The sequence below is a fragment of the Capra hircus genome, chromosome 22, assembly GCF_001704415.2.
Source record: "Capra hircus breed San Clemente chromosome 22, ASM170441v1, whole genome shotgun sequence".
Taxonomy (NCBI): Eukaryota; Metazoa; Chordata; class Mammalia; order Artiodactyla; family Bovidae; genus Capra; species Capra hircus.
Window position 1 is genome coordinate 53219276 of NC_030829.1, and position 71744 is coordinate 53291019.

Below are 71744 nucleotides of genomic sequence, written 5' to 3' on the forward strand. Positions count from 1 at the left end.
ACTTGGATAACTGTGATATTGAATGGTTTGCCTTGGAGATGAACAGAGATCATTCTGTCGTTTTTGAGATTGCATCCAAGTACTGCATTTCGGACTCTTTTGTTGACCATGATGGCTACTCCATTTCTTCTGAGGGATTTCTGCCCGCAGTAGTAGATATAATGGTCATCTGAGTTAAATTCACCCATTCCAGTCCATTTTAGTTGTGTTCCCAATCCTGAACCCCCCTCCCACCTCCCTCCCCATACCATCCCTCTGGGTCATCCCAGTGCACCAGCCCCAAGCATCCTGTATCCTGCATTGAACATAGACTGGCAATTCGTTTCTTATATGATATTATACATGTTTCAATGCCATTCTCCCAAATCATCCCACCCTCGCCCTCTCCCACAGTCCAAAAGACTGTTCTATACATCTATGTCTCTTTTGCTGTCTTGCATACAGGGTTATCTTATATTCCGTATACTATACTGGTGTTTTTCTTTCTGGCTTACTTCACTCTGTATAATCGGCTCCAGTTTCATCCACCTCATTAGAACTGATTCAAATGCATTCTTTTTAATGGCTGAGTAATACTCCATTGTGTATATGTACCACAGCTTTCTTATCCATTCATCTGCTGATGGACATCTAGGTTGCTTCCATGTCCTGGCTATTATAAATATCTTGATCATGCAAAACTCTAAAAACATGTACTTTATTATATCTCAGGGTGCCACCAATATCTTTAATTTCCTAAATACCCATGAGTCTCTCTCTGCCAAAGGAAGGCAGTATTCAGTAATGTTTCAGTATCTTATTTTATTTAGAAATAACCTAGCTATTTGATAAGCTTGTCAAGTAACTTAACTCAAAATTTCTAAGCTACCAAATACCTGGGGAGATCATTCTTAAGTACACATTTCTAAAACAACTATTCCTAAAGAGTTTACCCAGAAGCTCTTATCTCACTTGCATTACTTGACATTGATGACTCTAAAGACTGTTTTAGTCAAAGCAGGAAGCCTAATCCACCTTAAATAGCAGATAGCAAGTCAATACTGAATATTTACCAGATCATATGGTTCTAAAATTGATCTTGATCAGTTTTTTAAATATCTGGATTTAATTTGTAAGAGTTTACTTTTAAGCCAATTAAGTATAGATTATATACAAGTTAACTTGTACATAAAGACTGAGCCAGAAACCTCAGGTTTTCCGCTTGAGTTTAAGAAAGCCTCCTTTCCACACTTTTTCCTTCAGTCTCAGGATCTATAGGTGGAGTAGATAAGTGTTCCAGAGGGCTAGGGCACAGGCAGAAAGAAATAGCAAACCCCTTTCATACCCTGCCTTCATACCCTGGAAGGCAGGGGCCATTTACAGCTTGGAATGGAGCTCTGGTCACCCTTAACAAGAGGGAAAATTCCAACCAATGATCTACCACAGGCAAAGCCTAACATGATAGGGAATGGCACCCTGGTATTGTCACAGTCAGTTCAGTCGCTCAGTCATGTCCAACTGTTTGTGACCCCATGGACTGCAGCATGCCAGGCTTCCCTCTCCATCACCAATTCCCAAGCCTGTTCAAACCCATGTCCATTGAGTCGGTGATGCCATCTAGCGATCTCATCCTCTGTTGTCCCCTTCTCCTCCAGCCTTCAGTCCTGCCCAGCATCAGGGTCTTATCCAGTGAGTCAGTTCTTTGCATCAGGTGGCCAACCTAGTGGAGCTTCAGCTTTAGCATCGTCCTTCCAATGAATATTCAGGATTAATTTCCTTTAAGATTGACTGGTTTGATCTTGCAGTCCAAGGGACTCTCAAGAGTCTTTTCCTATACCACAGTTCAAAAGAATCAATTCTTTTTTGCTCAGCCATCTTCATGGTCCAGCACTCACATCCATACATGACCACTGGAAAAACTAGCTTTGACTAGATGAACTTTTGGTGGCAAAGTAATGTCTCTGCTTTTTAACATGCTGTCTAGGTTGGTCATAGCTTTTCTTCTAAGGAGCAAGTGTCTTTTAATTTCATGGCTGCAGTCACCATCTGCAGTGATTTTGGAGCCCCCCAAAGTAAAGTCTGTCACTGTTTCCATTGTTTCCCCATCAATTTGTCATGAAGTGATGGGACCACATGCCATGATCTTAGCTTTTTCAACATTGAGTTTTAAGCCAGCTTTTTCACTCTCCTCTTTCACTTTCATCAAGAGGCTGTTTAGTTCTTCTTTGCTTTCTGCCATAAGGGTGGGTGTCATCTTCATATCTGAGGTTATTGATATTTCTCCTGGCAATCTTGATTCTAGCGTGTGCTTCATCCAGCCTGGCATTTTTCATGATGTACTCTGCACAGAAGTTAAATAAGCAGGGTGACAGTATAGAGCCTTGACATACTCCTTTCCCAATTTGGAACCAGTCTGTTGTTCCATGTCCGGTTCTAACTGTTGCTTCTTGACCTGCATACAGGTTTCTCATGAGGCAGGTAAGGTGGTGTGTTATTCCCATCTCTAAGAATTTTCCACAGTTTGTTATGATCCACACAGTCAAAGGTTTTGGTGTAATCAATGAAGCAGAAGTAAATGTTTTCCTGGAATTCTCTTGCTTTTTCTGTGATCCAGTGGATGTTGGCAATTTGATCTCTGGTTCCACTGCCTTTTCTAAATCCAGCTTGAACATCTGGACGTTCTCTGGTCACATACTATTGAAGCCTAGCTTGTATTGTCACACGTGAGCCTTATTATTTGTCTCAAGCAGTCAGTGCAAATACTGTTGCACATTCACGCACACAAATATGGTCCCACAAACAAAAGATCAGACAAGGTGTAGCTCAAAGACTTCATTTCCACTCCCAAAGTGGCTTTCAGTGAGCGAGTAGAATTTCCCATCATACAAAATGCCAGAGTGGTTCATCCCGAAACAATACATAGAAAAATACAAAGGACAGATAAGCTCTGTCCACACAGACAGAAGATCAGAGGAGGTACAGTTTAAAACTTCCAGAGAAAGGCTTCCAAACAGATTGGCTCAGCTATTGAAAGAAAACAAACCCAGAGATGCGCTATGGGGGTTCAGAGTGACTCAGTTCCCCCACGGGAGTGAGACCAGAGTGCCTGGCACGGATGGAGTGGAGAGTGTTCCCAGCCTTTCCCTTCGTGTGACAAAACAATTCCAGCTGAAGAAGAGTATAATAATTTAGGCCACCTCTCATTACTTTTAAGAATATGCATCGGTCAAACAGGATTACAGTAGAATCTCATTCTTCTAAGTGGTAGATTCATAGCTATAGGTCGCCCAGTGTGCCAGTCATCCCTGGGGGAGTGTCAGATGTGGAAGAGGAAGCAATGGCCACAATGCATAAAACAGCCTTGTGCGCAGAACTGAAAGCAAAACCAAAGTCCTCACCAGACAAACGGAAGCTGCAAGCACACGCAAAGAAACAAAGAGTCCTAGGCTCAAACGGACATCCAAGTCCCGCTAGGCTGGTGGTGGCCTTGGTCAAAGTGGCACCTCACAAATGGGATGTTCTTAGTAGAAAATCCCCAGATGGGAATGAAAGGTTCTCCAAATGGACCAGATCTAGTGGCCTTGGTGTGCAAGCCTGGCAGTTTACCACAAGTGCTGGCAGAGGAGTTCCAAAGTCCCAGATGCTACTTTTCTGCTTCCTGATATTAATTCCTTGATCTGGAAGTCCAGAGTGGTCGAGATAGCAGAAGAGAGGAATGTCCTTCAGACACACACCTCATGGACACAGTCCTCTGAACCCAGAGTAAGTGACACCTGTCTTTTTTGTGTCATTAGTTACTAGTGAGGGTCCTGTTGTTGGCACGTGGACAGTGTGGACTGTAGTCCTCTTATTGCAGGACATGACTTGTTTATCTGTCTGTCTCGTCAGAGGTGGGGAATTCTTCAAAGGCCAGTCAGATATCTAAGGACCCAGCGATGTTTCTGAAAGGCAATGAATTGCATAGCAATACTGAGGATGCGTGGATTTATACAACTGGGTGCTCAGACGTAAACTCAAGTGTTCTTATTGTTTGGGGGGAGATAATCTTTCTGCTAAAAACAGGATACTTTCTTTTACAATGGTTTCTGGTGAGTGATTAAGAAAGTCATCCCAGTATTAAGGTACTTTCTGCAGACAGTTATGCAAGACACTAACAACAGTCAAATTTCTCCATGGAAACAAAGCCCAAATATGCCGTAAGAAACAATTTTAGCAAAAAGAGTAATATTAATCAGAGAAACAATTACAGATGCAAAGATGATTTGATACTGAGACAATTTCTGAAGAGGACTAGACACAAGGATCCTCAGAATTAGAACTATGTGCTGTTTTAGGAGGAGGTAGGATCTCAACCGCCGGAAGGCAGGCAGCCATCCACGTGACCTCCTGGGGGAGCATCCATTCTGTTCTTAAGAAGAGGAAGGTCAGAGTTCCATTCTGAAGATGCAGGAACATGGGGGCTACTTGGAAGTATCTACTTAGCCTTTCCTCCAGTAGGTTGGGAGGGTCCTAGACTTTCAGGATTAGAAATCCCCAGAAGTCTGCACAGCTGACCGCCAGGCTCTGTGCCCCTCACTGACCCTTAAGTCCCCACTCTGGCTCCAGGACAGCTCTAGGCTATTCAGACTGAAGGGCATGGATGCACTGGTAAGTGTTTATCAGCTAATTCTCCTGAGAAAAGTGCCCTGATTCCTAGTGCTGGCCGATTCCCATGTGTAAATGTTCCCATGCTGGTTGACTTCGAGTCACCAGCATGCTGGATACAGAACAGCTGCACACGGCTGGCTTTTCTGAACCAGTAGAAGCCAGCTCCTGCACCCCACCAGGCCTGGGCGTCTTCCACCACCACAGATGGCCCTTTGTCTGTCCAGAGGCTTCACCAGCTCCCAGGATAAAGGGTGCTGGCGCTGGACCACTGGGGCAACGGCCTGGGGCAGACGTTGGTAGCAGGCTGCAGACGGACTGGCGCATGACATGGCAACATGCTCCTTGGGTCTCGACTCCAGGGCCTCACTCCAGTCCATCTCCCTTTAGGAACAACATGCCCAGGAGCTGATTCTGGTGCCCAACAAGTGGGGAAGTAGTGAACTGGCTTGAAGGTGGGAGTGGGTGTGAGGGTGACTGTTCAGATGGCCCCTGACAGAGCTGACGCGGTTTGCCTCCACCTTTGCCAAAATTCCCCAGGAACTGGGCTCACGGGCTCGGCCTTGCACCCCTTGCTGTCTGTGCTGCCCGCTGCTAACACGGTAAGCCCGAGAACCCACCCAGAAGTGCTGACTGCCACATGGAGCTGTCTGCACTGGCAGTGGCAGCAGAAACCGGAAGCTGCCAGCACAGCTTGTTTAGTGAGGGGCAGCCTGGGCTTCTCCAGAAAGAGGCTTGACTGGCTGTATGCAAGTTCAGAGATGGAGGAGAGCGCCCTAAGGATGGATTGGTGGGGAAGGACCGCCCCCCAGCCTGGGGGCCCAGCAGCACCTCACCCCCCTGAGCCTTAATCTCCAAATGCCACTGCAGAAATGTGAATTTTGTGAGCAGGAAACATTCATTAGGCTCTGTGGAAGGAGGAGCACTGGACTCTCAAGATTTTAGATGGGAATTATGATGTAGGTACCACTCACTTTCCTGATCAATGTTTAGATCAGATCAATTAGATTGATGGCAGCGTTTTGGTAATTTCACAGCGCAGTGCAGATGGAAAGGACTGTCAAAATCCATCACTCTCAAGCAGAATTCATTTTCCAGATTAACTATAGACAGACCTGTAGGGAGAGGGGTACATTGGCAAGAATAGATTGAAACCTGGGACGTTCCTGGTGGTGCTGGGCTTCAGAGCACCTGCAGGGAAGGAGGTCCCCTCATATTTACTGAGGACCTGATAATATCCAGGGGAAGGCTCAGACATTCCCATACATCAGCCTTGGAAGGTAAGGGTGCTTTCCCACGTTATAGGTGAGGAATGAGGCTCGGGGAGTAGGTTACTTTATCCGAGGTCACAGAGCTGATAGGTTATACAAAAGCGTGTGCTCTTTTGGGGAGGAGTCTTCAATAAGTGATTGGAAAGGATAGAAAGGAAAGCTGAAAAGCAGGGGCTGGGGATTTTCTACAAAGGCAGGCTATCTAGTGGTTTTTTTGTTTGTTTTGCTTTCTGGCAGCCCTCGTTACAAATTTCCTAAAATTTATTTTAGGAGAATTCCGGCCTCTGCCTGGTCACTGTGTGACACTTTCTATCTTGAAGCTGTTCTGAGCCTTTCTTTCCTTGGAGCCTCCTCTTCTCCTTAGCAGGTCACCCTACTCCTCCCAGTCTGTGGTTCCCTTTGACTCCTCCTCACAGCTGTCATGAGAGGTCTACAGAGTCACCTGGGTGACTACAGAGGACTGTGTAACATGGGCCCGGCTGGTGGGGCAGGTCGGCCATCCCATATTTCAGTACCACAGCACTGTTGGTGAATTTTCCGTTGCAGGACATCCTTGGCCCTTCCTACCTAATGACAGTAGTGTCCCCCAGTCTTGGTGACAGGCAAACGCACATTGTCCTGTGCCCTCAGGGCGCTGTATCCTTTCTAGCTGAGATTCTTTTTCACCTCAAAAGCAAGAAAGATACCTTGCATCTGATGCAGTTCATGGTACAGGTAGTTTAACTCCAACACTAGTGTTTCTATTTAACTTTTTCTATAAAATAAGGTTTATCTAAAAGATTGTTTAAAAGTTACAGCTACGACATCAATTCATGTGTTGCAAATGACACTTTTTTTTTCCTTGCCTAGGTAGTAACAGCCTCCTCTAGTGCAGCACCATGGAAATTCTCCAATCATGATGAGTAAAATAGTTAGGGTAAACTTGTCATTCATATTAAGTACTAGGAGGAATTATTTTGAATGAGGAATGTAAGTGATCCTTAAGAAAAATTTTTGTTGTTATACTGTTTGATTAGGTGTGCCCTGAAAGGAACTAAAATGTTTCAAATCCAAAAACAAAAGTTTTTGACTCAGGCAGGACTGTTTTCCTTCCCAGCCTCCTCTGGGGACGCCACAGTGCACAGTTACTGCCCTGATTGGGGGCAGGAAAGCCAGGGGGCTTCAGGAATGGGCCTGAGAGTGGCACGCACCAGGGTTTGAGCTCCAGCTCTTGCTCTCACCAGCTTTGTGTCCTGACTGCTCCCAGCTTGTGTGCCTTCCCCTCTAAAGTGGGGAATGACCATGGGACGCCCTCAAGGCTGTTTAACACTGAGCCCAATGTCGAGTGCATGGAAGCTCTCAGGAAGCCTTGGTCGTCATGCGTGAGGCCCCCCTTGTCCTCCCGTGTCTGCGCTCTCCATCCTCTGGACGTCTCCTGCAGGGCGCTCAGGGCCAGAGCACTTGAGTCAGCGACGTGTGCACGCCCTGTTTGTCAGTGTGGCAGACTACAGGTCGCATGAGGGCAGAGGACCTGGGTCTCCCTTGCTGCACAGGGCGTGGTACACAGTGGGCACTAGTAAACAGCTGTCCAGGGGCTAAGGACGCATACTCACGGCCTTGTTTTTGTTGTCCAGAGCCCACTGCCTTTAACAACAAACACATACAGAAACATTTCCCTTGACCCGTGGCAGAAGCCAGGATGGAAACTTCAACCAGCGCAAAGGACCATGACGTGACCACAGAATACGACTATGGGGACCAGATCCTGCATGACCCGGTAGAAGAGAGGATCTCTGGGGCCCAGCTGCTGCCCCCCTTGTACTCGGTGGTGTTTGTCATTGGCCTGATCAGCAACATCCTAATGTTCCTGGTCCTCATGCAATACAAGAGGCTCAAAGAGATATCTTTGAGATGGGAATGGCAACCCGGTCGAGAAATCTTCTGTGGAAAATCCTATAGATGGAGGATATCTATCATCTACCTCCTCAACCTGGCCATTTCTGACCTCATCTTCCTCTTCACGCTGCCCTTCTGGATCGACTACAAGGTGAAGGACGACTGGGTTTTCGTGACGCCATGTGTAAGTTGGTCTCTGGGTTCTTTTTCTTGGGCTTGTACAGCGAGATCTTCTTCATCATCCTGCTGACCATCAACAGGTACCTGGCTATCGTCTACTCCCTGTCTAAACTTCGGTGTTGGTACGTTACCTCTGGTACTATCACCTGCATTGTCACCTGGGTCCTGGCCATCTTGGCTTCTGTCCCCAGCTTTTATTTTTCCAAGACCCAGTGGTGGTTCACCCACTACACCTGCAGTCTTCATTTTCCTGCTGAAAGCCATGGAAGAAAGTGGAAGCAGTTCCTGGCTCTGAAACTGAACATCTTGGGGCTGATATTGCCTCTGTTGATCATCATTGTCTGCTATAGACAGATTATAAAGATTATGCTGAGAATATCAAATAAGAAGAGGGTCAAAGCCATGCATCTGAATTTTGTCATCATGATCACCTTCTTTCTCTTTTGGACGCCCTACGATCTGACTGTGTTTGTTTCTGCTTTCCAAGATTCCCTGTGTGAGCACTGCAGCCAGCTGGACTTGGCCATTGAAGTGACAGAGGCGATTGCCTATGCGCACTGCTGCGTCAACCCCATGGTCTATGTCTTTTTCCCGGGGGGTCCCGCAGGGTTCTATGGGACTTGCTCTATCAGCTGACTAAGTGTCGCTGCTTCCTCTGCAAGAGGTAGGAGAGGGTCAACTCCATGTCCGTTACACAGGCAATGAAGAACGCTGTTCTGTGCTCAGACTCAGGCCCCTCATTTCCATCGAGGCCCCAAGAAGCATAAGCTGCTAGCATGCTGACTGGGGAGGAGGCAGCTTGGGTCTCCCAGCCAGATTCTGACACCTGACCTGGAACTATAGCCACATGGGGTTGAGGGAGCTCCAAGGTGTTCTACAAAATCACCATTAAGGTTTGATTTTTCTCCATGAACTTCTCTTTGGTGGAAAATGAGATGAACAGATGAGATGGTGGAAATGAATAAATAAAGTGGAACATCCCAGAAGACTGGGTCAAAGGATGACAGAGAAGGGCTTGGTACCAAAGAGAAGTTCAGATTGTTGAACAGTAGCATTTGTAAACCAGTCACTGAGCATCTGCTACCCTCACCCCCAAGACCAGTGATCTTGCAAATGGGGATTTCCATAGCTGCCTCCACTCTGAGCAGAGAAGCCAAGCAGGAGCCGGCAGCCACCTCTCACCTCCCCACCCCCACTCCCAGAGCAGCATTTAGGCTCTTGGAAACCCTGAGGAATCTAGAACTCCTGATGGAAGAACTTGACACCTAATAGGAAATAGGATTGGGGAACTGCTGTTGGCAGTGAAGCTAAGAAAGCCCTTGGATGGAATTTTTATAGTCACTAAAGTCAACAAATGCAGGCAGTGGGGTAGACACAGACAAAATGTATAAACTGCTGTACTTCTTGAAATTGCCACGGAACAGAGGTAGTCATTACTTCCTTTTACCATTCCTGTCTCCTGAATATTTTTCAGAATCTCCCTTCCCTGTCAGTTGAGGGATGCAGCAGGAATTTCTGACAGCTTTACTGCAGAAATTATTACCAGGCAAAAGGAGACAAGGTTGATTTTCTTCCTCTGGACCTCCACCCAGACCTTACAGTTGTATGGATCAGAGTTCTGGCTGCCACCTTGGACTGATCAGCAGGACAGTGACCTGGTGTGCAGGGTTTGAGGCTGGCAGGGAGGGCAACATCTACCAGGAGGGGTGGGCACTCTGTCAGTGTAGGAAGTCGAGGACCACTTAACTTTCATTTACCCTAAAGGTCCTTAACATCTCCGCTCTCACCTGAATTGAGATAGGACCTCTTGTGCATCGTGCCTTTCTTCCTTTTTCCCTTAGATGTATATTTCTCTAAAAATGATTTTCCCAGTTATAAAAATTGTTTCCAGAAAAGTTTAAAATCACAAAAGGAGAAAAAACAAACTTCAAAATTATTCATAATCCCCTACCCAGAGGCAGCACTCTACATTCTTTGATGGGTTAATATTTTCTTTTCGTTTTCTCGCTTCTGTACATGTTTATGTTTACAAATAAGATGAACTTCAGCTGTAATTATTCTTCTACTGTTGTTTAAGTAGCAGTGTGTGGGGGTCACTTTTCCAGGCAATAAATCATTTCAAAGCATTGGTTTGGGGCCCAGCACTGAGTTCTTCCACCAGAAGATACCATAATTCACTCTGGGTAAATGACCTACCTAGACATACCTACCTTCCAAGAAGACATACAGATTTCCCAGAAATACATGAGTAAGAGCTCAACATCACTGATCATCCTGGAAATGTAAGTCAGGACCAGAGTAGGATATCAGCTCATACCTGTGAGAGTGTCTATTTTTAAATAAACAAGAGATTTCAAGAGCTGTGAGGATGCAGGGAAAAGGGACCCTCGTGCACTGTCGGTGGGAATGTAAGTGGGTGCAGTCCTGCGGAAGCCAGTATGGAGGCTCCTTAAGGAATTAAACATAGACCTGCTATATGACCTAGCAACGCCACTTCTTCGTATGTAGTATATGCAGACGAAATCAAGTCATTATCTCAGTGAAATGTCTGTTCTCCCATGTTTATTGCAGCGTTGCTCACAATAGTCTAGGTATGAAAAAACCTAAGTGTCAGTGGCCAAACGAATGGGAAAAATTGAATGAACAAGGCAGAAGTCCTATTCGAAGGTTTTTAATGTGTATTATTTTTTTCATGCCCCTCCCCATTTTTATTGTGGTAGAATGCACTCAAAATGTACGCTATTATTGATATTTAAGTTACAGTTAAGTGGTATTAAAAATGCATTCTTCTAGTGTCTGTTATTACAGTGTTGACCTTTCCTATGGGCCAGTTGATCTCTGAGAATCATGCTCACAGAGGATTCTTGTTAGAAATGTGACTTTCAGGGGCCTGTGTGGACTCCAGAAGGGCACTGGTGACTCTGGGAGATCTTGGTCAGATTCATCATGCACATCGGGGATTTCTCCTGGGGTTTTTCTGGTATCAAGAACATTCTGTCCTCCAGGTTGTAACCCCACATTAACACTTCATTGGTTAAATGAATTCATTTGTCCTTGCAGTCTCCTGTGATCCAAGCATTAATAATCAGAGGTGACACCTTCGTCCTCCACTCAGGGGTCATCGTGTTATCTAATACAGCATTCCAGCAGAGGATGCGGTGTGGGAGCCCTCAGGGCCTCTCAGACACTGTGTGGAAAACACTCATGGAGGTTCACAGGACATTACAGTCTCTAAGAAATCCTCGGTGAGAAACAGGTTTAAATATGATTAACCTTGCATTCTGCCAATGTAGTTGTGAAGTAGAAAAAACTTTTCTTTTCTCAAATAATACCTGTTATTATCCCTCAAAGATGCTTGCTCCTTCGAAGAAAAGCTATGACCAACCCAGACAGCATATTAAAAAGCAGAGACATTACTTTGCTGACAAAGGTCCATCTAGTCAAAGCTATGGTTTTTGCAGTAGTCATGTATGGATGTGAGAACTGGACCATAAAGAAAGCTGGATACCAAAGAATTGATGCTTTGAACTGTGGTGTTGGAGAAGACTCCTGAGAGTCCCTTGGACTGTAAGGAGATCAAACCAGTCAGTCCTAAATGAAATCAGTCCTGAATATTCATTGGAAGGACTGATACTGAAGCTGAAACTCCAAAACTTTGGCCACCTGATGCGAAGAACTGACTCATTTGGAAAGACCCTGATGCTGGGAAAGATTGAAGGCAGGAGGAGAAGGGGACAACAGAGGATGAGATGGTTGGATGGCATCACTGACTCAATGGACATGAGTTTGGGTAAACTCTGGGAGTTGGGATGGACAGGGAGGCCTGGTGTGCTGCAGTTCATGGGTTTGCAAAGAGTCGGACATGGCTGAGTGACTGAACTGAACTGATCATCCCTCAAGACTAGGGCTGGGTTGGAGAACACCAGGGGTGTTGGTCTGATGATTGGTCAGCACATGGGCAAAGCACAGTACAGTTGCCAGCTGCCCATGGTCCATCCTGTCCTTTTGACAGCAGCCTCCGTATCAACCCCTCGAGGTTGGTGGGGATGCTGGTGTTACCCTATGTGATAGATGAGGAAACTGAGATTCACGAAGGGACTTGGCAGACACCACAGAGTGGTCAAAGGGGCTCCACCCCAGAGTTTATTTATTTTTCAAAGTTTTTTTTTTTGATGTGGACTATTTTTAAAATTCATTTTATTTTTTATTGAAGCAGAGTGGATTTACAGCATTGTCTTAGTTTCAGGTGCACAAGAAAGTGATTCAGTTATTCATATGTATATTTTTTCATATTCTTTTCCATTATAGATAATGACAGGATATTGAATAGAGTTCCCTGTTGCTCTACAGTAGGGCTTGTGTGTCTATTTTATGTGTATTTGTGTGTATCTAATTTTTTGAAGTTACCCTCTAAAGCATTACTTTTCAAATTTGTTTTTAATGGGAGAATAATTGCTCTACAATGTTGTGTTGATTTCTGCCATACAGCAATGTGAATCACCTATAAGTATACATCTATCCCCTCCCTTTTGATCCTTCCTGCCACCTACCCCCATCTCACCCTTTTAGACGGTCACAGAGCAGTGGGTTGAGGTCTCTGTGTCACACAGCAGCTCCCCCTAGCTATCTCTTTTACACATGGTGGCCCGTCTGTTTCAATGCTACTCTCTCAATTTGCCCCACCCTCTCTCCTCCACTCTGTCCACAGTTCTGGTCTGTATTCCTCCCCTGGAAATAGGTTCATCAGTACCATTTCTCTAGATTCCACGTATATGCATTATTATGTGTTGTTGTGGTTGTTTAGTCTCTACATCATGTCTGACTCCTTTGCGCCACCATGGATTGTAGCCCGCCAGGTTCCTCTGTCCATGGGATTTCCCAGGCAAGAACACTGGAATGGGTTGTCACTTCCTACTTCAGGGGATCTTCCCGACCCTGGGATGGAACCTATGTCTCGAGTCTCCTGTATTGACAGGCTGATTCTTTACCACTGTGCCACCTGGGAAGCCCTAGTTTTGATATGCATTTCTCTAATAATGAGTGATGCTGAGCATCTTTTCATGTGTTTATTGGCCATCTGTGTGGCTTTGGAGAAACGTGTGTTTAGATCTTTTGCCCATTTTTTGATTGGATTGTTTGTTTTTCTGACTTTGACCTGCATGTGCTATTTTTATATTTTGGAGATTAATCCTTTGTTATTTGCTTCAATTGCAATTATTTTCTTTCATTTTGAGGGTTGTCTTTTCATCTTGTTTATAGTTTCCTTTGCTGTGCAAAAGAGTTTAATTAGGTCCCATTTGTTTATTTTTGTTTCTATTTCCATTACTCCAGGAGGTAGGTCAAAGAGGATCTTACTGCAGTTTATGTCAGTGAGTATTCTGTCTGTATTTTCCTCTGATAGTTTTATAGTTTCTGGCCTTAAATTTAGGTATTTGATCCATTTCATCTGTAATCAGTGAGAGTTTTACTTCTTCTTTTCAAATCTTGATTCCTTTTATTTCTTTTTCTGTATGATATGAAGAGGTGTTCCAATTTCCTTACTTGCATGAAGCTATCCAGTGTTGCTGGCAAAATACGTATTGAAGAGGTTGTCTTTTCTCCGTTGTATATTCTTGCCTCCTTTGTCAAAGCTAAGGTGCGCATAGGTGCACAGCTCTATCTCTGGGCTTTCTGTCTTGTTCCGTTGACCTGTATTTTTTGTTTTTCATGCCAGTGCCACACTGTCTTGACTACTGTAGTTTTGCAGTACAGTCTGAAGTCAGGAAGGCTGATTCCTCCCGCTCCTTTTTTCTTTCTGAAGATTAGCTTTGACTAATGGCTTTGGCTATGCAGGGACTTTTGTGTTTCCATCCAAATTATAAAGTTTTTTATTCTAGCTCTGTGAAAAATGCCACTGGTAATTGGATAGGGATTGCATTGAATCTGTAGAGTTTTTGGAGTAGTATAGTCATGTTCACAATGTTGATTCTCCCAGTTGAGGAGCATGATATTAGCTGCTTTTGTTTGCATTGTCTTTGAGTTCTTTCATCCGTGTCTTATAATTTTCTGCATACAGGTCTTTTGTCTCCTTAGGTAGATTTATTCCCAGGTATTTTATTCTTTTTATTGCAATGGTGAATGGGATTGTTTCCTTAATTTCTCTTTCTGATTTTTTGTTGTTAGTGTATAGGAATGCAAAGTATTTCTGTGTATTGATTTTGTATGCTGTTGGTTTGCTAAATTCATTGTTAGCTCGAATAATTTTCTGATGGTATCTTTATGGGTGTTCTGTGTATAGTATGTCATCTGCAAACAGTGAGAGTTTTATTTCTTCTTCTCAAATCTGGATTCCTTTTATTTCTTTTTCCTCTCTGATTGTCATGGTTGCTGCTGCTGCTGCTGCTGCTAAGTCGCTTCAGTCGTGTCCGACTCTGTGTGACCCCATAGACGGCAGCCCACCAGGCTCCCCTGTCCCTGGGATTCTCCAGGCAAGAACACTGGAGTGGGTTGCCATTTCCTTCTCCAATGCATGAAAGTGAAAAGTGAAAGTGAAGTCACTTAGTCATGTCCGATTCCTAGCGACCCCATGGACTGCAGCCCACCAGGCCCCTCCGTCCATGGGATTTTCCAGGCAAGAGTACTGGAATGGGGTGCCATCGCCTTCTCCAGATTGCCATGGCTAGGACTGCCAAAGCTGGTTCTTTGAGATGATAAACAAAATTGACAAACCATTAGGCAGAGTCATCAAGAATAAAAGGAAGAAAAATCAATAAAATTAAAAACAAAAAGGAGAGACTGCAACAGGCAATGCAGAAATACAAAGAATCATAAGAGATTATGAACAACTATATGACAATGAAATGGGAAACCTGGAAGAAATTAGCAAATTCTTAGGAAAGTACAACCTTCCAAGACTGAACCAGGAAGAAATAAGAAATTATGAAACAGACCAGTCACAGGCACTGAAATTGAAACTGATCCAAAATCTCCCACAGAAACAAAAACCAAGGGCCAGATGGCTTCACAGGTGAATTCTGTCAAATGTTTAGAGATGAGCTAACTCCTATCATTCTCAAACTCTTCCAAAAAATTTCAGAGGAAGGAACAGTCCCAAATTCATTCTACAAAGCCACCCTCACCCTGATACCTACACCAGACAAAGATATAACAAGAAAAGAAAATTACAGGCCAATATCACTAATGAACATAGATGCAAAAATCCTCAACAAAATACTGACAAACAGAATCCAACGACACATTAAAGGAATCATACACCAGGATCAAATAGGGTTTATCCCAGGGATGCAAGGATTCTTCAATCTATGCAGTCAGTCAATGTGATACACCATATTAACAAATTGAAAAATAAACATGATATGATAATGTCAATGAAAAAAGTGAAGGTGTTAGTTGCTCTATTGTGTCTGACTGTTTGCAACCTCATGGACTGTATAGCCAGCTAGTCTCCTCTGTAGATGCATAAAAAGTTTTTGACAACATTTGACACCCATTTATGATAAAAACTCTTTAGCAAATGGACATACAAGGAACCTGCCTCAACGTAATAAAGGTCATATACGACAAACTCACCGCAAACATCATTCTCAGTGGTGAAAAACTGAAAACACTCTTTTCTAAAATCAGGAACAAAAACAAAGTTTCCACTTTTGCCACTATTATTCAACATAGTTTTGGAAGTCCTAGTCATGGCAATCAGTAGATCCTTTTTCGAGTATGCCCAAAGTACATTGAATTGAGGTTGAAAGTTTCCCCTCTGCCTAGTCAAGAGTTATTTCAGAGGGTCCCCAAGTGGGTCCTCACATGTGTCCACAAGTCAGTCTATTAGATGCTGTTACCACAGCACTTCTGCTGCCGCCTCGGCCAGCCCCAACTCAGTCTGCCTGAGAAGCCTCTTGCTAGCATCATTGAAGCCTTCACTAATGGCCTTTATTGTGAGGATTCCAGCCCTCTGGGTCCCAGGGCTGGGCCAGGTAACTCACAGACAATTCTGAGCCTACAGCCTACAATTCTTCAGACCTGCAAGACTCTCACAGTCCGTAATGAAAGCAGCTTAGTCCTCCAGCATCGGGGCTCAGATGCAATTCAGGGAGCCAGACAGGGAAGAAAGACCACATCACCCCCCAGCCTCCTTTTCTCTCCTCCTCATCACCCCTGAGTCAATTAAGTTTATTCTCTGTCCTCCCTTACAAAATAAAGGCACTGCGATCATAAGCCAATGACAGCAAACATTCGATGAGGCATCCGGAGAGATGATTAAATATTTCATGTATTAGCAGTATCTGGGTGCAAAGGTCAAACAGCCCAAGTGCCCTGTCCCACAGCTGCTAATGCAGCTCATTAGCCCACGTCCTGTGGACATTGTGACCTTCAGGGCACAGAGATCTTTAGGTCTGGAGTCTCAGTTGAAAGTCACATTGGGTTGTTCCTGGATTATCCACCAAAAGCTAAGAGAGAAAGCCATCCTCCTGAGTGATTTCGCATTCTCCTTGGCAGTCTAGAATAAGGTACCTCCCAGAGCCTCTACATTCCCCATCTCTAGAGAAGGCACGACCTCTCTGGTATCAAACACAGCTGTGGACTCCTTCCTTCTCACACTCCTCCAGGCTTCCACCAGCACATTAGCATGGTGGGGTCCCATTTCCTTTGGTGTCCTAGGTCTTCCTTTCCACTGTGATTATAAAAACATTTATTAGAGAATAATTTATTCCTCAGGTCCCTTAATGAAGTCCAGATTCTGTTTGTTTTATACAGACAGAGACAGGTGCAGTTCTTTGTGCTACTTTTAGATGAACAGTGCGGTTTACAGGGAATTTTCCTGAGTCCACACACTCAGTTTGCATGTCATCTTCAGCTACTTTCATAGAAAAAAGAAAAAGTTTAATAACTCAGCACCCTATGCAGTCCAGAAGACATAATACTGAAGGAATTTGCAAGCCTGCACTGCCAGTCAACGTGCCTACATCAGCTAAACCATCTTCTCTTATTCTAAAACAGGGAAGGTGGCTCCAGAAGCAGTCTGCTCTCTGACCTCCTCACATGTGTCTCACGTCTCATACCTGGAGCAGTTGGAACAAAGACCATAAATCTAAAAAGTAATAATAGTAGGCAAAATACTTAATCATTGGTCCTCCCCAAGACTTCTACCTTCCGTATATTCACATAAATTGCCTTTACCCCCAGCTCTGGATTATGCCCAAAGCTATTGCTAATGATTCTTTGCACATGGACAGTTTGCTATATTTTATAGCACTTATATAAATTGGCAATTTTTTCTCATTTCATGAACTATGCAATGCAGGTAAGGGGATTGATATTAATAGTGTCTGCATTTTATAGATGAAGCAAATGAGAAATCAAGAGTTTGCAAAGGTGTTCCAGTGAGTGGGAATCGCTCTGGTTGGTCATGATAATTTATCTTCTCTTACATGATCATGTTTAATCTGGAAATATTTCCTATTTTTAAATTTGGTTATTTTGAGTTATGTAGACATACCATTACATTATAGATGGGTATTCAATATATTATGTTACTTTACCATTTACCAAGATGTAAGGATACATCAATGCCTTTAATTTGTAAGCCTTATCTGAATTTTAGCCAATGATTTGTGCAAGAAATGTGAACCAGGAAACAGTATTCTAGGTTTCTTCTGTAAATACTGATAAATTTTAGTCACATAAATGACTGGGAGGTACTCACATAACTGAAATAAAGTACACCAGAGCTTGATAGAGTGGAAGAATGACTTGAATAAAGGTTGAGTTACCTGGTACTAGGGCCGGGTCTGTCATTAACTCACTTTCATGCCCACCTCTGTTCCTTATTCAGATAATAAAAGAGGAAAATCCAGTTCAATAAGTATTTATCAGGCAGGGGCTTACTGTGGGCATTTAACATATGACATTTAATTTAAACCTCACTGCAGTCCAAACATCCCATTTTACAGAAAAGAGGGCCAGTGTCAGGAAACTAAGAAATGGGCAAGGCAAGGTCATGTTCCTTTCTGTGTACAAAGCCCTGCTTGCTATTAAGAAACCTGTAAAGATGAAAGAGATAGAGTTCCTCTCCTCAAAGTGCTTTCAAAATAGCAGAAGTGAACAGATGCACAGTCAGTGAGCAGGGAGGCGCCAGTTAATAAGGAGAAGCAAGCGCTGCAAGAAACGGTGCCGAAGGCAAGGGAAGCGCGTCAGAGGGAGAAATCACTTCTGCCTCTCCATGGGGGTGCGGGAGGGTCAGGTGCTGATTCATCACAGGAGCAGATTCTAATGTGTGTGTCTAAGGGAGATTCTGAGTTTCAGCAAGCAAAGATGCGGCAGTAGGACATTCTGGGTGCAGGGAGCATCAGTAAGACACAGTGATGGTGAAACTCAGGGTGTGTGCAGGACTCAACCAGCAGGCCGGTGCGGGTGGAGCACAAGCCCTGGTGACTCAGAGTGTCCTCTCCGGACCTGCTCCGTCCCTGTTAGCAGGGAGCCCCTGGAAACGCAGGCTGTCAGGTCCCACTCCAGATGGCTTGCAGTCTGCGCAGGTGATTCACGGGCAGAAGGAATAAAGGGAAAAGTAACGCAGAAAGGCGGCTTCTGATCAGATCCATAGAAACTGCAGGATGTATTGGTTTGGTGAGGCCTTGGAGCGAGACAGGGGGTCCGTGTCTGCTCTGCCTTCAGCTCCCTCACTGTGCAGCTGTGGGACCTCTGGCAAAGTTACTTCAGCTTTATTTAAGCTACCTGTGGCCTCATAAGATTTTTTTAATGGACTTTATTTTTTAGAGCAGTTGCATTTCACAGCAAAACCCAGGAGAAAGGACAGAGAGTACCCTTCCCGTTCACCCATTGCCCTGAAACACCCTCCCCCTCCCCCAAACAGTGTCACAGCTGATGAACCTACTACAGTGATTCATCCTCACCCAAAGTCCCTAGTTTATAGTAGGGTATACTTTTGGTGTTGTACAGTCTAATGAATTTAGATAAGCGAGTAATAACGTGCCCACCACAATGGTATCATTTTCATAACCCTAAAAGTCGCCCTTAAAAAGGTGCTCTGCCTTTGCCTTTTACCTCCCTAATCCCTGGCAACTGCTGATCTCTTCACTGCCTCCGTAGTTTCGCCTTTTTCAGAAGGTCATGCTTTGGAATCATGCAATATGCACCCTTGCCGGATTGGCTTCTTTGGCTTGGTAATATGTATTTAAGCTTCTTTTCATGGCCTGGATAGCTCATTTATTTTCAGTGCTGAATAAATATTTCATTGTCTGGATGTATCACAGTCTGTTTATTCATTCACCCACTGAAGAGCATCTCAGTTTCTCCCATGTTTGGCAGTTGTAAATAACACTGCTCTAAAAATCTGGGTACACGTTTAAAAAAAAATTTTTTTTCAGTTTTCATGCTTTTTATTGAAGTATAGTTGACTTACAATGTTATGTTAATTTCTACTATACAGCAAAGTGATTCCGTTATATACACATTCTTTTTTTAAAATACTCTTTTCCATTATGGTTTCTCACAGAATATTGAGTATAGTTCTCAGTGGTACAGAGTGAAAGTGAAAGTCACCCAGTTGTGTCCAACTCTTTGTGGACTATACAGTCCATGGAATTCTCCAGGCCAGAATACTGGAGCGGGTAGCTTTTCCCTTCTCCAGGGGATCTTCCCAACCCAGGAATCGAACTGGGGTCTCCTGCAGTGCAGGCAGTTCTTTACCAACTGAGCTATCAGGGAAGCCCTGCGCTGCAGAGTAGTACCTTGTGTATGCGCTCTCTATATAAAAGCTTATGTCTGCCAACCCAGCCTTCCACTGCATCCCTCTTTCAAACCCCCTTGGCAACCACCAGTCTGTTCTCTGTCTGTGATTTTGTTTCTGTTTCATAGATAGGCTCATTTGTATTGTATTTTAGGTTACACACCTAACATGTGATTGAACTAGGGACAGAACCCAGGTTCCTTGCATTGTCTTCAGATTCTTAACCACTGGACCACCAGTGAGTCCACTACTGGCTTTTTCATCTTTGCTTTTAATATACAGAAAATCCTTCTTACTCAAGCTACTTATGATTTACAACAGTTTGCTAGTTTATATCTGTGGATAAACTTATAGTATTTTTCTTTTCTCTCTGTCTGGTTCCTCTAGAAATCAGAGACCCTTTGGTTCTAAGCAACTTTATCAGGGGAATGGGAAAGACTATCTCTTGGCATGTGCAGGAATTTAAATATTCATAAACCTGCAAAAGAGACAAATTTACCCAATCCATAAATATCACAGGAAGAATTTGAAGGCAGGCCATTGGCATGGCTATTCTGGCCTTTAGAGGCATTTTAAAAGTTCGGTCTGAGATTCCTATTAAGTTCCAGTGCAGTCAATTTGAAAGAGTTTATATGGCAGTTACACTCGTGAATAATTTGGTCATGTTTATTGAAAACCTATTTTAAGTGAATCAGTCTTAATTTTGCTATATTTTGTAGAAATAAAGATAATCTAGAGAAGAAAATTACATTTCAATATTAAACTTTTGTGATCATGAAGTTTTGTATGTACTGAGGCTTTGTATTTCTTATCTCTGTCCAGGATGGCTCCTTGTTGCTGTGTTACATTATTATAAAGTTTCATTGAATTAGTAAAAGAATATTCTAAGCTTGTTTCTAAATCTGATCTTGGATAAAGATGAAATGTCTTCTGACCTGCAGCTAGGAGATTATGTACACTGGAAAAGATATCATTTAACAAACTATCTCCAAGCTAAATAAAAGGACCTTATAGGTACTCTTAACTAGCACGTGTGCAACAAAACTGAAGGAAATTTCCTGTTAATTCCATATTTCCCATTTAAGAAGGGCATCCACATAGGGTTATCTGTAGAAAAGACTGTTAACCCCAAAGGATACCCACACCAGATGAAGAGGCGACAATAGCAGTGGAAGACAGCTGACATGTAAGTCTGGACCAGGACTGTAAGAATTAGCCAACCAGTTCAGTTGCTCTGTTTACTGAATGTTTGTCTTCCTGTCATCATGGAAAGTTATTGTACTTAAAGTGGAGAGTGAAAAAGTTGGCTTAAAGCTCAACATTAAGAAAACTAAGATCATGGCATCTGGTCCCATCACTTCATGGGAAATAGATGGGGAAACAGTGTCAGACTTTATTTTTGGGGGGCTCCAAAATCACTGCAGATGGTGATTGCAGCCATAAAATTAAAAGACACTTACTCCTTGGAAGAAAAGTTATGACCAACCTAGATAGCATATTGAAAAGCAGAGCCATTACTTTGCCAACAAAGGTCCATCTAGTCAAGGCTATGGTTTTTCCAGTGGTCATGTATGGATGTGAGAGTTGGACTGTGAAGAAAGCTGAGCGCCAAAGAATTGATGCTTTTGAACTTTGGTGTTGGAGAAGACTCTTGAGAGTCCCTTGGACTGCAAGGAGATCCAACCAGTCCATCCTTAAGCAGATCAGTCCTGGGTATTCATTGGAAGGACTGATGTTGAAGCTGAAACTCCAGTACTTGGGCTACTCAATGCGAGGAGCTGACTCATTTGAAAAGACCTTGATAATGGGAGAGTTTGAAGGTGGGAGGAGAAGGGGATGACAGAGGATAAAATGGTTGGATGGCATCACCAACTCAATGGAGATGAGTGTGAGTAGACTCCGGGAGTTGGTGATGAACAGGGAAGCCTGGCATGCTGTGGTCCATGGGGTCCCAAAGAGTCGGACATGACTCAGTGATTGAACTGAACTGAAAGAGTTAATGATCAACATTAATGATCAACAAAGAGTTAATGATCTTCAATGTGAAGATGTAGAAATGAAAAATGACTGTTGAACTGGGGAACTGGTAACAGTTTAGACTGTCATTCTACAACAAAGCAGATCACCAAACTCACAGTTCCCTGGCAAGAGCGTGGACCTTAGAGTGGCTGAAACCAGAAGGTTGAGGATGCTTGAAACTTCACCTTGTTGCCAGCCACTAGTCATCCACGAGCTGCTTGCTCCCTGCTCCTTGAACACTGTACAAATTCTCACTACCCCCTCCAGGAGCTTCCCACAGTCTTGAGGGCATTAGCATGTTGTGACCTGCTTTGCCTGGCAAAGCAATAAAATCTCTTTTCTGCTTCACCCAAAACTCTATCTCTGTGTTTGCCTTCAGCACCAGTGAATAGAGGCCATTTTGGCAACACAACCCCTGGTCCTCTGCCTACTTCTCTGATAGACTCCAACTCCCTGTCTATAGTCTCAGATTAAGTGTAGCTGTCTCTGCAGAGCACTTTGGACCCCTCCTACCTTCCTCTGGTGCATCTCTTGAACCCAAGGAGATGTCTCCACCACTAGACTGTGCCTTTCTGGACAAGAGTGTCTCACACTGGGATGTGCGAAGCAATCCTTGGGGAGGCTAGTAACAAATACAGATTCTCCTCTGTAGACCTGGGGCGACGCTTGAGAGTCTGTATTTCTGATAAGCACTCAGGTTTTACCATCACACTTTAAAGGGCAAGGGTCCAGCCATGATTCTCAGACTCCAGGACCAATAAGAAGCATGTGGAAGACTTGTTCAGCCACAGCTTCTGGATTCAACACCTCCACATCCTGAGATTCTGCAGGTCAGAGGGTGGCGTCTGATAATCTTCATTACCACCAAGCTCCCAGGCAGTGTCTGCTGTAGCCAGCCCACAGATCTGACCTTGAGTTAACACTAGATCTAGGCATTGCCTAACTCATATTTGAGATCCCTTAACAGGCAAGGGGGCATCCCAGATGGCGCTAGTGGTAACCCACCTGCCTGCAGGAGACAAGAAATGTGGGTTCCATCCCGTGGTGCAATGGCAACCCACTCCAGTATTCTTACCTGGAGAATTCCCATGGACAGCGGAGGCTAGTGGGCTACAGTCCATAGGGTCGCAAAGAGTTGGACACAACTGAAGCAACTTAGCACACACAACAGGCAAGGAAAGAAGGCATTTGGTAGACGTGTGAGAAATGAGATGGAAGGGAATGAATCCCATCATGCAGCAACCAAGAGTTAGAGCTCTCAGAGCAGATCGAGTCAGTGGGTGCAGATGTGTACATGTGATGGTCTGCAGCTGAGATCTGAGGTGCGAAGAAAGGATCACACTCACCGTCTTGATTCCTTCCCGAGTTCCTGCCTAGCAGTGAGCCAGCGCCAAGTGCTCGTAGGTACTGCTTCAGGGAACTGTCACCGTGTGGTTAGGAGCCCTTGGCATCCAGTTTCGTGGGCTCAGTGGCCATGCTCTGAGCTCTATGGACAGGAACCACCCCCAGAGGCCCCTGTACTGAAGTAGGTTGTGGAGGGGAGGAAAGAAGCTGGGAGGAGACACAGTGGTCCCCCTTTGTTCATAGCCTCTCAAATCCTGCCCCCCAGTGTCTGCTTCCTGCTGAGCAGCTCCCTGAGGCAGAAGAACTGCAGAGGGGCTGATCCCTCCCCTGTGTCACTGCTGCCTAGCCCTACCCGAGGAGGCCAGGTGGAGGGACTGTCTCCTGGTTTCGCTGCAGAGAATCCAGCTCCCAAGTGGATGTTTTCTTACAAAACGGCTGCGAGCTTCCTCATTTCTAGGAACCGACAGCAGGAAGAGACAGCACTTTTTGTTAGACATCATCATGCCTGGATGAGCTCAGCCGTCTCGTGGCCATGAGCAGCGCTGATCCGTGTGTGTTAGAAAGATGGAAGTGCCCTGGGTCCTGGATAGACTGCAGAGCTGTTGCTAATGTGCTCTCTGGGTATCCTGACTGTAAATTTCTTGCAATTTAGCCATTCAGAAATGCTTACTGTGGGACTCCTAGCAGTCCAGTGTCTAAGAGTCCGCCCTCCCCATGCAGGAAGCACAGGTTCCATCCCTGGTGAGGGAACTAAGATCCCACATGCTGCAGACCATGGCCAAAAAATGCTTCTTGAGCACCTGCTGTGTGGGGGTACAGCAGTGAACAAAAGAGGGAACATTCCTCAGGAAGCTGTCATTACACTGAGAGAGACTGGACAATAACTACATTTAAATGTATGTAACCCAGGTTCAGTTCAGTTCAGTCGCTCAGTCGTGTCCGACTCTTTGCGACCCCATGAATCGCAGCACGCCAGGCCTCCCTGTCTATCACCAACTCCCGGAGTGCACTCAGATTCACCTCCATCGAGTCGGTGATGCCATCCAGCCATCTCATCCTCTGTTGTCCCCTTCTCCTCCTGCCCTCAATCCCTCCCAGCATGAAAGTCTTTTCCAGTGAGTCAACTCTTCGCATGAGGTGGCCAAGTAACCCAGGTAGTAATAAGTAAATCTGGGAAGGGGGTCATTGATTTCTGAGGTGGGAGAAGAGGAGATTCAATTTTAATAAGATGGTTAGAGAACACCTCCTGAGAAAGCATTGCACGCGTGTAGAAATGAAGGAGGTCAGGGAGCAGGCTTTCCGGGCATGTGGCGGGCAGGGGCAGGTGAGGCATCTTGGCAGCAGAAGCAGCACGTGCAAAGGCCCTGGGATGGAAAGGCACCTGGCGTGTTCAGGGGCATCCTGGGAGCCAGTTTGGCTGGAACGGAGTGAGCGAAGGAGAAGCTAATAGATGAAGTCAGAGAGGGGAGGAGGGCGTGTGGTGAACCGCCTTGCAGGCCAATGTAAGGACTGAAGTAACTGAAGTAACTCTTGAGGAATCCCTCCAGCTGCTGTATTGGAAAGAGACTGTGGTCTTGGTTGGTTTGGACCAAACTGGGGCCAGTGGGTGAAGCAAGAAGGGATTGAAATCTTTGTATGTTGAAAATGGAGTCAACAGATTCTGCAAAAAAATCGCAGGCCAGGTTCCAAAGAGTAGATTCAAGTGTTACTCCAAGGTTTTGGTAGCTTCTGTGGGAAGAATGGAGCTGCCGTTTACCTCTAGGTGTGGATGACAGTGTCAATAACATTTGGAGAGAAGATCAGGAATTCTACTTGAAAAGCTTCTGAGAAAACCAGGTGGAGACATGGAGCAGAGTGTTGGGCATGAGCCCAGATTTGAGGGAGCTGGGCAGGCTGGAGATGTAAGTTTGGGCCTCTTCAGAGTGGATATGACATTTTCAGCCATGAGAGAGAATAGAGCAATCAAAGGTGTGACTGTAGATTGGGAGGACGGGGGTTCAAGGACCATGGCCTGGTGCCTGCCAGGAAAGAAGCTGGAGGACTGAGCAGAACCAGCCATGGGAACTGACAAGGGGCTGCCTGTGAGACGAGGGCAAAGCCAGGAGGCTGGGATCCTGCACACACAGAGGAAGAGCATCAAGAAGCGGGAGCAACAGTGGTGTCAAAGGTGCTGAGCTGTCAGGCCCGGCGCAGCCTGAGATCTGACCGTTGGATTTAGCCACGTGAAGATCACTGATGATCCTGACCAAATCACTGGGTGCTAGAGGAGAGCAGGTTCTAGAATCAGGTGAAGTGGAATTGGATGCAAGTAAAGATGGCCCTTTTGAGTATTGCAAAGAGCTGTGCAGAAATGAATCAGTGATTAGATGAACTTCCCTGGTGGTCCAGTGGCTGAGACTGTTTTCTCCCAATGCAGAAGGCCCAGGTTTGATCCCTGGCGAGTGAACTAGATTACGTATGCCACAACTTACAGATCCTGCAAAGAAGATTCCATGTGCCACAACTGTGAATCAGCACAGCCAAATAAATAAAATATTTTTAAAAAGAAATGAATCAGTAAATAGAATTGAAAGTGGAATGAAGGGAGACTTTGCTTGCTAACTTGTTTGTTTCTTATTTGGTTCAGATCAAATAAGAGCATTGTGTGTATACTGATGGGAATATCTGGCAGACAGAAAAAAAACTGGTGATACCGGAGAAGATGACTAGAATGATGTCCTCGTGCTGATGAGAGAGGATGTGATCCCGGGCAGCGTGGACGAGATGGGCTTGGAGCACGGAGAATCCATCCGCGTGGCAGGAGGGAGGCAGGTAGAAGGGCCAGGGAAGGGTGGATGGGAAGGAGGGAGGTGGGGTGTGTAAACAGTCTCTTCTGAGCCTTCTGTCTTCTCGCTGACGTGGGGAACAAGGTCATCAGCTAAGACTGAGGATGATGGAGGTGGTGCTGGAGGTTCAGGGAAAAGGCAGAAAGTGTGACATAATGTCTAAGAGGGGAAATGCCGTTGATGGGCATGAGGGCCCCTTTGCATGTGGCCATCAGTAATTTAGGGGGGTCCCAGTCAGTTCCATGTGTGGTTTCCTCCAGCCACGTTCAACTTCTTGGTGGCTGTGGGGATTCGGATCTGATCAGGACTGGGTTTGTGCCAGGAGGACACAACCAGATCAGAAAAGAGTGAAGGCGTCAAGGATGTATGTACAGGAGGGACTGTAATGATGGCCCCTGGACTTTAAGGTGATGGAAGTAAGGGCACGAGGAGGCTGAGGGTCAGGAGAAATTGAAACGTCACTGGTTGCACTGGGGTCAAAGAACCACTGGAGCTGAGATGCTAGAGGCAGTGAGAAGGAAAGGTGAGTGAGAGGTGAGGGGCTGGGATGTCGGGACCCGAGACAAAAAGGACACAGATGTTGATGACGGTAAAATCCCAGGATTAGGGAGGGTCAATGGAGTGAGTGGCTAAGGATGGGAGAAGACAGGACCATCAGAGGACAGGAATTCAGGGAATCCCGGGTGAGGGAGCTAGAGGAAGCCTGCGCTTTTGGGAGAAGATGAATATGGCTTCAGAGCCCTTCCATCTCGGTACACCCTGGCTTTTACAGTGTGGCTTTATTTCTTCCCCTGAAAAGGCAGATTCTGTTTCCTGACTGGCTCGGCTTGGCTCTGTGGTGAGTGATAGACTGCAGCACAGGTGATCCTCTGTGGCCTCAGAGACTTTTCCTGAAGATGCTTTATAGGTTCTTCTCATGCCTGAGACCGTCAAGCATAAAGCCAGCCTGGCCGACAGGAAGACGAGAGCCACGTGGAAAACTGAGGCACTCCCGTCAGCAGGCAGCGCCCACCATCAGACGTGGGAGTGAGGCTGTGTGGGAACACCCGCCTAGCTCACAGAATCAGAGAACAATCTCCTTGTGGTTTTAAGCCCCAAAGCTTTGAGATTGTTTATTAGGCTGTGAAAAAAGAGATGCATGTAAAAAGTGAAATCAAGGATTATTACAAGAGAGCATTAGAGAGTAGTACCCAACCTGAGCTAACATCCAAGGTGTCTTTTTAGAAAACTATAGTTTCTATTTATGTATTTATTGGCTGTGCTGGGTCTTCACTGCTGCTCGGGCTTTCCCTTGTGGCCAGTGGGGGCTACTCTCTGTTGCAGTGCCTGGGCTTCTCATTGCGACGACCTTGCTCATTCCAGAGTACAGGCTCTGGGGCATGTGGGCTCAGTAGCTGGGGTCCCCAGGGTCTAGAGCACAGGATCAATAGTCGTAGCACACAGGCTTAGTTACTGCGTGGCGTGGGGGATCCTCCTGGACCATGGATTGGACTCATGTCCCCTGCATTGGCAGGCAGATTCCTATCCACCGAGCCACCAGGGAAGCCCAGGAAATTAGGGTTTCTCTTCTTTTTCATTGTTGAGCTACTTTGAGTGGTGCCTTGCTGCTTATTGTCCAGATGTCCAACCTGTACAGCAAAGTGTGATAAGGGAAACTCTACCACCACCACCGCCTCCTCCAAAACCTTAAAACTCTCTGAGCTCCAGCACCTGCCTGTCACGAATGACTTCCTGCTATAGAGAGTAGGAAGGCTTCATGGAGGAAGTGTCTCTTGGGTGATCCACGCAGGATGAGAGAGATCCGCATGGACAGCAGCACCCTTTTTGACTTTGCAACCTGACCCAGCACAAGGGGGCAGCTGAGCATGGCAGAGGGACTACCGGACCTTTCCCTGTGGTTTGTCAGGTTGGGGGTTGTAGAATTCTGGCTGGAGGGCCAAGAGAGCCTATGGCGTGAGAAAGGGTGGTGGAAAGAGAGCCTGGGGAAGGAAATTACACGAAGAGGAATGGAGTGGGAGGGTGGGGGAAGAGATGGGGTGGTGGGGAGGTGGCAGAGGGCTACTGCCTAGGAGCTACTTGTGCACCCCAAGGGCCCTTCTGTCCATCTGTGGGACACTCATGCATTGGACTTTGATGTCTGACTGTGACCTGGGAGCAGAAGCAACCTCCTTGGCCCTGGAGAGAGAGTGTCCCAGGATTAGGCAAAGAGAGCGCTCCAAGGTCAGGAAGCTGCATGCCCTCTCCTGGAAATTAACCTGCTGGTGCAGCGTTTGAAGGTGCACCTCACTGACAGACAGGATCCCTGCAGCTGAGGAGCCTGGCCTCACCCTTCTTGGCTACACAGAGCATAAGTTTTCTAGGATATTGACCTTGCGACAGGAAGGAGAAGCACAGACGGGACTGAGTCAGAATCAATTGTCATGGATGAAACGCAAAAAGGAAATCTGTGAGATCAAAGAGGAGGGGCCAGACAGCCGACAGACATCCAACAGACCTGTACTCTCTCCAGGCGGGAGGCTCTTCATCATAGAGCCGCTCCCTGAGCTTGTGAGGCAGACTGGGGAGCAGAGAGGGGCAGTAAGCAGTTGCTGGCACAGGCGCGTAGGGGGTGCCAAAGAGAAGGGACCTCCTGCCCTTCTAGGGCTGGTAGAGCCAGATTGTTTTGAAGACCCAGAACCCAGATTTTCTGTTTAAATCCTTCCATTTGCAATCTTTAAAAAAAAGAAGAGGAAGACTACTTACTGAGGGTAAGAACTCGATTGCTTCAGAAGCTTCAGAAACATTCATTGGCACCCACCTCACCCTGCTCAACTCCACCCAGCCCCACCACCCAATCCCCTGAAAGCAAAGCTGCCTGAGGAGAAGTGCAGCTGAGTGAGCAGGAAAAAACCTTAGAGTGAACTTGGCGTTCAGAAACTGGACACCCCGCAGTGCAAGAAAGAAGATCTTTGTTCCCTTCTTGTTGTTCTGAAAGCCTGAGACCCAGAGTTCTATCTCCATCATCACACAGGAAACTGAGAACTTCCGACTCACTCAGGACCTTGGCCTTGAATTCATAAAGCATCTAAAAGCTTCAGAAACAAACACTTCGTGGACACAGTCCCCTGAAGCCAGAGTAAGTGGAACTTGTCTCTTCGGGCTTGTCAGTTACTTTTGAAAGCGCCGTTGTTTGCATGTGGCCAGATTGGACGGTAGTTCTCCTGTTGCAGGACATGACTTGTTTATCAGTCCGTCTCCACAGAGATGGGGAGGTCTTTGAGGGCTAGTCAAATGCCTAAGTAACCCAGCAATGCATCTGAAAGGCAGTGCTTTGTATAGCAATACTGAGGATGGATGGATTTATATGAGTGCTCAGATGTAAAATAGGGTGTTCTTTTTATTTTGAGCTGATTCTTGTTCTTTCTAAAAACAGGACACTTTCTTGTGTGATTGCTTGTTGATGACTGATTAAAAAGTCAGCCCACTGTTAACATACTTTCTGTAGAAAGCTATTCAAGACACTGACAATTGTCAAATTTCCCCACGTACTCAAAGACCAAACATGGTATAAGAGAAAACTGCAGCGAAAGGATAATACTAGTTAGTAAAAGCTTTGCAGATGCAAAGATGATTTGATACTGAGACAGTTTCTTAAGAAGGCTACAGTCAAGGAGCCCCAAAATCAGGACTGTGGGCTGTCTTTGAAGGAGGTAAGATCTCACCTGCCAGAAGGTAGGCAGCTGGCCAGGTGACCTCCTTGTGGGGACGGCGGCAGGGGAGGGCAAGGGGCATCCATTCTGTTCTAAAGAAGAGGAAGGTCAGAATTTTGTTCTGAAGAGAAGCAACATGGGGGGCTACTTGGAGGTATCTACTTAGCCTTTCCTCCAGTAGGTCTGGAGGGTCCTAGACTTTCAGGATTAGAAATCCCCAGAAGTCTGCACAGCCGACTGCCAGGCTCTGTGCCCCTCACTGACCCTTAAGTCCCCACTCTGGCTCCAGGACAGCTCTAGGCTATTCAGACTGAAGGGCATGGATGCACTGGTAAGTGTTTATCAGCTAATTCTCCTGAGAAAAGTGCCCTGATTCCTAGTGCTGGCCGATTCCCATGTGTAAATATTCCCATGCTGGTTGACTTCGAGTCACCAGCATGCTGGATGCAGAACAGCTGCACACGGCTGGCTCTTCTGAACCAGTAGAAGCCAGCTCCTGCACCCCACCAGGCCTGGGCGTCTTCCACCACCACAGATGGCCCTTTGTCTGTCCAGAGGCTTCACCAACTCCCAGGATAAAGGGTGCTGGCGCTGGACCACTGGGGCAACGGCCTGGGGCAGACGTTGGTAGCAGGCTGCAGACGGACTGGCGCATGACATGGCAACATGCTCCTTGGGTCTCGACTCCAGGGCCTCACTACAGTCCATCTCCCTTTAGGGACAACATGCCCAGGAGCTGATTCTCGTGCCCAACAAGTGGGGAAGTAGTGATCTGGCTTGAAGGTGGGAGTGGGTGTGAAGGTGACTCTGTTCAGATGGCCCCTGACAGTGCTGACGTGGTTTGCCTCCACCTTTGCCAAAATTCCCCAGGAACTGGGCTCACGGGCTCGGCCTTGCACCCCTTGCTGTCTGTGCTGCCCGCTGCTAACACGGTAAGCCTGAGAACCCACCCAGAAGTGCTGACTGCCACATGGAGCTGTCTGCACTGGCAGTGGCAGCAGAAACCAGAAACTGCCAGCACAGCTTGTTTAGTGAGGGGCAGCCTGGGCTTCTCCAGAAAGAGGCTTGACTGGCTGTATGCAAGTTCAGAGATGGAGGAGAGCGCCCTAAGGATGGATTGGATGGGGAAGGACCGCCCCCCAGCCTGGGGGCCCAGCAGCACCTCACCCCCCTGAGCCTTAATCTCCAAATGCCACTGCAGAAATGTGAATTTTGTGAGCAGGAAACATTCATTAGGCTCTGTGGAAGGAGGAGCACTGGACTCTCAAGATTTTATATGGGAATTATGCTGCAGGTACCACTCACTTTACTGGTCGATGTTTAGGTCAAATCAGTTAGATTGATGGCAGCATTTTGGAAATTTCACAGCGCAGTGCAGATGGAAAGGGCTGTCAAAATCCATCACTCCCAAGCAGAATTCATTTTCCAGATTAACTACAGGGAGACTTATAGGGAGTGGGGTGCATCCTGGTGGCACCAGGCCTCAGAGCAGGGCACCTACAGGGAAGGAGGTCCCCCAGTATTTACTGAGAACCTGATAATTTCCAGAGGAAGGCTCAGACATTGCCTTACATTAGCCCTGCAAGGTAAGGGTACTTTCCCACGTTACAGATGAGGAACTGAGGCTCAGGGAGGTAGGTTAACTTATATGAGGTCACAGAGCTGATAGGTTACACAAAACCCTGTGCTCCCTTTGGGGAGGAGTCTTCAATAAGTGGTTGGAAAGGTTGGGAGGGAGAGCTGAAAAGCAGGGGCTGGGGATTTTCTACAAAGGCAGGCTATCTAGTGGTTTTTGTTTTGTTTTGAGGCAACCCTGGTTAGAAAATATCTAAAGATATTCTTTTTAGGAGAATTCCGCCCTATGTCTGGTCACTGTGTGACACTTCCTGCCTTGAGGCTGTTCTGAGCCTTTCTCCCCCCAGCGCCCCCTCTCCTTACCAAATCACCCCACTCCTCCCAGACTGTTACTGACTCCTCCTCACGGCTATCTCAGGAGGTCTTCAGAGAACCTCAGTGACTACAGAGGACCGTGTGACGTGGGTCAGGCCGGCGGATGGGTTGGCCTCCTAGGATCTCACTATGGCAGCACTGTCGGTGTTTGCTGTAGGGTAATTTTTACATCACAATACATCCTCGGCCCTGGCTACCAAATGACAGTAGTGTCCCCCAGTGTTTGTGACAACCGAAAAAACAGTCACATTTACCTGTGCCCCACGGCACTGTATCACCCCTGGCTGAGAATCTTTTTAGCCTCCAAAGCCAGAAAGATCTGTTTGTAAGTTTTGGAATTTCGGCCAGAACTGATTTCCTTCCCAGCCTCCTCTGGGGACGCCACAGTGCAGTCACTGCCCTGTGACTGGGGAGGAGAGCCAGGGGGCTTCAGGAATGGGCCTGAGAGTGGCACGCACCAGGGTTTGAGCTCCAGCTCTTGCTCTCACCAGCTTTGTGTCCTGACTGCTCCCAGCTTGTGTGCCTTCCCCTCTAAAGTGGGGAATGACCATGGGACGCCCTCAAGGCTGTTCAACACTGAGCCCAATGTCGAGTGCATGGAAGCTCTCAGGAAGCCTTGGTCGTCATGCGTGAGGCCCCCCTTGTCCTCCCGTGTCTGCGCTCTCCATCCTCTGGACGTCTCCTGCAGGGCGCTCAGGGCCAGAGCACTTGAGTCAGCGACGTGTGCACGCCCTGTTTGTCACTGTGGCAGACTACAGGTTGCATGAGGGCAGAGGACCTGGGTCTCCCTTGCTGCACAGGGCGTGGTACACAGTGGGCACTAGTAAACAGCTGTCCAGGGGCTAAGGACGCATACTCACGGCCTTGTTTTTGTTGTCCAGAGCCCGCTGCCTTTAACAGCAAACACATACAGAAACATTTCCCTTGACCCGTGGCAGAAGCCAGGATGGAAACTTCAACCAGCGCAAAGGACCATGATATGACCACAGAATACGACTATGGGGACACGACCCCTTGCCAGAAGGTTCAGGAGAGGGCCTTTGGGGCCCAGCTGCTGCCCCCCTTGTACTCGGTGGTGTTTGTCATTGGCCTGATCGGCAACATCCTAGTGGTCCTGGTCCTCATGCAATACAAGAGGCTCAGAAGCATGACCAGCATCTACCTCCTCAACCTGGCCATTTCTGACCTCATCTTCCTCTTCACGCTGCCCTTCTGGATCGACTACAAGGTGAAGGACGACTGGGTTTTCGGTGACGCCATGTGTAAGTTGCTCTCTGGGTTCTATTTCATGGGCTTGTACAGCGAGATCTTCTTCATCGTCCTGCTGACCATCGACAGGTACCTGGCCATCGTCCATGCCGTGTTTGCTCTGCGGGCTCGGACTGTCACCTTTGGTATCGTCACCAGCATTGTCGTCTGGGTCCTGGCCATCTTGGCTTCTGTCCCAGGCTTGTACTTTTCCAAGACCCAGTGGGAGTTCACCCACTACACCTGCAGTCTTCATTTTCCTCCTGAAAGCTTCACGAAGTGGAAGCAGTTCCAGGCTCTGAAACTGAACATCTTGGGGCTGATATTGCCTCTCTTGGTCATGATTGTCTGCTACACGGGGATTATAAAGATTCTGCTCAGAAGACCAAATGAGAAGAAGGCCAAAGCCGTGCGTCTGATTTTTGTCATCATGATCATCTTCTTTCTCTTCTGGACGCCCTACAATCTGAGTGTGTTTGTTTCCGCTTTCCAAGATTCCCTGTTCACCTATAAGTGTGAGCAGAGCAGACAGCTGGACCTGGCCATTCAAGTGACAGAGGTGATCGCCTACACTCACTGCTGCGTCAACCCTGTGATCTACGTCTTTGTCGGTGAGAGGTTCCGCAAGTATCTGCGGCAGTTGTTCCACCGGCTGGTGGCTGTGCACCTGGCCAAGTGGCTCCCCTTCCTCTCCACAGAGAGGCTGGAGAGGGTCAGCTCCATGTCCCCCTCCACAGGCGAGCATGAGCTCTCTGCTGGGTTCTGACTCAGGCCCCTGGAGGCCGATGCAGGACCCAGCAAGAGCGACCTGTGGGGCATGCTGGCTGGGGAGGAGGCAGCTTGGTCTCCAGCAACTCTGTCACCTGATGGGGAATTCTAACCGCATGGGGTTGAGGGAATTCCAAGCTGCTCAGGACAAAATCACTTCTGGCATTTGAATTTTCTCCATGAACTTCTTTTTTGTGGAAAGGAGATGAATAAATGAAATGGGACATCGCAGAAGACTGGACCAAAGGTTGGCAGAGAAGGGCTTAGTCCCAAACAGTTCAGACGTGTGAACCAGCCTCTGAGCATCCAGCGCCTTCAACACCGGTAACCTCAGAAACTGATTTCCATAGCTGCCTCTGCTCTGAGCTGAGAGCCAAGCACGCGTCTGTGGCCTCCTCCACCCACTCCACCCAACCCCCATGGGAGGGTTAGGCGCTTGGAAACCATGAGGAACCTCCAGCTCCTGATGGAAGAACTTGACACCTAGTGGGAAATAGGATTGGGAAACTGCTGTTGGCAGTGGAGCTAAGAAAGCCCTTGGGTAGAATTTTTATAGCTGCTGAACTGGAAGAATTCAGGCAGTGGGCTAGACACAGACAAAATGTGTAAGATGCTGTACTTCTGTCTTTCTGAATATTTTTCAGAATCTCTCTTCCCTGTCAGTTGAGCGGTGCAGCAGTAATTTCTGACAGCTTGATTGAGGAAATGGTTACGAGACAGCAGGAGACAGGGCTGCTTTTCTTCCTCTGGACCTCCATCCAGGCCTTGTAGTTTATGGATCAGAGTTCTGGCTGTCACCTTAGACCCAGCACCAGAACAGTGACCTGGTGTGCAAGTGGACAGGGTTTGAGGCTGGCAGTGAGGGCAACGTCTACCAGGAGGGGTGGGGACTCTGTCTGTGTAGAAAGTCGAGGAGCCCTTAACTCAAAAGAAATTCATTTACCCTAAAGGTCCTTAACACCTCAGCTCTCACCTGAAGTGAGACATGTCTTTATTCCCTTTTCCCTCAGTTGTACATTTCTCTAAAAAATAACGTTTCCAATAACATAAATTGTTTACTAGGAAAGCTTAAAAATACAAACAGAAAAAAGACAAACAAATGTCAGAATCAGTCATAATCCCCTAGCCAGAAACAGCACTGTCCATTCTTTGGCAGAGCTTTTAGCTTTATCTTCCCTCTGCACATTTATGTTTATAAGCAAGATGACCTTTGACTGTGGCTGCTCTTCCACTGCTGCTGTCTTTAAGCAGCAGCAGCCTGGGCTCACTTTCCCAGGCGATAAATCATTTCTAAGCTTCAGCGTTGGGACCTGCGCTGAATTCTACCGCTGGAATGAACCCAATTCATTCGCCAGTGTCCTCACGATTGTTTGTGCAAATCAATTCAGTCCGGCAACAGTGACCAAGGACCTGCTTTGTTTAAACCCAGCGCTCTGAGCCCCAGGAGACATGGGTGCAGAAGGGCCGTCTGCCCTCCCTGAGCCATCAGCACAGTGCAGTGGACAGGTGCATGGACGTCAGCCCAGCCCCGGCAGGCAGGGGGATGGGACAGCAAAGGTAGGGGAGGACCCCCTCAGTCAGAAAGCACCCTAAGTGAACAGGAGTCCCACCTACCAACACAGTGACACCACTGAGCGGCCTCTCTCTGGGGGATGCTAGAGTCTGGGGGTCTTACCAAATCGCTCTTTCACTCAGGGACCTACCATGTTTTCCTCTTTATGCAAAGAAGATGATGTCATGAAGCTGTAGGGAGTTTGTGTGTGAGGAGGAAGGGGTCAGTCTGCACTGGGCTTATGCTTCCACACAGGAAACGTGGGCGAATACAGGCCTCAGGGGTAAGGTCGGGGTCAGCTCTCCACATGAAACCCTGCCAGCCTTTTCTGCAGTGTGAAGAGGAGGTTTAATGGAATTAAGAAACATTTGCCTACTGCTTTGGTAAAATAGGACTTCCCTGGTGGCTCAGATGGTAAAGTGTCTGTCTACAGTGCGAGAGACCCGGGTTCAATCCCTGGGTTGGGAAGATCCCCTGGAGAAGGAACTGGTGGTCCACTCCAGTATATTGCCTGGAAAAGCCCATGGACAGAGGAGCCTGGAAGGCTACAGTCCATGGGGTCGCAAAGAGTCGGACACGACTGAGCGACTTCACTTGGTAAAATAACACTGAATCAAAGTGTAATATTTGATCCACTACAGTATCATAATGAGAACTATTTCACAACATCCTCCAATTCAAGTTTTGAAATAATGCTTATTTTTTAAACTTATTACAACGGCAGTCTATGTTCTTTGTAGAAAGGTGGAAACAGGCAAAAAGCCCAAAGAAGGAAATGGAAGCACCTGTTATTCCACTGTTCAAGTGCAGCCTCTTAGCATATTAGTAATTTAGTGCACCACCTTCCAGTATTGTTTTCTAAATGCATGTGCGCACATGAGCGTGCACACACATACACACAACCAATCACACTTAACATTTGTTTTGTGTAAACTCAGTGAAGTTTAACACACAGCAAGCTCGGCAACTGCTGGTTGAACGGATGACTGTTTCATTATAAAATAAGGATTACAATAGTATATACACTGAGGTGATCACCTACACCTCGGGCTATTCTGAGGATTAGATGAAATAAAGGAAGGAAAGTGGGGGTGATCTTTCTCCAGCTGCATCAGGTGAGAGATCTGACTGCTCCTGCCAGACATCTCCTTGGTCACGCAGGACACCTCCAGCCCTTCCCGGCTGCCTCTCTCCCATTCCCTCCCCTCCCCGCTCCTGTGTGATCAGAGCCCCACCTCATTATATTGTTGTTCTTAACTATTTTCCCCATTTCATCCTAGACACAAAGATACTGTTTTTTCTCCAGAACTCTTTGAGAGCAAGTTGCAAATAGGATCCTCATCACCTGTTAGCATAGTACTTTGAAATGATTTTATTTAGACAAGGATGCAGTAAAATCTAGAAACTAACATAGGTACAGTGTCACCGTGTACTTCACAGCCCTGTTTCTGATTTTGTCCACTTTACAAGCAACGTCCTTTAGTGTCCCAGGATCTGGAACCTCTTGTTCCGTGTAGTCACCTTGTCTTTCTAGTTTCCTTCATTCAAGAATATGGGCCTTTTGTGACTTCATAGCTTTGTAACACGAAAAACTACACTTTCACTTTTTTTCTTTTTTCAACCTGACAGGTGGTTCCTTGTTTGGAATTTACTCATGTTTTCTTGATGATTAGATTCACATTATTCAAAAAATCAAGAAAATCACAGCAGTGATGCTGTGTTCTTCTCAATATCAGAAGGCATATGGTGGCAACTCGCCTCACGACTAAAGATGTTAAACTTCATCGTTGTTTCATAAGGTGTTTACCAAATTTCCCCACTGTAAAGTATTTTGTACATGTTAATTCATAAGTGATTATTATTAGCTGACACTCTACTATAAAGTAAATCTTTTCTGTGCCACTTATGTGTGTATTTATTTATATTATTGCTACCTCCTGGATTCCCTTTTTTATCCAGTGGCATACCATCTAATATTGTGTTTCTTTTGATGCACAGATTGTCCCAGATCTATCTAGTGAGATTCCCTTTAAGTTGGGTCTTCTATCCTTTCGCCGTCCCTCCCCCCGCCACCAGGGGTCTCAGTGCATTCACGAGAGTGCCGTGGAACTATTTCAGTTTTCCAGGGCTGTGAATTGATACCTGACATTTCTTAGATACCCCAGGAACTACTAGTTTGAGGTAGCTGACAATTTCAATATGAGATTGTAGTACATGCCTTTCGGAATTGTCACGTCTCTTGCAGAGCGGGGTTTCCAGTGGGTGAGATAAGCAGTGAGAAGCAGGAAATGAGGATGGCAGTGCCCCGTGGGATGCCAAGGTTTGAGAAGCTGGGCCACGCCCAGCAGCTGTACGTATCCCACTGGTACTGACTGTTTCAAAATACAGTCAGGGAATTCCCTGGTGGTCCACTGGTTGGAACTTTGTGCTGTCACTGCCGAGGGCCTGGGTTCAATTCCTCGGCGGCCCCCCCAAAAAATCGAATATTATTTTTTTCAACTCTTATGGACTGTCTTTTCAAGCATACTTCAGTTGTTTGGATCTAACCACATAAGAAGTGGAATTGTTGGGTATTTTGGTCCAGGACACTGAGAACAAAAAGTATGAAGATAATAAGGGCACCATGAACTGAGAAAGCTTGGGAACCTTTGGAGGCAGGGGTTTGTTTGGGAGTTGGAGTGTATACCACTGTGGGAGCTAGTCGGTGAGTCTGTGCAGGCTGTTGCCTCTGCATCCATTGTTGAGTCATCACTGCAGAGGAGGGCTCCAGAGGGCACCACTAGACCCCATAGGACACACTCTGACCCGCAGGGCCACCTGCACTTTCAGCCTGGTGATGCCTCAGCGCCCCAGGACGCAGGAGCAGTGGACTCTGGGTGCAGACACTCCCTTATACACATCCGGGGAGCCTGCAAGCCAGCACACCGGCCCCTGCTACCACCTTCAGAGCACAGCACTGTGCCTGTTGCTTCACTCTTGAAACTCACATGGCAGGCGTCTCCTGCAGGTGCTCACCTGGACCCTGCAGGGGATTCTGGGCAATGGCCTTTCGGCGTGACTCTGAGGATGCCAGGCAAAGCACCACCTTGGGGGCTTACGTTCTTCTGTACCTGCTTTCAGCGCTCTCCAACGTTTCAAATGAGCACACTGTAAGAATAACTATTCTTTGTGAAAAGAATTGGTGAAGGAAAAGAGAGAGGGAAGAGAAGAGAAGAAAGAAGACTAGGGAAAGAGACAGAGGAAAGAAAAGGAGTGATGCTGCTCCCGAGAACATCCAGCATCAGCATTCCTGAGGCAGGAGGCAGTGCTGGGCGGGGATGGAGGCTGGTGTGGGAGCCAGGAGAAAATACTGAGTTTGAGTTTTCTATTCAGGAGGAGGCCCCTTGCACACAGTGAGCACAGTTTTAAAACACAGGTATCTAAATACCAGAGGATGCCAGGTAAGTGCTTTATCATCTCCCTGAGCCTTGCTTTTCCTATTAACCAAAAAGAGTAGCTTATAATAGTTATAAGTTATAATGACTTGGTAGTTATAAAGACTTGGGATGAAGCTTTGTGGGGTAGTGGTAATTGCTCAGAACCTTCTTGGTACCACACTGTTCAGTGCCCAGTGTCCCCTGTCCCTCTCATCTCTCACCCTCCCCAGCCTCCCAGGTCTCTGCGCCTTCCTGCTTTGTAACAATGTGCATAGAGCTGTGTAATTGCACAGAGCTCCAAACAGGGATTTAATAACTACTATATGAAGAGTATCTACCCCAGAGGGCCCCCTCATTTTATTTTCACTTCTTACAAGGTTTTCCTCAAAAGGAAGTTTGGGTGCATTTTCTTTGAAATAGTGTCACACTCCAGTAATTTCCTCACATTACTCAGAAGCCCAGATGCCTTCAGGAAGCTGACACATTGTGGCCATTCACAATTGACATCACCTCGGTGCCCGTGAAGACCAATATTTGACTCTACTGCATTTGCTTAATTGGATACTTGGTTCCTACGAGGGAGAAAAAGAGAAGTCAACCCCATAATTTAAATGTTGAAATGTGTGTCTTTGCAAAATTGCAGAAGTTCAAGCAGCTTTGTACTTCTGTTTAGTCAAAACTGAGTTTTCTTTATCTTTCTCAGGAAGCAAGGTGGGGAGTTGTCCTGAAGGTAAATATGCTGGGCATTATTAAATACGGCCACAGGAAGGTTGTTGCCCATAGTTGTGCTCATTATGAGAGAGAAGTAAAACTCTCTGGAGGGCCAGCATTCTTTTAGAGCAGAGAATAAAATAGACTGCTGCTTCCTGCTTTGAGGGACATCTTTTATACACTGAAAAAAAAACAGGAAGCAAACAGAACTCCTCAAATGGCCCTGCTGCTGCTGCTGCGTTGCTTCAGTCGTGTCCAATTCTGTGCGACCCCATAGACAGCAGCCCACCAGGCTCCCCCATCTCTGGGATTCTCCAGACAAGAACACTGGAGTGGGTTGCCATTTCCTTCTCCAATGCATGAAAGTGAAAAGTGAAAGTGAAGCTGCTCAGTCGTGTCCGGCTCTTAGCGACGCCATGGACTGCAGCCCACCAGGCTCCTTCATCCATGGTATTGATTAAATAGATTCAGTAATGTGCTGCAGCCAACTTGTAGCAGTCCATAACAGCCAGTTGTGAGATCTCTCCCCAGCTCCATGATATTATGTAACATTGGTAACCTGAAATTGGAAATGTTTGGATTGTATACCCCAGGGGAATTCGTAAATGCTACTTATTAGGGCTGTTGGGGTTTTTTTTTGTTGTTTGTTTGTTTTTGTTTCTTTTTAGAGACAGTTGTTAAGCATTTATCAGGATCTTGCTATTTAAAATATGTTCATGAGATGGAATAAGTTTCTGTTAACATTAACGTTATAGAAAACTATTTCATAATAAGACAGTTGTGTTTGCAAAAAAATGAACTTAGACCCTCACCTCACACTGTATGCAAAATCTAAGTCATACACTTAAATGTAAGAGAGAAAACAAGTAAACTTTGAGAAGAAAACACAACAAATCTTTAGACTTTGATCTAGGCAAAAGATTTCCTATGTGCAATACCAAAAACATAGTTCTTAAATGGGGGAAAAAATGGATAAAATGGACCTCTTTAAAAATCAGAACTTTTGCACTTCAAAAGGCAACATTAAGAACATGTAAAGACGGATTTCCCTAGCGTTTCAGTGGTTGGCGCTCCAAGCTTCCCCTGCGGGAAGCACGGATTCCATCCCTGGTTTGAAAACTAGGATTTTGTGTACTGCATGGCACAGCCAAAAAACAAAAACAAAAAAACACCTGTAAGACAGGAAATAGACTGATAGACTAGGAGGAAATATTTGCAAAACATATATCTGATACAACATGTATCCAGAATTTACGAAGAACTCATACAACTCAATAATAAGGAAACAATGGACCCAAGCAAACAACAGGCAAAACATGTGAACCGATATTCCACCAGGAACATTTATGAATGGCTAATAAAGTATGAAAAGATGCTCAACATCTTTAGTCATTCAGTTCAGTTCAGTTCAGTCGCTCATTTGTGTCCAACTCTTTGCGACCTCATGAATCGAAGCACACCAGGCCTCCCTGTCCATCACCAATTCCCGGAGTTCACTCAAACTCACGTCCATCGAGTCAGTGATGCCATCCAGCCATCTCATCCTCTGTCGTCCCCTTCTCCTCCTGCCCCCAATCCCTCCCAGCATGAAAGTCTTTTCCAATGAGTCAACTCTTCGCATGAGGTGGCCAAAGTATTGGAGTTTCAGCTTTAGCATCATTCCTTCCAAAGAACACCCAGGACCAATCTCCTTTAGAATGGACTGGTTGGATCTCCTTGCAGTCCAAGGGACTCTCAAGAGTCTTCTCCAACACCATAGTTCAAAAGCATCAATTCTTCAGTGCTCAGCTTTCTTCACAGTCCAACTCTCCCGTCCATACATGACAACTGGAGAAACCATAGCCTTGATTAGATGGACCTTTGTTGGCAAAGTAATGTCTCTGCTTTTGAATATGCTATCTAGGTTGGTCAACTTTCCTTCCAAGGAGTAAGCGTCTTTTAATTTCATGGCTGCAATCACCATCTGCAGTGATTTTGGAGCCCCCAAAAATAAAGTCTGTCACTGTTTCCATTGTTTCCCCATCGATTTCCCATGAAGTGATGGGACCAGATGCCATGATCTTCGTTTTCTGAATGTTGAGCTTTAAGCCAACTTTTTCACTCTTTAGTCATTAAGTAAATGCAAATTGCAAATTAAAAACCACAATGAGATACCAATTCACACCCATACCCAACCAAGGTCACAGCTCCCATCCTTCTTAGAACTGGTCATACAATCAATTAGGAGTTAATCCTGTACTCTTCTTTTCCCACCCAGACACTTGATCCCTAGATGTCCTCATGGCATAGATTATTTTTAACATTTAATAATTTATTGACAACTATTGAGATAAATGTTTCAAAACTAGGGTGAGAATTCACACTCATGACTTTCAGTTCCATGTTTGACCCTTTTGGAGGTTGAAAGATTCCTTGGAAGGTCATTTCCAATGTGGGAATACTCTGCAGTAAGCCAGCAGAAGGTCATCCACCCCTTTTGCGTTTTTCCACTGACTGAGAACTTGTTTTCTTCCATGCATTCATAAAGAGAGGGTCCCCTTGGTCAGAATCAGTCAATATTTGAGCAGCCTGAGATCAAGAGCTGGACAACAGATATTGAGAACAGAAGAGCATCTGGAAAAAGACCAGGATCAACACTAAGGCCTAATCTCTAACCACTCACATTGAGAGGAGCTACCTAGTGTGAAGCGGCTGCTGGGTTCTCCTGTCAGTCGTTGGATGCTTTCCCACACTCGTTCTTAATTTAACCCAGAGGCAATTTATCCAGAGTAGCCCTTTGTTTTCCCCCAGGTGTTGACTGAGGTGGGAGACGGGGAGCAGAGTCCCTTTGTTACCTAATCCCAGAGATAATCAGATCTTTGCGGTGAGTTTTCTAGCAAATGTTATCCAGTTGCTTCTCATTGACCTAGTTGTAAGGTAAGACCTTGTCACTTATGGCCTGATCACAAGATAACTGTTTTTCCTGAAACGCCATCTATTTCTGATCTTACCACCTGGTTCTTGCGCCTGACAAGTGTTTTAAGTATCAGAGCATGAATTTACTTTCTTTCCTCTTAAATCTCATCTTGTTGGTTTGAGTTCAGTGATCCAGTGTCAAGACCTATTTTACTCTTCATCTTTGCGTTGATTTCCTAGTTGGTATTCTCACCCTCAAAATTGGCAAACAGGAAATGCCACGTGGAACATGAAATCTGTAAACTATAATAAAATAATCCCTATAAGAGAACTAAAAATTTGACGGGCATTGTTGAGCTGTTTTCACTTCCTCTGCCTTGAGGAAGCCGAAGATCAATGCTGTGGAGATGGAAGTAGCACAGAGTAAGTTCACTGGGCACCGTGGCATAGGAGTGGTGGGTACAGGGTAGAGGGAGAAGTGAATGCTGGCATGTGCTCACATGTGTGTACGTGGGTGTGCAAAGGGCAAGAAGCTGAGGCTTCTCTGAGACTCGGTGAGAAGGACGGAAGGAAGGAGGCCTAGGAGAGCAGCACTAGCGCGTTTGGATGAAGACGAGGAACAGTGAGCGCAAGCCTCTTGGAGGTGTCTCGTCACGATCTCCACAGTGTTCATTTTGCTGTCTGTCTGCTCGGTTTCTCTGTTTCGACATTGCTGTTACTTGGAAATGCAGCTGTGCTTTTTCAGTTCCTGTGCAGTGAGAGGGTGGGGGAGCCTTGGCAACTCCAAGGCCCCTTTGCAGACAGATCAGCTCAGGGAGAAGGGGAAACAGGTGATATGGGCCAAACCCAAAGCAGTGGAGGGAGGAAGGGAGGGCGGCTTGGAGGCAAGCTCACACCCTTTGGCAGAGCTGTCCCTGTGGCACACAGGTGGGGTGTTTTCTCCTCCGAAGGGGAGGCAGCAGGATGAAACAGGAAGCAGGGGTCTCTGCACTCCTGACTGCAGGCTGCTGACAGTCACAGCGCCGAGCAGTACCTCCAACACGCGAGTCTTTATTCGTTGTCACGTCTGCGCTCTACTTCACTGGCATATTAGGTTAGAATAACACCCAAAGAAGACCAAAGTATGATAGAAAAATAAATATAAAGAGCAGTTCTGTTTTCTCCCCACCTCCCCTTGCCCACGTCTACCCCTCCAGGCATCTGCCTTTTTTTATATGGGGAATTATGCGGCATGTGATTTACATATCAGCACAGCTGTTAGGTGAAAGAAAGGCAGAACACCAGCTGGCAGGAGATGGGGCCATCTGGGAAGGCTTTAGAGCTCTAAGATGAGGCACAAGGAAGAATTTGTCAGCTTGTCTGTGGGGTGCAGTGAAGGCTGTGCCAGGGCAGCTGATGCAAAGACCTGGAAGTGAGAGGGGGCTTTCCTTGATTCAGGAACTGAGAGTAGCCCACAGAGACAGGCGCAGGATGGGGCACGGCGAGCGAGGAGGGGCCAGACCCCCAGAAGCCTTGTAAGTCAACCGAAGCTTAGCGAATGAGTGTTAAACCTGAGAGTGACGCGCCCAGGTTTGCATCTTAGAACCATCATCCTGGCTGCAGAAAGTGTGGAAAAAGGATAAGACGGGGACTGTCTTATCAGGAGGAGATTGTCCTCAAGGGATGAAATGGTGGGGACCCAGCACGGGGAGGGGCACTGAGGACAGAGCCAAGTGGGCAGGGTGTGAGGGCAGGCCCCCAGGTGTCTGTCTCGAGCAGTCCACTCAAGGGCATTGCCACTTGCTGAAATTGTGAGCCCAACCTGGGCAGGGAGCCTGCTAATGAACTGAGTTCTGGGGTTACCACGTGTGGCTACAAGACGCTCGGTGGGTACCCGGAGGCAGTGCTGCCAGACATCACCTAAATGCAGGCGTTTAATAACTAAAAGATTTCAAACAAAAATCCAGCTTTCTGGCTTCTCTGTGAAACCTGGCACGGGGAAATCTGGCCACTCTGGGTTTGTATTCACTCTTGTGCACAGATCAGCAAACTACAGTCTGAACTGGCACCACACCCAGCCCTGGGCCTGTGTGACCCTAGACCTAAGGTTTCTTTGTTTTACATTTTTAGAAAGTTGTTCACTTCAGTTCAGGTGCTCAGTCATGTCCGACTCTTTGCAACCCCATGGACTGCAGCACGCCAGGCTTCCCTGTCCATCACCAACTCCCGGACCTTGCTCAAACTCGTGTCCATCCAGTCGGTGATGCCATCCAACCATCTCATCCTCTGTCGTTCCCTTCTCCTCCTGCCTTCAATCTTTCCCAGCATCAGGGTCTTTTCCAAGGAGTCAGTTCTTTGTATCAGGTGGCCAAAGTATTGGAGTTTCAGCTTCAGCATCAGTCCTTCCAAAGAATATTCAGGACTGAAGAATATATGGCAGAGATCGTGGCCCACAAAGTCTATAGTATATGCTCTCTGGCCCTTTTTAAAAAAAAAAACGTTTTTTGCTGACCCTGCTCCTGGCAGGTGTCTGCTGGAGCTGAGTTGCTGCTGCCACCTTTCCACGGGTGCAAGGCCCCTGGTTGCTTCACTCCCCAGGCTCTGCTCCTGCCCAGCCCGACTCACTTGTGTGCAGTTTCTCCTTGGCTCCCCGCCAGGTCTTGGGGTCCTGAGAACGTGTGACCAGAGGAAAGGGCAAGAAACCAGGGTAAGGACAACCTTTAAGAGACAAGCAAAGAAAAGGCTGAAAGGAACAGAGAGGTAGGAGGGAAGCTAAGATAGGGATGCTTTCCAGGTCAGAAAATAGAGCTTTTCAAGAAATATGTGTGGTCAGGTTCTCTGGTGCAGCTGAGCAGCCTGGCAGGGGAAGCCTTTAGAACCCCCAGTAGGTTTAACAAGTGACAGTGAGGTGATGAGCTTTAGTGGAGTGGGGAGTGCAGATGCCAGATGTGAGTGGTTGAGGAGCAGCTGGCTTCCAGGTTAGCTATGGAAGGAGGGGGAGACTGGGCAGCCACTGGTGGGACTTTATCAAGACTTGATCAAATGGGAAAGGCTTGAGCTACAGAGAGGGAGAGATGGAAGATGGGGGCAAAGTTGATGGAGTCATGTCTGCAGAGGGAGTCAGGATTTGCCTTGGCCAAGCGTCCCTTGGAAACAGGGCCCGGGAAGGTGAAAGTGCAGTGGAGAGGGAGGTTTTCTAGCAGGAAGTTAGTGCTTTGTCCTATTGGCTTCTGTTTTCTTGCTGAAAAAGTGGTGGGTCACCTGCTGATCAGAATTCTAGAGTGAGAGGGTCTGAGCTACACATGGCACAGAATAGGGAAACTTGACAGTGTTGCTGGGCAGCTCAGGAGCCTGTGAGTCACAGAGGTGTGACCATCTTCCCCTCCCTGCTCTCAGGGACCCTGTAGGTGTCAACTGGGCAGATGCAATGCGGGTCAGTCCACGCACTCCAGCCAGGGCTTCCAGCCGCACAGGAAGAGTTCTATTTACAATTTAAAAAATAGAAGAAAAGAAAAGCAGACGGAGCCCTTTCATAAAACTTTGCTTTAAAACCAACACAGTTCAACATGAATTACTATTTAGCATCTGCAGAGTATCTCATTGTTTTAATGAGCAGTCGTATTGAATTCCGCTCACGTGAACTACACAGCAATGATAGCGTGCTGAGCAGCGAAGGGCCGAGGGAGGCGTGCTTCATTTTCGCAAGTGAAAGGAGCGAAGTTCACATACTGTGTAAATGCCACGTCCAGGAGTGTTAGGCTTTCGATAAGCCTAACTTATCCAAAGGTACAACTACAGCCAGAATTCTGAACTCATCCCATGACGAAGGGGAAGGCACTGGGGCCCATTTAGTTAAGCTCGAGTTCAAATTCCAGCTCCAGCTTTCTTAGCCTTGTGACCGTGGGCAATGCTTCACCTCCTCTCAGTGTTGTTTCCTCGTCGGGGATGGGCATTGACCACGGTCTTGACAGCAGAGGGTGCAGAGCCTCAGTGGGGTTTCAGAGAGAGAGCCCCAGGGAGCAAGCACAGGGTACAGGGGAATCCGTCAACAAGGGCTCAGGTTTCTAACTGTCACGGTAACGTGTCTTCCTGCACAGAAGGGAGAAGATTTCAGAAGACCTGGCCCTCAGTCTTGTTTCCACTGCCAGCTTTGTGACCTGAGCAGGTCACTTTCCTTCCTGGGTTCGTGACCTCGTCAGTTTTTCCTTGAGGCCTCTCTGGGCGGCTGCACTGGGCGTCTCGCTGCAGGACACTGGATTTCAAGAGGCAGTGAGCAGCGACCCAGAGTGAACGTGTAAGAGGAAGAAAGCAGGAGCTGCCAGGCCTGAAGACCTGAGCCAGGAGAGTTCCAGAACATTAGGTCAAAGCAGTCACAGGCCAGCCTCAGTACGAGGCAAAGGAAATGCAGTCCACCCACCCTCCCAGGTCCAAAGACAGAACTGACATGACCTCTTCGGAGATTACCCACCACCCGGGAAGAAACACTTTTCTTCACCAGTTAATAGTTCAGGAAGATATAGCTTTCCTCTCTGAGGCCCCACCCTTCTCAAATTGTAGAAGAACCTTGGGGGCTTAAAAAGCCTTAGTCCTTCTTCCAAACGCAGGCTATGGTGCGGACTGTTTGCACACCCGTCACTGTCGAAGCCTGAACGGGCTCAGCCTCAAGGACACTTGCCTGTTCAGGAGGTGATGTCCTCACTGCTCTGACTCCATCCAGACCCTTTATGGGTGTCATACACTGGCCCCCAACACTGTTGCTCCTCAGCTCACATGTGCTCAGCCATTGTTCACAAGGTGTGGCACCATGCTGGTCCAGGGCTGGTGGTCTAAGCTGGCAGCTATTCCAGAATCACTGCTACGCACGCACGCATGCACACATGCACACACACACAGACACACATACCTCAAAGCCTTGGGCCCTGGAATCAAGCTCAGACGCCTTTCCCCACAGTGACTTTACCTTTGCCCATAGAGCCCTCGTCCTTTCCGGTCACCCTGGACCCGTCAGCCAGGTTCTCTCAACTTTGAATGTGTGCAGTCCTTTCCCTCCCAAGGCTTTTGGCTCCTCGTGTGAAATGATTTTTCCCTCCCTAAAGCTCCAGGTCGCAAGGAGACCCAGGAGGGGCAGCTTTCATCACACTGCACAAAGCACGCGGATGTTGCACCCTCTTCAAAAAGCAATCCAGTTCTTGTTGCCATTAAGTTTAATCAACTAAATGCAACATTCAGGAAATACTGCTCCCAGGTGACCTTCAGTCCAGAAGCCTCTGGTCAGAGATTAATAATATATAGAGTTTACTCTGTAAACTCTGTGAGAATCTTAGCAGAAGCTGGTCATTGCCAGAGGGGAGGGAGTGAGGGATTGGGCAAAATAGGTGGGAGGCATTAAGAGGCAGACCTCCAGTTATAAAATAAGTGCTGCTGCTGCTGAGTCGCCTCAGTCGTGTCCAACTCTGTGCACCCCATAGTCAGCAGCCCACCAGGCTCCCCCGTCTCTGGGATTCTCCAGGCAAGAACTCTGGAGCGGGTTGCCATTGCCTTCTCCGTTGCATGCATGCATGCTAAGTCGCTTCGGTCGTGCCCGACTCTATGCGACCCCATGGACAGCAGCCCACCAGGCTCCTCTGTCCACAGAACCCTCCAGGCAAGAATACTGGGGTGGGTTGCCATTTCCTTCTCCAAGGGATCTTCCCAACCCAGGAATCAAACCCAGGTGTCCTGCATTGCAGGCAGATTCTTTACCAACTGAACTACAAGGGAAGCTCAATGGTCGATAATTGTTATTAATAATATTTGAAGAACACATTTAAGTCAGTCTTTTGCAAAGAATGATTCTAAAGAAAGCAAAAAACCCAACTTTGGTTCAGTTGCTCCCTTCACAAAGTTGAGCTTATTCTCACCCTGAGTTTAGATTCTAGCCCTAAGCAGAATCCAACTCTAACCCCTGCCTTTGCTTCTTTGTAAGTTTTAAATCTGATATAATTTCAAATTTATACACAGACATTTCACAAATGCATCAAAGGACCCAAGTTCAGAGAACATTTTGTCCATATTCGCCAGCTGTTAGTGTTTGCCACCTTCTGTACTATTGTTCCCCTCTTCCTCTGTATTTAATACGTATGTTGTCTTCCCGTGTTATTTGAGAGTAAGTTGCAGATACCATGTTCCTGCAGACCTCCTAAGTACTTTAGTGTGTATTTTCTAGGAACAGGGATGTTCTCCTACGTAGCCACGGATCAGTGATCAAAGTCAGAAAACATAACACTCATCCAGTGCTGTTTTCCAGTCCACAGTCCATATTCAAGTGTTGCCAGCTGCCCGGTGAGCTGGGTGTCCCTGTAATTCAGATCCAGTCTGGGTTCTTGCTTTGTGTCAAGTTGCCAAGTCTCCCCAGCTGCCCTTCATCTGGAAGAGCCCTCAGCCTTTCTTAGCCCATGTCTCCTCTTCAGGCAGGTGCATTTCTGTGCAAGAATTAGGAGTGTGGAACCCTTCGCCTCTTCACGGTCTGGCCTGCCGCTTCCCCTCTTTGCCCCCAGTCCTTCTTGGAACTGCATTTCTGTCATTTAGGAAGCCTCACTGAGCAGCCTTGCCTCGGGGCAGAGAAGAGACAGAGAATGGTGGGGTAAGCATCTCTATCGTTTCTTGTGACTTCTCTCCAGTCCGGAAAAAGTGATTCTGGTAACTCCGTGCTTGTTCCCTTTTGCTTTAACCATGTTCTGTTGCAAAAACAGGGTGCTCTTCATAACAAAGGAAACTTATTGAAGCAGAAAGAGAACGTAATCCTCCTCTAAGAACCTGCTACACTTACCGGTGCAGTCTACTCATAATCCTGCGCTAAGAAGCTGCTTATACTTACAGGTACAGTCTACTACTGTATTTTATATAGTTGAAGTCATTGGGGTCTTTTTTTTGGTCATCTGCTTTTTCACATTTTTTAAAAAATGTAAATTGTTCTCGACCGCTCTCCTCCTCCTAGGACATTCAGGCCAAGGTTCAGGCAGGATCTAAGATCGTTTGTGAGGCCCCCGCCTGGCCTCATCATGACCGGTACGCTCCGCAGGCCAGGCCCTCGGAGGCCTCTGAACCCCCCAGGCTCTCTCTCTGCACTGTCCTTCACTCCCACTGTTGATGCTGAGCCATGGTCCTCACTAGGCAAAGGTCGCTGTGATCTTGGGTGGCCTCGGCCTGCAGGGGCTTGAAGCAGGGTTGCGATTCCCCGGCCAGAGATTGAAGTCAGGCCACAGAAGTGAGAGTGCTAAATCCTAGCCACTGAACCACCAGGGACAGCAGCCACTGACAGCGCCCTGGCTCATCAGCTGTGTAGGAATGAATTTCCACATAGAGATGGAAGGTAGTAGAACAAGTGAAATGTTTCTTAAGAGGAAAAGGAGTCCGTGTGGATAGGCACAGCGGTGGGCTCAAAGGAGGAGTACCCTCATGGTAGGGTGGATCGCTTATATGCGGCATTTCTTCTGGGTTACTTTTGGCCAGTCACCTTGTTCTGCCTGGCTTTGAGTCCATAGTTGGTTTATCTCAGGTTCCTTCCATGTGGGAGCACATACACACCCCTTAGCCAAGATGGATTCTACCAAAGAGGCCTATGGGGTGACGCCCCTCCCTTTTGACCTTCGCGGAGCATGTGTAGATGGTAAGATCTTGACTTCGAGAATGTGGAATACATGGTCTGTTTATCTCTTACTTGGGCAAATCTCAGCTTCTGTCTGGTTCCTGTATTTTGGAGTATCTGTCCACAGAGGGCAAGCTCCAGCTGCTGAGCCTGGGGCTGGTCTCTCTCGCCTCCCCCGGAGGCAGCCTGAGCATCACTTCCTTGTTGCAGGTGCTCCTGACGCTGATCTTGCCACCCCAGCCCTCCCTGCAGCCCAAGACAGTCACTCGCTGCTGGTTCCAAATAGCAGTTAGCGGTTATCGGTCTGTTTTGTACATGTGCTCCGTGAGTTTCCTGTGGGCAGCACCTGCTCCCTGTATTTCAGTGTTCCCCGGTACCAAGCACAGCACACAGTCTGGGAGCAAACCCTGCAGATGTGAGCTTCGGTAGCAGTATCCTTCTTTCACCCTGATTTCGCTCTAACCGACACGTGTGTCCACTGAAAAGAAAGGCAAAACCTAAAATCTGAGAATTCTGTTTTACTCAGGGAATTTCTGTGGACTTAAGCCCAGGAGACAGATAGCTCTGAGGGACGATTCCAAAGAAGTAAGGGGGAGCCCAGGATATATAGGAGTTTTGCAGCAAAAACCAAGTAGTCAGAACATCAAAAGATTGTTGTCAATTAAGGAAAAACCGGACATCTCCAGTTAATGAATTCAGCACTTTTCTGTGTATGGGACAAGGCAAGAGTCTAGACCCACTGAAATCATTCCTTTGATATGCACCTTCGCCACCTAGGGCAAGTATCCGGCTTTTCTCCATCCTGCACCCCCTCCGGGTGCACAGCGGGGGTGGCTGCCGTGGCCGCTGCAGCAGCACCCTTTGTTTCCTAATGGGATGGGTATATTTTTCATCCACCCTGGTAAAGACCCCTGTCTTTGGAGACTAATGGCATCTGCCTCGGCCCTCCCTCCCTCACTGTTCCCATTGTTCCTCATCCCCTGACTTGTCAGCTCCTCCTCTCTGGGTTTTGAGTCTACTTTAAATCCGACCAAGATTCTTGGCCTGACCAAACTTCAGTCAGCCTGCTGAATCTTCTCCTAGGCCTATCTCTGCACTTCCTTGTAAAATCCAGTTTTAGCCAGAACCCTGCTAAGTTGGTTTAGTAAGAACCTCCCTCCTCCATACCTGATCAGATTCCTCATCCTCCACCAGCCCCAGGTGGTGTCTGATCACCCTGGCCTGCCTACGGAGTTTACCTGTTTACCTCTGGCATTCCCGTTTAGTAATCCTCATCCACTGCCCCCTCACTGGATGTTCCTTGGCTGTACATTTCCATTTGCTCACCCTGCTGTTTGGAGTTGAGCCCCCAATCCCTGCCCCACTGCAGAATTTCATTCCAGTAGGCCCTACACTGGTTTGTACAGCCTCCTCTTTTTAAATATCCTTGAATTTTTTTTTAAAAACAAACCCCATCTCTCTTAGTGGCTAGCTGCGTGATCTTGGGCAAGTGAACTTCTCCACCCTTGAGTTTCTTGACCTCAAGTCCTTTGCCCTCCCCATCCCTCAGCCACCCACACTCAAAATTTTGTCACCTCCAGGATCTGCTTTACCAGGAAATCTTTAACATCTCCCTTACTAACCACAGCTTCCTTTATTTCCTACTCTTCATGCCCTCGTTGCTATCACTTCCACCTCCCTTCAACCCCATCGAGACCTCTGACACCTCGGACCTGGCGTTTCCCTGGCTGTCTCGACTTAATTATTGATCCAATCAGGGCTCATGGTTACTGCCTCTGTCCATTGCTTCCCAATACATTCTCCACACTGTCCTCTGCCACCTCAGCCTGGAAGGCCCCAGCCCTGCCACTGTGTAGCAGTTCCACCTCTGTTTTTATGCCCAACTCCCTAGAGAAATTCACCCACATGTGAGGACTTCACAAGTTCATGGGCAGTCATTTCAGCCAGACCCTCAGGACCCAAGAGAGCTGTATCAATAATTAGACACCATGAGGACAAATCCTAGCTGTACTATTTCAGGCCCGGAAATGTTTGTCTTTTCATCTCCGTAAGGCTTGGTTTCCTCATCAGTAATTGGGAATCCCAAAAGTGTATGCCTATCCTAAGGTTTTGAAAGGGTCAAGGCCTGGCAAGTAGCATACCCTCAGTAATTGTTAGCATAACCGATTGCTGTTGCTGTTGATGGGTGCTATTTACAGATGAACACGAGGAGACTCTTCCAGAGTTCCCCAGGGCTATTCCACGCCTTCATCCTCCACCAGCCCCTCACCCTACACTTACATCATCACCTACCACCCACCCTTGCCTTCCTGAAGGAGACAGAAACCACTGGAACAGTCATTCTGCCTCATTAGCATTCACCTGTACCCTTGACCCTTTCTTACCTCCATTTTCAGGATCTACACTTCCCTTGCCCAAGGCTGATCCTCCCAACTTCCAAAACTGCACAACTTGTCTCAGGACTTAAAGAAACTCAGGCTCTTTCTTTCTCAGCACAGAAGGAATTCGTGAGAGACCAAGTGCTAAGTAAGAGGTAGATTTATTGAGAGATACGTCTTCCAGGGACTTCCCTGGTGGCTCAGATGGTAAAGCATCTGTCTACAATGTGGGAGACCTGGGTTCGATCCCTGGGTTGGGAAGATCCCCTGGAGAAGAAAATGGCAGTCCACTCCAGGACTATTGCCTGGAAAATCCCATGGACAGAGGAGCCTGGTAGGCTACAGTCCATGGGGTCGCAAAGGGTCCATGGGGTCACAAAAAGTTGGACACGACTGAGCAATTTCACTCACTCACTCACTCACATCTTCCATAGGTAGAATGCAGCTTGTCTCACACGGTGAGAGTGGCCCTGAAGTATGAGGTGCTTGGTATTTGTGGACTCAGTAATCTCATAGGTTGACGAGTGAAAGGACTATTTCACCTGTTTCAGGGAAAGGTGGCAGTGTCCAGGAGTTGGCCCACTTTTGACCTTTTACGGTTGGCCTTGGCACTGTCTTGGTGCCCCTGGCTGTGTCTTGGAGCTTAGGGTAATATATGACAATGAGCATGTAGTAAGGCTCAGGGTCTACCAGAAGTCAAATCTTCCACCATCTTGGACCCAGTCAGTTTGAACCAGTTTCTGCTGTCTCCAGTTTTCCTCACCAACCGTGTCATTCTTGAAGGGCATGCACTGCCTGCTTCCCTCCTGCCTCAGAGAGCAGGCGGCAGACTCACCAGGTACCCCAGGACCGAGAAGCAACATGGCGGGGAGCTCCCTGGGTTCTCTTTTGGCCTCACGTATGCCGACATAGGAGCTGAAGAGGCCGGCAAACAGGAGACAGCAGCAGCCACGGAGGGAGAGAGCTCCCACCAGACCCTGTGCTCCTCGGCTTTCCTGCTGGGGTGGCGTCAGCGGATGCCCAGGAGGGAGGGGGCTTCCATCTGCACTGGGCTGTAATGAGATCCCCCCTCCTTAGAAGTCAGAGGGGACCATGTGGGGAGCCTTTACCTCCACCCCTTCTGACAGGAGCCAGCTGCCCTCACCCATCCTGACAAAGGAGGCTTCTTGGGGAGTGAGGGTTTTCACCATTGTAAGGGGTAAAAAGGCCATCACCCCATCCACCTTGTAGTGAGTGGGAGCCACTTGGAGGCAATAACGAGGCACTTCTACCCCTTCTTGGCCAGCAGGTACCAGTGGAATTCCTGGAGGCAGCCGGGACCCCCACCTCTGCAGGCAGAAATAAGGAGTCTGCCCACCCTGGGTGTCAACAGAGGCCTCGCTTCAATGGTAGCCTGACAGGAACCAGGTGGTATCCTCCCTGCTCCTGCCAGAGCCAGCTCAAACAGAAAGTCTAAATAAATTCCAAAGTTTGGTAACATATTGCCCCAAACGTCCAGGCTTTGCAGATTGTCTCTAGCCGCTTTTGAGTGTGCAGGTGAGCGACATGAAGCACAGTCGCATATTTGCGCTGCCGCCATCACCATCCATCTCCAGGACGGCTTCCTCTTCCCCGACTGAAACGCCACGCCAGCTAGACGGAAAGCACTAAAATGCCTCCATTATCAGGACTTACCTGGTGGTCTAGCGGTTAGGACCCTACACTCCCACTGCGGGGGGCACAGGGATTTTAGTTCCTCTGGAAGGGAACGGAGATCCCGCAAACCACGCAGCCAAACCCCAGTAAACCCCAAAGTCCCCGTCACCGGTCTCTGGTGACCGCCGCTCCAGCCTCCCGGCTTTGAAGCTGCTTGTGTACTCTAGGCACCATTTACAGGGAGAGTCATTTACAGGGAGAGTCATTTACAGGGAGAGTCATGCAGCGTTTGTCCCTTTGTCTCTGTCTTTTTAAACTTAGCACAGCGTCTTCAAGATTCGTCCTTGTTGTGGCGTGTGTCAGAATTTCATTCCTCTCTAAAGCTATTCCACGGTGGGTATATACCACATTCTATCCATCCGTCTGTTGACGGACATTTAGGTGGTTTTCACCTTTTTTGTGAGTAATGCCGCTATGAACATTGGTGTTCAAATATCTGAGTCCCTGCTTTCAGTTCTTTTGAATATATCGCCAGAAGAAGAACTGTTCAGTCATTTGGAAATTCTATTCTTAATTTTTCTGAGCAACTGCCTTACTTTTTCCACAGCAGCTGCACCCATCACATTCCCACTAGCAGTGCACAAGGGCTCCCGTTTCTGCGTATCCTCCAAAACACGTGTTAGTCTCGGGTGTTTTGATAATAGCTGTGCTAATGGGTGTGAGGTGGCATCTCAGTGTAGGCTTGATTTGTAATTCCCTAGTGATTAGTGACAGTGAGCATATTTTCATGTGCTTATTGGCCATGTGTATATCATTTTTGCAGAAATGTCTGTTCAGATCCTTTGCCCATATTAAAATCATGATTGGGTTGTTGTCATCGTTAAATCTTACAAATTCTCTGTATATAGTGGATATTAATCCCTTATCAGATATGTGAGTTGCAAATATTTTCTCCCATTCTGTGGGTTGCTTTTTCAATTCATTGATAATATCCTTTGATGAACAAAAGTTTTAAATTCTGATGAAATGCAGTTTGCCATATTTAGGAAATAAGGCAAATTCATTGCCGAATCCATTGTTATGAACATTTCCCTATCTTTCCTCTCAGAGTCCGTGATCCATTTTGAGTCAATTTTTTAAATTTAGTGTAAAAAGTAAAGGTCCAGTTTCATTCTTCTGCAGGTGGATATCTAATTTTCCAAACACAATTTACTGAGAAGACTGTCCTAACCTCCACTCAATGTTGTTTTAATTTTCTAGGCTGTCATAACAAAATACCACAGATTGGGTGACTTAAGCAACAGAAATTTATTTCCTCACAGTTCTGGAGGCTGGAAGTCCAAGAACCTACGTTTCCTCTGAAGTCTGTCTTCTTGGCTTGCAGAGGGCTGCCCTCTTACGATCTCTTCACAAGATCATTCTTCTGTGCCCCCTGCCCCTGCCCCCACCATATATCTTCCTCCTTATAAACACCAATCATATTGAATTAAGGTTCCACTCTAAAGGGCTCATTTTAACTTAATCACCTCTTTAAAGACCTTCTGTCCAAATATGTTTACCTTATGAAGTCCTAGGGTTCCAACTAGGGTTGTAACTTCAACACATGCATTTGTTAGGACACAATTCAATTCATAACAAAGGGTCTTGACTCTCTTGTTAAAAATCATTTGTGAGAGTTTAATTCTAGGTTCTCTGTTATATTCCGTTGATACGTGTGTTACCATACTGTTTCGATTAGTGTAGCTTTGTATATAGTAAGTTATGAAATCAGGAAGTGTGAGACTTTTTAGTTCTTATTCAAAATTATTTTGGTTATTCGAGGTTCCTTGAGATTCCACATATATTTTATTGTGAATTTTTCTATTTCTGAAAAAAAAAGTCATTGGGTTTTGAATTTGTAGGTCACTTTGTGTAGTATTGACATCTTGACAATATTAACGTTGAATATATGAACACAGGATATTCTTACATTTATTGGTATCTTCTTTAATTTCTTTTAGCAACAGTCGTCTCCAGTTCACAAGCCTTTCATCTCCATAGAAGTGTTTTACTCTTTTTGATGCTGTCCTACATGTAGCTGTGTTCTTAATTTCCTTTCCAGGTTGTTCAGTTGTTAGCGTATAGATGTGCAACTAATTTGAGGGTGTTGATTTTATATTCTGCAACTCTGATGTGTATGTGTGTGAGAGAGAGAGAGAATTTTCTGTATATAAGATCATGTCATCTGTTCAAGTAAAAGCCACTTAGTCGTGTCCAGCTTTTTGCAACCCCATGAACTATACATCCATGGAATTCTTCAGGCCACAGTACTCGAGTGGGTAGCAGTTCCCTTCTCCAGGAGATCTTCCCAACCCAGGGATCAAACCCAGGGATTGAACCCAGGTCTCTGACATTGCAGGTGGATTCTTTACCAGATGAGCCACCAGGGAAGCCCAAGAATACGAGAGTAGGTAGCCTGTCCCTTTTTCGGTGGATCTTCCCAACCAGGAATCAAACTGGGGTCTCCTGCATTGCAGACAGATTCTTTACCAGCTGAGCTACCAGGGAACAGCCCATGTCATCTGTGAACAGAGATAATTTTACTTCTTACTTTCCAATTTTAAAAAAAGTGCATCCAAATTGAAAAGTAAGAAGTAAAAAAAAAATTTTAATGTCATCTGTGAACAGAGATAATTTTATTTCTTACTTTCCAATTTGCATGTACTTTTTTTTTTTCTTAGCTGTCTAAAACTGCCAATTCTAATGTTAAGTAGAAATGGCAGAAGTGGACATCTTTTTCTTGTTTCTAATCTTAGAGGAAAAGCATTTTTTTTTCACCATTGAGTATGATGTTAGCTGTGGGTTTTTTATATGTGGCCTTTATTTCGTTGAGACACATGCCTTCTATTCCTAGCTTGTCAAGTGTTTTTATCATGAAAAGATGTTAAAGAGTGTTGAATTTTGTCAAGAGCTTTTTCTCCATTAATTGAGATGATCATGTGGGTTTTTTCCTTCATTCTGTTAATGTGACATATTATATTGATTCAGCTTCATATGTTGAGCCATAATTGCATTCCAAGAACAAATCTCACTTGGTCATGGTGTATAATCCTTTTCAATTCAGTTCAGTCACTCAGTCGTGTCCGACTCTTTGCAACCCCATGAACTGCAGCATGCCAGGCCTCCCTGTCCATCACCAACTCCCATTACCCAAACTCGTGTAGATTGAGTTGGTGATGCCATCTAACCATCTCATCCTCTGTCATTCCCTTCTCCTCCTGCCCTCAATCTTTCCCAACATCAAGGTCTTTTCAAATGAGTCAGTTCTTTGCATCAGGTGGCCAAAGTATTAGAGTTTCAGCTTCAACATCAGTTCTTCCAATGAACACCCAGGACTGATTTCCTTTAGGATGGACTGGTTGGATCTCCTTGCACTCCAAGGGACTCTCAAGAGTCTTCTCCAACATCACAGTTCAAAAGCATCAATTCTTCTGCACTCAGCTTTCTTCACAGTCCAACTCTCACATCCATACATGACTTCCAATCCTTTTAACATGCTGGTAATTTGGTTTACTAGTATTTTGTTGAGGGTTTTTACATCAGTATTCATAAGGGATATTAGTGGGCAGTTTTCTTGTCTCTTCATCTGGCTTTGGTGTAATGGATAATGCTGGCCTCATAAGAGTTTAAGAAGGATAGGTATTAATTCTCCTTTAAATGTTTGGTAGAACTCACTGGTAAAGTCATCCGATCTAGGGCTCTTCTTTATCAAGAATATTTTGATTGCTGATTAAATCTCCTTTCTAGTTATAGATCTGTTCAGATTTTCTGTTTCTAGAAGCCATATGCAGATCTGGGGGGAGAACGTTCTGGGCAGATAGAAGAGTAGGTACAAAGGTCGAGGGGAAAGTGTGGTTGAAGAGCAGCAGAGAGGCTCGTGACTGAAGCAGAGTGTTTGGGGCGGGGGAGGAGTAGGAGATGGGGTCCGAAACGTGGCGAGACCAGATCAGACAGGGTCTTGTAAAGAATGTGACTTCATGGCAAGTTATGGGAAGCTTTCCATGACCAGGCCCCTTTCTCCTCCCCATCTCCCTTCCACCAGCTCTCCACCTTTTGCCTTGCACTGTGGATATCCTGTAATTACCTAGAACCTAGGCCACTCCTCTCTTTGCCTGGCTAAGCCCTGCTTACTCCTCACGGACCACCCTGGACACCCATTCTTCTGAGAGGCTGTCCCTGATATCCCAAGCTACATGGAGCACACGTCCCTGGGCTTTGTTGGTGCCCTGCAGCTGAGTCCTATAAGAGCTCTTATCTTCGTGACTAGAAATTTTCTCTGTAGGCTGGTCACTTTTGGGTTCCCAGCCTCTGGCTAATAACAGACGCTAATAGGATCGATCATCTGCCCGCTCTGGTGCACCCTCCTGAGCAGAGGCTGATGCCCCTGTGTGTTCTTTTGCTCTGAGTATCAGCTCAGTTGGAATCCTTCCTGACTCCTGAACATCTGTTTCTGACTCTTGGTTCACGCTGTGTGTAGTAGGGCAGGGATGGTGACAGTGAACTGGGACAGTATCTTTGTCAAATAAATTTAAGAGGAGGAGCTGAAACTATACATTCTCATGGTCACAGACTTTTCCTTCTTGCTATGTGCTGCTTCCACTTTTTGTGTTCTCATCACAGTGTGACCTTGTTCTGACTAAATGAATCAGCTGAGGTTGGATTATTCATCTTAGCAAAAGCGTGGGGATGGAGCATGTGGTTGGATGGACCTGCTCGTTGACAGGCGGTGGAGGCGGGTGGAAACTGACATAGCCTCTCTGGAGAGTATCTTTCACTAACTGTACATTAGCTCTTAAAATGGTTCTTACCTTTTCACCCAGGAGCATTTCTAAATATGATCCTAAAGAACTAATCAGAGATATTTGTACAGGAATATTCGATGCTGTACTTTCATACTGAACGGTGGGAGACAGCCCAAGTGCCTAACAATATGTCCCTGGTTAATAAATTAAAGTGTACCCGTATGATGAACTGTATGTGATCTTAAAAATTATTTTGGAGAACTGAATTACATAGGGAAATGTGATGCAGTGCAAAGTGAAAAAAGAATGGTAAACAGTTTGATATCTATTTCACCTACCCCTCTGAAAAAAGATCAGAAGAAAATACCTCATAACATTAAAAATGGTTATTGCTAAGTTGTGTTACTATTGGTGAAGTTTTGAGTTTATTTTTGTTGTATTTCTCTAAATTTTCAGTAGTCACTGTGTTTTTAAATGACTTTAATATTTATTATGAAATATTTCAAGCATTCAAAAATACAGGAAGCAATGAGCAGATATGGATTAGGTCTTTACTTCATACAGAAAAATAATTCCAGATTGAGTATGGTACATTAGTGTGAAAAGCAAACTGAAGAAACTTTGAGAAAAGAATTATAGAATTCCCTTTAGGATCTCAAGACCAAAAAGACTCTCTTCAGCAAGACATGTTTTACTTAAAGATTTCTGCCTAAACAACCAGTCCCAGACTTAATGGCTTGAAACACCCATCTTTTGTTGATGATTCTGTGGGTTGGCCGTTCAGACCGGCTTTATCTGGACAGTGCTTATGGTCCTTGCGGGGCTCACCCGTGAACCATGGCCAGCTGCCAGTTAACTGGAAACGGGCAACTGGCTGGGGCCACGGGCGTCAGGGCCATACGATCTCATCATCCAGGAGGCCAGCTGGGGTTCATTTCCATGGCGGCGGGCGGAACTGCTAGAGAGAGCCGCCCTCTGCGCTCACCACTGCCACAGCATCGCTTCCACCGCGTTCCCTTGGCCGGAGCAAGCAGTGAGACTGAGGAAGGATGGAGGCAGTGCACCTCCTAACAGGAGGGGCTGCAGAGACCCACTGCACAGAGGGAGGACAATCGGATCAAAAACAGTGCGGCTGTTATGCAGGCTGCCACAAGAAATAAAATGCGTAAAGGAAATGCAAATCATAAAGGAAAAGGATACATTTGAATACACTCGAACAAAAAGCTTCTGTATAAAAAACGATACTTTGAGCATGCATTACTTTTATCATCACAGAGTAAAGACAGGTAGCTCAGGATGCTGCAGCAAAACACAGTATTTTTTTAAAGCACTGAAGAGGAGCATCCAGGATGTAAACAGCTCAGCTTTCAAAATGGGAAAGTTGTTGGATCAGTGATCCCATTATCCTTGGATGCCTTCCTCTCAAGCAGGCGTATTAGGAGACTTCATAGTAGAGCCTACCTCCTGCATTTGAAAAGGAATTGCCCGCACAGAAATCGTTATTCTGGGGTATACTTATTGTGTATAATAAGGTGTGCCCTTGAAATTGTGTTTCTTCACCTTAATTCTTCTCACTCCAAAAGGATCCTCAAACCAATCACCAGAATCTTGAGAGGGAGTCCTTTTTCTTTTTTTAAGAGAAGAGAAGAAATCGATACGTTCTGTCTTCATGAGAAAGTGAGAAGGAGCTAAGGTCAAGAACAGACTGAGGGGGGGGTGACAATTTTTTTTTTTTCCTGAATCTGTCCTCAAGAATGCATCCTCATCCTTGTGTATGACTTGGCATGTGACCAAAACACAGACCTCTCCCCGTGGCCCCCTCCAAGGCCACATATGAATGATCTGGGGTCAGACCATGTAATGAGTTATCCTAGAGTTTACAGCCCTGAACAGGATGAAAAGAGGGGGCTAGGATTTCTTAGGGATGTTAACACAGTGCACCTCCGTGGGCAGCAAGAAGCTGTGTCAAAATGGCTCGAAGGAAAACTAAGCCCTGGTTTCTCTCTGGATTACGCCCACAGAGGAAAAGAGAGAAAGAGAACAACAGTGAGAGAAGAAGAGGGGCCCAGAATCTTCCAGAGCCTGTGTCGCCTGCCCTCCATTCTCGTTTACTCACCGCGCCAGCCAACATCCTGGAAAGAGCCAGGTTTGGGCTCAGAGATCTTTACATAAAGAGCGTCTTGGAGAGTGAGTCACCTCTGCCTTTGAAGGGCCAGCAGAGTCGACAGCTGAGCGCTGGTGTGGTCTCCTTACCCTGCCAGGCACAGGATCTTCCTGCCAAAGTGGAGGGTACCACAAAGCACACCTCCTTGCCACCCACTGGCCCAGCTCTCCAAGTGGGAGGGCAGGCTGGTGCCTCGCTGATGTATGTCAGGGCCCCATTGGCACAGATGCCCTAGCACCGGTGATAAATCTAGCAGCATCTCGGCCTTGGACAGCCCTGGCCAGAAAGGCCTGGAAGCACTGTGTGGCAGGCCTGTAAGACAGGAGACGAGCCTGGTTACTAAACTCAACCCAGAGCTGCCAGCCTTTGGGGGAGGGACTGCTGGGTCAAGGGCCACCGTCCTATCCCTGTGGCACTGGGAAGGTGCGACTTAGGGCTGCCCTAGGGGACAGCCAACAGAGAGAGGGAACTGCGTATTCCTCAGTGAAGGTGTCCTGAAGCATGAAGCACGCTGCACTGGAGGGTTGCCCACAAGCCAGCGTAACTAGCACCAGGCCATGGACAGCCTTTGAACCAGCTGCAAATCTGCTGCTCACAGATACTGGGGAAAATCAGACCTCCTGCCAACCCAGAGAATCCTCTCCGCATACGTGGAAAGGAAAGAAAACAGGCTTCCTATCGAATAAGTGTTAAACCAGATTACAGAATGTGTCACAGGCACCCACTGATGAGATTACAAAGGCAGAAGGAAAGCTTCTCATTCTGGTACTACCTAGGGACTACAACCCATTGTGAACTTGTGCCTAAAACGGATGGCAGCTTGTTGTACAGTGGGAGGACCGGGCAGCACCATTTGCTCTGCGTTCTCTCATACTTCACCCAAGCTCACCTGCTAACTGGGAGGCAGGGGCCGCTGTGCTAGCTAACTGCCTCTATCTGAATTGCCTTTGTCTCTGTGACAAGCAGGATTCCCTAATAGTTCAGTTGGTAAAGAATCCGCCTGCAATGCAGGAGACCCTGGTTTGATTCCTGGGTCCAGAAGATCCGCTGGAGAAGGGATAGGCTACCCACTCCAGTATTCTTGGGCTTTGCTTGTGGCTCAGCTGGTAAAGAATCTGCCCACAATGCAGGAGACCTGGGTTTGATCCCTGGGTTGGGAAAATCCCCTGGAGAAGGGAAAGGCTACCCACTCCAGTATTCTAGCCTGGAGAATTCCATGGAATGTAAAGTCCATGGGGTCGCAAAGAGTCAGACACGACTGAGCGACTTTCACTTCACCGTGACAAGCTGACAGGTACAGCTTGGAGCAGGTGCCCAGACTGAACTCCATGGTGACAAAGAGATAGGGGAGCTGTTTTACTTGGTGTTTATCTTTCAAAGAGATCTCAAAAACATTGAGCACTTAAACAACATTCCTGGGTTTTAAAGCTGCAAAAGGCTTTCCTTAGCTCTTACAGATATTTAAGTTCCATCTTAAGGGACAGAGGATTCACCAACATCAGGCTTCTCATGCATCAAAGCAAGGGAGGAAGTTTCTTTGCTTTCTTGGCCACCAGGAAAGCTGAGTTTTAAAATTTTCCCTTACATAGGTGATGGCAAGGCACTAAGAACTGGGCAAGGCTTGGGTCTTCTTCCCTAAATTCTGCGGAAGATTCCACAGTCAGTTTCCAAAAGGAAATGATTAGGGAGCTGGTGGTGACCAATGGATGACACAGAGGGAATTTTTTCCAGACCTGAGAGATTGCTTTCCTGCTGGAGTGATTGGATGCCTTTCGTTCAGTTAGAGGGGATGTTTTTTCGGTGAACCTGCCAGATCCAGCTTGTTCTCATCTCTGTGAATGATGTCTGAAGTTCTCTATGGGGTCCAGAGCCCCTGAGATGCATTGTAGGGACTCAGCCCACAGGGGAAGTGTGCAGCCGACTCTCATCACAGGGCCAGCCCTGAAACAGCCACTCCATGTGCCCCTGGGGGGGTCTCTTTCTGTGGTCTCAGAGTACTCGTGGCGGGGCCTGCTTTTAACACCTAAGCCATCCCACCTCAGTGTGAAGCACAGTCATTTGCAGCAATGGAAGATTACAGATGTTTCCAGAGTTGCTTCTGCAAACCGCAGGCATTTTCCACAGAACCCCATCCCCGCCTCAAGTCGGGGGTGTCACGGAGGCAGTGTGGCCTGAGCAGGACGACTCATTCTCTCTGGAACAGCACCATGGAAACCACCACTGCCTTCCACACCCCTCCCCAAGAGAAAGGATGCAGGCATGGCAGCAAAGAGACTGCAGGAAAGATTCCAGGAGGAGGCTGTGACTCCATGCCCGTAAGCAAAAGAGGGTTGCAGAGCAGCAGAGCGCCACCATCATGTCCTCGGTTGTTTACCTAGTGAATTTGGTGCCATTCCAAGGCCCAAACACCCCCTCTTTCATGGAGCCTTCCTGCCCTCCCCAATCCCCAACTGCCCCTGCTCCTCCCCGCCTCCGACCATTTCAACTGAATAACTAAGTGACTGTGATCTTTCACATTTTTTTTCTTTGCTTCAAAAGCAAGAAACAGTCATTATAGAAAAAATATGAAAGAAAAAAATTAAAACACAATCCCTCCATCTTGATGGACCGTTTTCTATGCTTTCTCTTGTCCATTGCATATACCTTAAAATGAGTAAGAATCAGACTGACTGTATTGCTCTGTAAGCCGCTTTGTCATTTTGATCTTATCTACATTTTCCTGTGTTCTTCTAGAACATCATTTTTTAAAATTTTGTTTTATTGAGGTATAGTTGAGTTACAGTGTTTTAATTTCTGCTGTATAGCAAAATAATTGTTATATATACATGTATACATTCTTTCCCATATTCTTCCCCATTATGGTTTATCACAGTATATCAAATATAGTTCCCTGTGCGGCGCAATAGGACCTTGCTGTTTATCTGCCCTGTATGCAGTAGTTTGCATCTGCTAATCCCAAACCCCAGACTGTCCCTCCCCCACCCCCATGTCCTTTTTGGTCACCACCCGTCTGTTCTCTGTATCTGTGAGTCTGTTTTTGTTTCTTATTTGTGTTCATGTGTATGTTTTGGATTCCACATATAAGTGATATCATATGGTCCTTGTTGTTCTGGTTCTGACTTACTTGACTTAGTATGATACTCTCTAGATTCACTCATGGTGCTGCAAACGGCACTGTTTCATTTTTCGAGGCTGAATAGCATTCCATTACACTTGCGTGTCACCTTCTTCACCCGCTTACCGGTCAGCGGGTGTTTCGGTTGCTTCCACGTCTTGGCTGTTGTAAGCAGTGCTGCAGCACTCCGAGTTAGAGTTTTGTCTGCCTGTGTGTTCAGAAGTGGGATTGCAGGGTCATATGGCAACTCTTATTTTTAGCTTTTGGAGGAACTTCTACACTGTTTTCCATAGTGGCTGCATCAATGTGCACTCCTACCAGCAGTGTGGAAGGGTTCCTCGTCTGCACACCCTCTTCACCATTCGTTATTTGTAGACTGTTTTTTTTTAACGTTTATTTATTTGATCGCACTGGGTCATAGTTGTGGAAGATCTTTGATCTTGGGTGTGGCTTGTGGGTTCTTTAGTTGTGGCATGCACACTCTCAGTTGCAGCTTGTGGGATCTAGCTCACTGACCAGTGATCGAACCCTTGTCACCCGCATTGGGAACACGGTCTTCACTATTGGACCACGAGAGAAGTCCCTGTAGAGTTCCGATGATGGCCATTCGAACCGGTTGGAGGTGACTTGCATCTCTAACAACTGGGGATGTTGAGCATCTTTTCATGTGCTTACTGGCCATCTGTATGTCTTCTTCGGAGAAATGCCTACTTACGTCTTCTTCCTATTTCTTGACTGAGTTGTTTGGTTCTGTGTTATTGAGTTGTATGAGCTAAATGTATGTTTTGGAAATTAAGACTTTGTCAGTCACATCAATTGCAAATATTTTCTTCCATTCCATAGGTTGTCTTTTCATTTTTTTTTAATGATTTTTTTTTCTATATTAAGTTTGACTAGGCTCCATTTGTTTATTTTTCCTTTTATTTCTATTGCCTTAAGGGACCAACCTAAGAAAACAGTGGTACAATTTATGTCAGAGAATGTTTTGCCTGTGTTCTCGTCTAAGACTTTTATGGTGTCCTGTCTTATCAGTTCAGTTCAGTTTCAGTCGGTCAGTCGTGTCCAACTCTTTGGGACCCCATGAATCGCAGCACACCAGGCCTCCCTGTCCATCACCAACTCCCGGAGTTCACTCAGACTCGCGTCCATCGAGTCAGTGATGCCATCCAGCCATCTCATCCTCGGTCGTCCCCTTCTTCTCCTGCCCCCAATCCCTCCCAGCATCAGTCTTTTCCAATGAGTCAACACTTCGCATGAGGTGGCCAAAGTCCTGGAGTTTCAGCTTTAGCATCATTCCTTCCAAAGAAATCCCAGAGTTGATCTCCTTCATAATGGACTGTCTTATACTTATCTTTAAGCCATTTGGAGTTTATTTTTGTGTATGGTGTGAGGCTGTGTATAGTGTCTTTTTGATGTGTATGGACTGTGGTTTATTTGAGGAAGTAGAGAACAATGATTAAAACTGTGGGCTGTGCAGTTGAACCACCTGTGTTGAAATCCTGGCCTGGTGACCTTAAGAAAATCAACTTCTCTGAGCCCTACTTTCCTTATCTATAAAATGGGGTTAATCCTCACTGGGTTCCGTGAATAGTGAAAATATGTTTAGTACTTAAAACAGTGTCTGGCTCATATAAGCACTATACAGACGTTAACTGTTCTTGCTTTATTCAAAGTCATGTAGAGCTGAGTGTTTAAGAGTCAGAGTTTCTCTTCTAAGTATCACTGCAGTGGCCATCCGTGATTTTTCCTTAGGATAACTGGAATTTCTGGGTTATAGTATTTACGTATTTTAGGGTTTTCATATGTATGCCAAATGACTTTCCATCAATATGGGACCAATTTAAAATTCACCACTGTAGGTTTGTGTGACAGTGCATGGTAACAGGACAATGGACGACGAAGGTGAAATTAAACTTGAAACTTGTATAACCGTGCCCCTCCACTTTCAGACTTCATAAGTCAGTCATATGTTATTCCTCCCTTGTTAAATCACAGGTCCTGCATGCAACCGGCTTTCTATATCCTCTCTGCTAAAGAGGGAGCGCTGAGAGACTGAACTATTTGCCATTTGGCAGCTATTCTGTCCAGAGTAGGTAGTCAGTAAATGAGGAGGAAATTGAATTGACTATTTTTAATGTTTTTAAAAGAAGCAAACTTGGCCCCTTAAAATAATAGCAAGTCTTTGTTGGAAGTCTAAATTTAAAGAGTTAGTGAAGAATTTCTCCTCTGTCCATTTCACATTAGCCTTTCTGCGACTAGACCTTAAGCCCAGCACAAATTCAGTGGGTCCCAAAGCGCTGTCCACTTCACCCCTTGAATCCAGCCTTATGCTGTCAGGTATAGGGAAGATCTTCCCTCTGCACTGGAGAAATGATCACATAAAGATTATGCAGAGGTGATTACAATCAGTCACACATGCCTTTGGTCAAATGTGTGGCATGAACGCCGCGTTCTCCATCCCACCGAGAAGAACCCAGTAAACAGGCCACTTTTGTCGATAGAACAAAAGTGAAGTAGAACTGGGGCTACGGAGAAGAAGCAAACAGTTCTCACACAGAGCAGGCAGAAGATTCCCAGAGGTCTAGGCTTTGATGTGATTGGGGCTTCTCAAGGCCTGTGGCTTCATCAGTGTTCACAAAAGCCAAGAAACAGGAGTGGGGAGTTTGTCTCTGGCTCTGTGGAACACTTTGCTGTTACAAAGCATATTCTCATTAGAGCCTCAACACAACTCTTCAACATATGCAGGGGAAACAAGGCCAGTAAGCTAAAGGGATATGTCCAGGGGTTGCACAGCTCAACAGAACAGAATTGGAACCTGAACCCGTCCTCTGGCTCCTAGTTGCCCTCTCCAGTATAGACGAGAGGTTTCTACTTAGGCCAGGGGACTCCGGGCAGGACACCTCTGCACACTTTGTGAGACAGGCAGTCATGCGACTATCAGAGTTTGGTTTCATTTTGTAAATATGTAATACTGATATTAATTCTTCCTTGCATCTTGTGATGATTTTGAAACATGCTTGTGAATTTTCTGACACACCTCACATTAAGGAGTAGAGTCTGTGTCCTCTCTTCTTGAACTTGGACAGGCCCAGTGGCTGCCTTAATGAATAGAACATGGGAGGAGTGATGCTGTGTGACTTTTAAAGTCAGATTAGAAAAGATTGTGCAGCTTCTGCCAGCGTCTCTTTAAGACACTCACTCCAGGGTTCCAGCTGTAAGGCGTCTGGCTACTCTGAAGCCCGTCTGGGGAGCCCTCTTGGAGAGACTAGAGGGGTGAATAGATCTATACATGGATACATGAATAGATTGAGCTCCATCTGTTCAACTCTTCTAAGCCAAGGCTGTAGTCATATGAGTGAAGAAGGCTTCACAATAACCATTGCCGCAGCCACTGTCTTTCTCCAGCCCCCAATAGAACAAAAACTGCCCTGCTGAGCCCCATCACCTGCAGGTTGGTTTTGCTTTAAGCCACTGTTGGGGGTGGCTTGTTACACAGCTATAGCTAATCAGAACAAGTCCTATTGATTTGTTTAACAGCAGTTCATATTTATAGAAAAATCATATCATATCCTCTAATCTGGGACTCCTTCTTCCATGCTTCTGATTTGAGTTCCCTATCCATATTCCAGGCAAAATCATTCCCTTGGTGGCAGTGACCCCAAGATTAGAAATTGTTTCCAGCTCAGAAACATAACATGGTTCTCATGAATGGTGGTTGCTATTTCCATTATTAATGAAACCATACTAAATAAACTAAGGCCTTCAAATTCTTCCCCTTTACATCCTCTCCTGCCCCAGAGGAGGAAACTGAGGATTTCACTTACCTCAGGTTGCACAATTGTCAATAGGGGAGATCAGAACCCAGGTCTCCAGGCAACAAAATGGATGTCCTCATTATTCCATTTCATCACTTCCTTCCCAGAACTGGAAATAGACTGTGCCATCTTTTGGACCCAAAGCAAGAGCAAGTCTGAGGCAGAGGAACATTGTAGGCCAACCCAACAGGCCGTATCAGAGTAGAGAGAAAACTAATTAATATCCTCCTCACTGACCTTCTAGCACTTTAAGGAGTATTTGACTGTAGGTCAAATCAGGACCCCATTCAAGCCAATACATTTGTGTAAACAGCTATTAAAAACAGAACCAAATAATATAAAGCTGAAAAAACAGGGATCTCTTTTCACTGAAAGGATGAAATCAGTGAGGGCTGCTGTGGCTTGCCTGTGTATTAATTACATGAGGAGGCCAGGAAAGATGTGGGAGTAGCAACAGACCTGAAATTCTCCCTCCCCCCAGCCAACAAATGTAATAACCACCAAAGTTTTGTGTTTGTGGTTTTTTGGTTTTTTTTTTTTTAAGACAAAACAGAGGTACACCAGCAGATATCAAACCAATAAAGGAGCAAATGTCACAAGATGTACTGCTTTGCGAAGTGCTGTCAAAAGCAGAACTAGAAAATTCTTGACACCAGAGAGTCCCTTCCCCCAGAACCAGTGTGAATGGGAAACGGGTGGGGAGCAGGAGGATGTGGACTGAAAGCTGAGCGGACAGATTCTGAAAAGTATTACTTAAATCCCCAGTTTTAAAGAAGTAGATGGGGAAGGACAGCTGCCAGAGTAGAAACCCTTTCTACCAACGTACCAAAAGATTAAAAACAAACTCATTGCAGGTATAAAGAAGAAAACGGCATTGCTTATAACCTCTTCTCTCACTGATAACACTAATTAATATGAATAGTTATGTGCTATATCATCAAAATCATGTGATATATACAATTTTATGTCCTTTATCTCACTGAGTATTTCACCTTAAAAATGACCCCACATCATTAACAACGGCCCACATATATCACTTTTGAAAACTGTATAGTATTTGTTGTTGTTGGTTGGTTTTAGTTGAGCAGTCGTGTCTGGCTCTTTGGCAACCCGATGGACTATAGCCTGCCAGGCTCCTGTGTCCGTGGGATTTCCCAGGCAAAAATACTGGGGTGGGCTGCTATTTCCCTCTCCAGGGGATCTTCCCAGCTCAGGGATCGAACTCTCATCTCCTGTACTGGCAGGCAGATTTTTTACCACTGAGCCACCAGGGAAGCCCCCATTTGTTTGGGAAGTATTTGTTGACATAACTTTTTTCTTATTGCTGTATATTTTCCCAAATTTTCAATATTATAAATAATACATTATTAAACCACGTTGTGTCCTATCTATGTTTTCCAGAGATATGCTTCTCTCTTAGCCTTCCCTTGTAAACACCCAGAAATAACTGGAACAGAATATGATAAAGAGAGAGAACATTTGTGTTGTTACAAAAGTGGAGGTTAATGAGCTGGTAAAATGCAATATTATACCATATCATGTCATTAGAATATAATTTACCCCAAAGCTTAGGACAGTTGTGGATATTTGGATTATTTAATTATTTACCAGGTTATCTACCATGAATATATATCACTTTATAACCAAGAAATTAAGCTTCATTTAAAAGAAATTTTATTTTAAGTAATAGTTGACTTTTTTAAGTTCAAGATGATAGCCAACCACATTTATCACCCCTCTCTTTTGAAAACCTGTGGAAATAAGATTAAGAGTTCCAGGGATGGATACAGTCACAACACTGTATAGAGAAGAGGGCAGCAGACCAAATGATGATGAATTTGTAAAGATGGCAAGTGGGTGGAATACTGTCTGTAAAATCTGAATTTTGGAGGGCAGAGCTTATAGCACTTCAGGAGCAGCTGTCAGAGTGAACGTTAGTGACCAGGGTAGCATGGGGCTTTCTCATCAGTCCCCCAGAGCTGACAAGTGCACAGACCAGAGTGTGTGTAAGAGGAGGTGACTGACGGAAAGCACCTAAAATGCTTTGGGAACTGCCCTCCGCGCCCCACTGAGCACCAACGCTGTGGACCAGAAGTGGCAGTTTGTACCACAAAGGTGAAGCTGGATAAATCATTTTTCCAAATAAATGAAAGCTGACAGGGAGCGGCTAGGGCTCACAGTAGGGTGGGGGCGGGTGGAGCCCGCTTGCCTTCTCCCTGCTCTCCCAGATGAACACGAAGCCCCCCAGTTCCCCTTCCACACCCAGAATGCTCACCATCAGCCTTCTTATTCAGAGAAGAGGAAACGGTCCCCAGTCACCTCAAGTAACACCCAGCCTGGTGCAAATAAATAGGGATGGGCCCTATTCACGCAGAAGAATAACAAGGAAGGACTGAGCCAGGTAATTAGAACAAACGAGCCCGGAGGAGGAGGGCCTGAGGAATGAGAACAAAAAGAAAACCCTAAACTGGACTTACCCTCAAGAGAAATCAAGAGTATGCATCCATAAGACAACAACAGTCTTCTAAAAAGGAGCAGCTGGAAACTAGGAAAGAGTTTGTTTTAAATCACTTGTGAACTATATTTTTAATAATTATAGTGCATGGAATAGAAAAAATTCAAACAATAGACTACACTATAAAGTTTAGAAGATCTTGCAGAATAGAGAGTAAATTGACAAGTGGATAACTTGAAAAAATACACCAAAGGTCAATTCAGATGGGCAAATGTTTACATAACAAGAGTTTCAGAAAAGGGGAAGAGTGAAAATGGAGAGGAGGTAATAAATAATTGAAGAATATCTCCCAGCATGGGAGAAAGAGGTTTCGGTTTGAAAGATCCCAAGTACCAAGCATAATGAATAAAGAATAATCTGTAGAAATAATCTCATGTAATTTCGGAGTACTATGTATAAGAAGAAATGCTAAATGCACTCAGACACACATAGCCAACAGAAGTGTAAGATGATTAACATCATTCTTCTCATCTGCAACACCAGTGCTTGAAGATGGAGCAGTCACCTTCAAAGATCAAAGAAATAATTTTGTACCTAGAATTTGATGCGTTATCAAATTATTGATCCAGTGTGGAGGAGAAAAGCATGCAGGAACTCAGACTCCCAGACAGCTTCTGAAAAGAAAATTATCTGATGATGTACTACCCAATAAAGAGAAAGATATGAAAACTAAAACCCATAAAACCAAACTAGAAATGTGATTAAAAGAAACTCCACCCCAGATGTGCAGTTGGCCTAGTCAAAAGTCAGTAGAGTTTGGAGCGTGTAATAAGTAATATAATTAAAACTAGCTGTATGACAAAGGAGACATATGCTTTTATTGTCAATCAACTAAAGATTTCAGAAACAGGAAGTTGTAAAAATATATGGAGAGAAATATAGAGAGAGGTAGTTGATAGTTGATAGTTGATCTCATGGCCCAAGTATAAAACTCACCAAAAAGTATCATGTTTGTGTGTATATAGTTGGTGAAGTTCAAGAAAAGAAACCCCACTTGACCTTGATCTTGGAACATTCCCCTCTGCAGAACTCAACATAATAGCGGCTTCTGTTGGGAATCATATTTACATCATCTTTGTACTTTAAATACTGTTGGTTCATTGGCTTTCAATGATCAGAATTAACTTACTGATAAAACATTGAGGACAACTTTACTAAACAGAATGCATGTGCTATAAACCTTGACAGCGTTAAAGAAGTGATATGGACGAGAGAGGGTATGGGAGTAGAAGCAAGAGAAGGGGGGAGTAAAGGAGTACTGCTCTCCTATCGTACGTGAAAAGCATGAACGTGGAACTCGCTCAGTCGTGTCCAGCTCTTTGTGACCCCATGGACTATACTGACCATGGAATTCTCCAGGCCAGGAAACTGGAGCGGGTAGCCGGTCCCTTCGCCAGGGGATCGTCCCAACCCAGGGATCAAACCCAGGTCTCCCGCATTGCAGGAGGATTCTTTACTAGCTCATTATGAGGGAAGCCCTTCCAGTCTTCCATAGTGGAGAATCTAGAATCACTCGCTAAAATTAATGGGTCAATGAATAGAAATTGAGCATGATGTAAAATCATAAGGGTAACCATCAGAAGCAGTAAAAATACACAACAGTCAGTGACTTGGAGGCGGAAGAAA

The 71744-nt window shown here is 46.1% G+C and overlaps 2 protein-coding genes and 1 long non-coding RNA gene across 3 annotated transcripts; all 3 read left to right on the forward strand.

The window, feature by feature from the left end:
- Window positions 3401–10075, forward strand: LOC102179713 (C-C chemokine receptor type 1). The gene is given in 5 exon segments (XM_018038401.1): window positions 3401–3741; window positions 7508–7939; window positions 7942–8538; window positions 8541–8603; window positions 8606–10075. Coding segments are annotated over 4 exon segments (1146 nt in total). The 5' UTR covers window positions 3401–3741; window positions 7508–7572; the 3' UTR covers window positions 8725–10075.
- On the forward strand, window positions 28601–34837 carry LOC102179993 (C-C chemokine receptor type 1). The gene is made up of 2 exons (XM_005696042.3): window positions 28601–28995; window positions 32401–34837. The coding sequence occupies exon 2, from the start codon at window positions 32466–32468 to the stop codon at window positions 33531–33533; it is 1068 nt and encodes a 355-aa protein (XP_005696099.2). The 5' UTR covers window positions 28601–28995; window positions 32401–32465; the 3' UTR covers window positions 33534–34837.
- On the forward strand, window positions 48492–54550 carry LOC102180266. Its single transcript, XR_310977.3, has 3 exons — window positions 48492–48710; window positions 48820–48946; window positions 53382–54550. It is a non-coding gene; the product is annotated as an uncharacterized LOC102180266 (long non-coding RNA).

Coding starts and splice junctions, on each gene's coding strand:
- LOC102179993 (XM_005696042.3), top strand. CDS start 32,466: ATGGAAACTTCAACCAGCGCAAAGGACCATGATATGACCACAGAATAC.